General features: G+C 38.0%; 1 protein-coding gene across 2 annotated transcripts; it reads right to left on the minus strand.

Annotated features, from left to right (window-relative positions):
* Positions 1–1800: 1800 nt before the first annotated feature.
* On the minus strand, positions 1801–42486 carry Cpxcr1 (CPX chromosome region candidate 1). 2 transcript variants are annotated; one of them, XM_021153748.2, is made up of 3 exons: positions 42425–42486; positions 6084–6188; positions 1801–3155 (listed from the first exon to the last, which is right to left on the minus strand). In XM_021153748.2, the coding sequence occupies exon 3, from the start codon at positions 3145–3147 to the stop codon at positions 2179–2181; it is 969 nt and encodes a 322-aa protein (XP_021009407.1). In that variant the 5' UTR covers positions 3148–3155; positions 6084–6188; positions 42425–42486; the 3' UTR covers positions 1801–2178. The 2 variants fall into 2 exon arrangements, with proteins under 2 accessions (XP_021009407.1, XP_085693739.1); XM_085837613.1 differs by lacking the exon at positions 42425–42486 and adding an exon at positions 10833–10895.
* Positions 42487–72089: the final 29603 nt, after the last annotated feature.

Here is a 72089-nt window from a genome sequence, read left to right on the forward strand (position 1 = left end):
TACATCAAATAGAGAGCTAATATCCAATAGATACAAAGAACTCAAGAAGTTCAACTCCAGAGAATCAAAGAACTCTAATAAAAATTTGGTATAGAGATAAACAAAGAATTTTCTTTTTTTTTGTTTTTGTTTTAAAATTTTCTTTATATTTCAAATATTATCCCCTTTCTTGATTTCCCCTCCAAAAAAATCCCTATCCCCTCCCTCTCCCCCTGCTCACCAATCCACCCACTCCCACTTCCTGGCCCTGGCATTCCCCTACATTGGAGCATAGAGCCTTCACAAGGGCTTCTCCTCCCATTGATGACCAACTAGCCTATCCTGTGTTACATATGCAGCTGGAGCCATGAGTCCTACCACATGTACTATTTGGTTGGTGGTTTAGTCCCTCTGGGGTTGCTGGTTAGTTAATATTATTGTTCTTCCTATGGGGCTTCAAACCCCTTCAGCTCCTTGGGTCCTTTCTCTAGGTCTTCATTGGGGACCCTGTGGTCAATCCAATGGATGGCTTTGAGCATTCACTTCTGTATTTTTCAGGCACTGGCAGAGCCTTTTAGGAAACAGCTATATCCGGCTCCTGTCAGCAAGCACTTGTTGGCATCCACAATAGTGTCTGGGTATGGTGTTTGTATATTGGATGGATTCCCAGGTGGAACAGTCTATTTTCAAATGGAATATTGAATGTCAGAGTAGCACCTAAAGAAATGTTCAATATCCTTAGTTAATAGGGAAATGCAAATCAAAACAACCCTGAGATTCCACCTAACACCAGTCAGAAAGGCTACGATCAAAAAGTCAGGTGACAGCAGATGCTGTCAAGGATGTGGAGAAAGAGGAATACGAATACTCCTTCATTGTTGGTAGGATTTCAAGATGGTACAACTACTCTGGAAAACAGTTTGGCTGTTCTTCAGAAAATTGGACATAGTAGTACCTGAGGACCCAGCTATACCACTCCTAGGCATATACCCAAAAGATGCCCCAATATATAACAATGACATATGCTGCACCATGTTAATAGCAGCCTTATGCATAATAGTCAGAAGCAGGAAACAACCAGATGTTCTTCAGCAGAGGAATGGATACAGAAAATGTCCTACATTTACTCAATGGTGTAGTACTCATCTCTTAAAAACAATGAATTTATGAATTTCTTAGGCAAATGGATAGAACTAGAATATATCATTCTGAGTGAGGTAACTCATTCACAAAAGAACACATATGGTATGCCCTCACCAATAAGTGGACATTAATTATTCCAAAAGCTTAGAAGCTTAGACAATTCTCAGACCACATGAAGCTCAAGAACAAAGACCAAAGTGTGGGTATTTTGTTCCTTCACAAAATGGGACATTACCTCTTAACAACCACCAATCAGGAGAAAAGCATAAGTTAAGCTTATGGTTAGGATGCAAGAACCAGCCAATTCTGTTAAAGAGCAAATAAAATGTTGTAATGAATCACACCCCAATCAGATATGTGCCAGTCTACACAATTCTTTCTTGTCTCTACAAATACCTGCTTAAAATTAGACTCTGGGCTGCACCCTCCAGTTCTGCTGTGTCAGAGACAGCAGTGTGAGCCCAATCTTGAGCTTGTAAATAAAGACCCTAGTGTGATTACATTGGAGTTGGATTCTTAGTGTTTTCTTTTTTTTGGGGGGGGGGGTGCAACAGGTAAAACATCACTAAAGTATAGATATGGTATATTTGCAATATTGTGTTTCTCATGACATATTCATATCTAACTACAAATTTACAGTAACATTTAGTATGATTTTATTGAAATTTGGAGGAAACTTCAGATTTTTTTGTTGAGCAGAATCTCTAGAAACCCCTATTGTACCTTTCTCTAGCTCTCTGTTTTCTTTATCACGATCTGTTTTAATTTGCGTCCAGAAACAATACTCAGCAGAAATTGATGTTAAGGGAGTTGCAAACATCATCTTGGTTCAGTTGATGACACAATACAGATAAATACCTTGATATTTCAATGATCCAAATGATGGTTAAATCTCTTCCTGAAAATGTTTCTTATTGAAGTACATATTTTTGTATTAAATTTTGCAGTGTAATGTTGTCATACTAAATTTATTGATCATGAGATGTTGTTTCAGATGAGTTATTGATATTGTATAGTTTTAGAATTTCAAATTATAAACCTTTACACTGCTTTAACTTAATTTCCAGAAAAGTTGCAAGAATGATGTTTAAAATCATAAAAGTTGTTAAAACCACAACCACAAATGAGACACAGATATTTCCAGTTATTGTTGTCTGTTATGATTACTAGCCTCAGCTTATGACGATTTCTCCAAGAATCTTTAAAAACATTTCTATGGACAGTATTCTGGGTTTGGAACTGTGGCATGTAGAATCTTGGCCTCACAGAAAGATGGTTTCCATTCTTGTTTTGATATAACTTAGAAGTTTTTCTTTGAGTCAGTCTTTCAAAAAGTGGATGATAGTAGTATACTCTCAAAGGCCTTCCAAAGACGATGTTCCTTTGGAGATTGATGATATTTTGGTGATCAAGAATGGCTACATATTTTTGTTTTACAGATGCATTATGTTGGTGACATTCTGGCTGAGAGCAATTTCTGCTGCACAGCAGGTGAATAATCATCCTACTTATCTCATTAATAGTAAAGAATGGGACTCGCCACATAAGAAAACAGGGATGGATCATCTTGTCAAGTATGGGGGTGTGGAAGCAATCATTTTCTGTCATCTCCACTTCCCCTAGATGGAACATCATTTTATCAGATAAGGTCTTCTTTTCATGGAGTTGTGGTTGTGGTTGTGGTATACTCAGATAGATAATTCTACATAATATTAACCTAGGAACAGACAACTTTTTAGGAATGGGTATCCGAATTGGAAGAGAGTCTTCTATTAATTCTTCATCTGGGGGATCATTTTGAGTCTTCTCTGCTTCAGATTGGCTGTTTTGTACTGTCTGGAAATCCATATCCTCCTGGGAACTTATCGAGCTTGGCTCCATGCCGGATAGATTGGTTTCCACCTGAGAAATGTTGGTATCAGGAAGTGGATGTTCTTTCTCATCCTCACAGGCATTTGGTGGTTCATTTTCTTCATTTTTGAGAGTATTTTCAGATGGATCACTTCCTTGATTAGTAGAAGTCATTCTAGATGCTATGGGGAATGGGGGAGGGAGATAAAGATCTATTAAACTAAAGAATGTTTCACTTTCAAATAAGCCAGTAGTTTAGGTTTTCAGAAAGCATGTCGATGTGTTGTTATTTTCTGCTCTTCTCTATAACTCTAAACATTTTATCACTCATAAACTCAAAAACATAAAATAAGAAAAATATTAAATCGTAAGATCAACATAATCTCTTATGAAGTATGCCTTCTCATTGTTTATTTTCAAAATGTATATAAACCTTAAATAGTGTATCTTTGTCCTCAGATTTTTAATGAATGTACCCTACTTGTTAGTGTTTATGTAATTATGTACAGAAAATATAGTTTTTCCGTTTTAGATGTCAAATTTAATAGAACTTAACCAAATAAAATAGATCTTTTTGGGTAACAGGCGTAAGTGTTTATTGATATTGGTCTCTGAATTGAGACCAATCTAAAAGGACATTTCATGAAGATATATGTTTGTGAGAAAATTACGGATCTTTTATGATAGAATGCTTGTGATCAAATTTAATTACATTTTCCTGTGGAATTTTCTATCCTTTTTTTACTTCCTTTCTTCCTTTTGTCCTTCCTTTCTTCTCTACTTTGATTTTAGTGTGTTCTTTTAAATTATATGCATACAGAAAAGGACAACTGGGGATTGTGAAAAAAGAAAAAGAAAAAGAAAGGCAGTGAAAGAAAGAGAATTGAAAGAAGTTAAACCCAGATTTTTAGTTAATTGATTAGAATAACTTCCAAATGTATCACTCACTTGGCAATTATATTGCCTTGTTTTTCCTCAAGATAATGTTTACTTCAGGCCAGTTTTATGGCTGATAATATCAAATTAATCTGTCTACTTACTACTGTATACTGCCCTCTCTTTCCTTATTCTTTCTGATGTTGTTTACCTCCTGAAATATTTTCAGTACACCCTTAATTTCTGAATACTGTGTATCCAATTATCTTATCTGAATTGACTATGGATAATCTCAGTTTGGTGGTTTCTTCAAAGCAGAAAGAAAAATACAAATATTACCCATTTACTTATTTAAAATGCATTTATGTATTTTTGAGACCTTCAAATATATATACAATGATTTTAGATAATTTATGCCACCCTATTCTTCCTCTAACTTCTCCCAGGCACTCCCAAGTCTCTTGTCCATATTTGCATCCTATTCTTCATTTTCTTTATAGTGCAGTTAGTTGAATTTGTGCTACCAGGATGCATATGGGTGTATGACTTGCAAGACAACTTACTTAAATATGAGCAAACTATGAGACACCCTAGAACTGAAGAAAATAAACTTTCTCTCCCACCTACAGAACACAATATTCATAGTAGCAAAAGATGTTATAAACTGCTAGGAAGGAAAAATTATCAGTTGTTCTACTTGCTGTTAATGCAAAAATGTTTAGCCAAAAATAACAACCACTGTGACAAGATATGCCCATTGACACATTGGTGACATGATTGCTATGAGGTTAATCAACAAGTTTCTCATTGTAACTTATATCCATTACTATAAATCTGGTGAGCAACTCGTGGATGGTTAGATCACCCATTCTAGGAAGAATCTGCTACTATTTTTTTTCATTCTTTTTGCTAACCAGACATTGAAAAAACAAATTACTTTCTACAGTACCCATAAATTAGAGCAGTCCTCATCCTTCATCAGGAAAGTTTCTCATCGTAGTAGACAAGGGTTAAAACAGAGACTCACAACTAGAGTGTAGAAAATAATTGGACTACTGACCCCAATAAGAGGAATCTATATCATCTTCTTCTTATCAGGATCAGTAACCATTTTGTAAGAGGTGGTGCAAAGATAGCAATAGTCAGAATTTAGGGAGGAATTCTTTGAAAAAGTGTCTTCTGCCCTTTGCTATCATGAGCTCACCACAGCTGAGACCAGCTATATAAAACATGGACAATATCAACAAACCAGTTCCAATTCATCTAGAGTCCCTACCTCCAGCTAAGAGATTTTGATTTGTTTTTCGATTTAAAAAAAAAGTGATGGGTAAAGAAAAATATAACTATTCTGATATCAATTCTATGGAAATTTATGAAATAATCAGGCTTCCATTTCTTTTCATGATTACTTTTCATGAGCTACCCTAGATAAAATTTATGCATAGGTCAGTTGTATTTTATGGATTATTGCTAATAAAAGACAAAGAAGTTCAGATGGGACCTTTATAGCCAGACTTCATCTCTACTGATAAATGTACCTTCTCTAACCATTCAACAGATATTGTATGTACTGATAGACTTGAGTTTATATTTCATGGTTATCTTTTCCTTCAAATTAAGCTTTAATTAAAAAGTATTTTGAACGTTTGATATTAAAGCAAGAATTATTTTTTCTATCAGAAGCATTTGACATTATTTAGAAATTAATATGTGTAATGATATTCAATTTTATATTTGTAACTACATAGTGCTGTTTTAATACTATGAAGATATATCTATTAATTTTCTATAATATTTCTATTACTTTTCTAAAATATTTAAGCAATCTCCATATCTACTTCTTTTCAGTGTAACAGTTCATGATTCTACTTTTTTCATCCTAATTTTTGTCTTTATTATTTATTGATAAATATGAAAGTTAGAGCAGCAAGCACACTTACCTACTGAGGCATTTTTGCCTCTTAGTATCTTAATTTCATTGATGTCTTTTTTACTTCTTACTTAAGCATTCCAACTTGAGAGCCTACTCCTAATTCTCTAATCTACTTTTAAAAATCTCCTGTTCAGAGTTTCCAAACTGATAAACTTTTTTGAGTTTTAACAGTTCCATATTCATCATTTAAGGAAGAAAAAAAACTCTATCAAAATACCTTGGTATTAACAATTAAAATTATACCTAAGATAAAGCAATAAATAGAATCCATATTTTTTAGAAAAAGTTTGAAATAACTCACCAGTTTGAAAACAGAATGACTTTATATGTTTTACTGAGGATGAGCTCCAGCAACTGGGAAAGAACTTCACTTTCTTGGTTTTCTATAGATCTCGTTTAATAGATCCTTAAATCAAATTAAAAAAAAATCATAAAACAGAAGAAAAGTCAATTTCTACAACTTCCTCCCCTAGAGTGGTGCTTTAACTGATTGGATTGTTTGCTTGATTTGCTTTCTTATATTCGTCAAAATTTTTAGATTCATTGTTCCTTTTTATCTTTGAAGTGGCATTTCCATATGAATATAAATGATAAGTTTTCATATGTTCAGAAATATATCACAGATATTTATTCTACTATACTACAATAAAAATCAAGGGAGTATATGTCATATAAAAAGACTGACTTATGGAAAGAAGTCAAATCAAATACCATGTCCAAAAGATATTGTATCTTGAGGGCCCTCTAGCCCTTCTTCCATTTCTGTAATCTTCCATTCTTCACAGGTTAGTTCCATTCTTTTGTGACTATCTGCCAAGAACAGGCTAAAGGTCCACTCTTTTACAGAAATCTCACAGCTACCACACTCGGCAGGAATCCAGGTAAGTTACTACCTGTACTTCCTTCCCTTCTTCCTCTCTGTTGAGTCCTTCCTAGGATATTACTATATCCCACCACTGTTGCCTACCTAATCCGATCTTCACAGCCTATCACCATCCTCTTGGGGTTTGCTACCACACATAGTATTGATACACACTCCCCATAGTTCTACTTTCACCATATTTTTATGATTTCTTAATGACTTCAGACCCTCTTTTAGGAATCTCATAGTTATCACACTTCACAGGCAAACACATATGCTACATGTGCTAACAGAAGTCTTCCAGTCAAAAGCTAGACAATCTGGGAGTTAAATAACATAATGCATCAAGTGGACTTAACACACATATGCAGGACTTTCCACTCATACAGTGAGGAACACACTATGTTTCCATCACGTGATGGAACTTTCTTCAAAATTGATGGCTTATTAGGGCAATGAGGAATGAATAGAGACTGGACTTTTAAAAGCATTTGGTAATCTATCTTAACACTGTGAATTAAAGTAGAATATCAATAATAATAGAAACAGCAGTAAGTATACACATTCATGGAAGCTAAACAAGTCAATACTGAATGAAAACTAGGTAAAGAAAAAAGGTAAGTTGAAATTTTAACATTTTAAGAAATTGAATGAAAATGAAATCCCAACATACCAAAATGCATAGTGCAGGTATTTTTAGGAGGAGAGAAGTCATAACATACACTGTTCACAATGAAAACCAACAGAGATCTCTAAATAATAATGGTATAATTAAAAGATTTAGAAAAATAAGAGATAAATACCTCAAAAACAGCAGATGAGGATATATAACTAAATTAACTTAAAAATACTGACATGAACAGATATAGAATAAGTGAAAGAAAGAGTGGCTCTGAAAAAAAATCAAGACAGACAAATCTTCAGCCAAGTTAAGCAAAATCAAAATTTATAAAAATTAGAGATGCCAGTGCCTGGCAAATACAGAAGTAAATGCTCACAGTCATCTATTCGATAGAACACAGGGCCCTAATGAAGGAGCTAGAGAAAGTACCAAAGGAGCTAAAGGGGTCTGCAATCCTATAGGAGGAACAACACTATGAACTAATCAGTACCCCCAGAGCTGTATCTCTAGTTGCATATGTAGCAGAGGATGGCCTAGTTGCCCATCAATGGGAGGAGAGACCCTTGGTCTTGTGATGATTATATGCCTCAGTAAAAGGGAATGCCAGGGTCAGGCACCTGGAGTGGGTGGGTTGGGGAGTAGAGCAAAGGGAGGGTATAGGGGACTTTTGGAGAGGAAACAAGGAAAGGGGATAGCATCTTACTTGTAAATGAAGAGAATATCTAATAAAGAAAAGAGAAAAGTGAGAAGATGATATAGTTATATACTAATCTTAAAAATAAAATAAAAAATAATATTCCTTTTTTCTTTTTTCCCCACTTGTTTATTAGATATTTTCTTCATTTACATTTCAAATGCTATCCTGAAAGTCCCCTATACCCTCCCCACCATGCTGCTCCTCTACCCACTCACTCCCACTTCTTGGCCCTGGCATTCCCTTGTACTGGGACATATAAAGTTTGCTAGACCAAGGGGCCTCTGTTCCAAATGATGGTCAACTAGGCCATCTTCTGCTACATATGCAGCTAGAGACACAAGCTCTTGGGGGTACTGATTAGTTCATAGTGTTGTTACACCTATAGGGTTGCAGAGCCCTTCAGCTCTTGGTAACTTTCTCTAGCTCCTATATTGTGGACCCTGTGTTCCATCCAATAGAAGACTGTGAGCATCCACTTCTGTATTTGCCAGGCACTGGCAAAGCCTCAGAGGAGACAGCTATATCAGGGTCCCTTCAGCAAAATCTTGCTGGCATATGCAATAGAGTCTGCATATGGCGGCTGATTATGGGATGGACCCCCAGGTGGGGCAGTCTCTGAATGGTCCACCATTTCGTCTTAGCTCCAAACATTGTCTCTGAAACTTCTTTCATGGTTATTTTATTCCATATTCTACGGAGGCATGAAGTATCCATGCATTGGTCTTTCTCCTTGATTTTCTTGTGGTTTGGAAGTTGTATCTTGGGTATTCTAGGTTTCTGGGCTAATATCCACTTATCAGTAAGTGCATATCAAGTGACTTCTTTTGTGATTGGGTTATCTCACTCAGGATGATATCCTCCAGATACATCCATTTACCCAACAATTGGTCAAGGAAGAAATAAAGAAAGGAATTAAAGACTTTTTAGAGTTTAATGAAATAAAGCCACAACATTCCCAAACTTATGGGACACAACGAAAGCAGTCCTAAGAGGAAAACTCATAGCCCTGAGTGCCTCCAAAAAGAAACTACAGAGAGCATACACTAGCAGTCTGACAGCATACCTAGAAGCTATAGAACAAAAGGAAGCAAATTCACCCAACAGGCATAGACCTCAGGAAATAATCAAACTTAGGGCTGAAATCAACTAAGTGGAAACAAAAAGAACTATTCAAAGAATCAACCAAATCAGGAGCTAGTTCTTTGAGAAAAACAAGAAGATAGATAAACCCTTAGTCAGACACACTAGAGGGTACTGGGACAGTATCCTAATTAACAAAATCAGAAATGAAAAAGGGGACATAACAACATATCCTGAGGAAATCCAAAACATCATCAGATCCTACTACAACATGCTATACTCAACAAAACTAGAAAACCTGGATGAAATGGACAACTTTCTAGACAGATACCAGGTACCCAATTTAAATCAGGACCAGATTAACGATCTAAACAGTCCCATTTTGCCTAAAGAAATAGAAGCAACCTTCAATAATCTCCCAGTTAAAAAAGCCCAGGACCAGATGGGTTTAGTGCAGAGTTTTATCAGACCTTCAAAGAAGACCTAATTTTCACTCTACTCAAAGTATTCCACAAAATAGAAACAGAAGGTACTCTACCCAATTCATTCTATGAAGCCACAATTACTCTCATACCTAAACCACATAAAGACCCAACAAATATAGAGAACTTCAGAATAATTTCCCTTATGAATATCGATGCAAAAATACTCAATAAAATCCTCACAAACTGAATCCAAGAACACATCAAAACATTCATCCATCATTACCAAGTAGGTTTCATCCCAGGGATGCAGGGATGGTTTAAAATACAGAAATCCATCAATGTAATCCACTATATACACAAACTCAAAGACAAAAATTACAGGATCATCTCGTTAGATGCTGAGAAAGTATTTGACAAAATACAATACCCCTTCATAATAAAAATCATGGAAAGATCAGGAATTCAAGGCCCATATCTAAACATAATGAAAGCAATATACAGCAAACCAGTGGCCAACATCAATCCCACTAAAATCAGGGACTAGACAAGGCTGCCCACTTTCTTTCTACCTATTCAATATAGTACTTGAAGTCCTATCCAGGGCAACTCGTCAACAAAGGGAGATCACGGGGATACAATTTGGAAAGGAAGAAGTCAAAATATCACTGTTTGCTGATGATATGATAGTATATATAAGTGACCCTAAAAATTCCACCAGAGAACTCCTAAACCTGATAAACAGCTTCAGTGAAGTAGCTGGATATAAAATTAACTCAAACAAATCAGTTGCCTTTCTCTACACAAAGGATAAACGGGATGAGAAAGAAATTAGGGAAACAACGCCCTTCACAATAGTCACAAATAATATAAAATATTTTGGTGTGACTCTAACCAAGGAAGTGAAAGATCTGTATGATAAGAACTTCAAGTCTCTGAAGAAAGAAATTGAAGAAGATCTCAGATGATGGAAAAATAATATTTCAAAAAACAAAAAGAAAAAAAAAGAATTAGAGATGAAATGAGAAACATTACAATAGATACATAGGTAATTGAGAAAATCATTTTTTCAATGAAACACATTTTCTGTATGCATTCTTCCATTGTGGGACATCTGAGTGTTTCCAGCTTTTGGCTGTCACAAATAAGGCTACTGTGAACATAGTGGACCACATGCCCCTGTTCATGGTGGGCATTTTTTACATATATGGCCAAAAGAAGTATAGCTGGGTCTTCAGGCAGATATATTTCTAATTTTCTGAGGAACCTCTAGATTGATTTCCAGAGTGGTTGTTCCAGTTTGCAACCCAACCAACAATGGAGGAGTATTCTTCTTTCTCCATATCTTTGCCAGCATGTGTTGTCACCTGATTTTTTTGATCTTAGCCATTCTGATTGGTGTGAGGTGGAATCTCAGCATTAAAAATCTGTATTCTTCCAAACTGAAAAGACTAAGAGAAATGAATGAATTAATGATATATCAAAGTTTACTCAAGGTAAAACAATTTAAACAGACCCATACTCCCAGTGGATTAAAAGTATTTAAATTCTCTCAACAAAAACAATAACAACAAATCCAAACCAAACAAAAACAAGTCAAACAAACAATAATGACAACAGCCACAACTACCACTGCCACCACCACCACCACCACCACCACCACCACCACCACCACCACCACCACCGCTACAACAACAAAAACAGGCCCAGTGAGTATAATTCAGAATAAAACTTGAATGAGGAACAAATTGCAAATTTACTCTAATTATTGCATGAAATAAAAACTTAAGTTCATTTTCTTTTCTTTTCTTTCTTTCTTTCTTTCTTTTTTTTTTTTTTAATGAAGCCACTACCGATGTGATCTTAAGCCATATGGGCTCAACAAAAAATAAAGAAAAAAAGCATATAGACAAATATATCTTATGAACAGAGATGCAAAAATTCTCATTAAATACTTGCAAGTCAATTTCAAAAATATTATCAAAAAGATCATCAAAAAGATTATCTACCATGGTCAAGTTGTTTTCATTTTAGAACTGTATGAATTGTTCTTATAAATATCAATAAATGCAATCTACCACATAAAGAGATGAAAAGATGGAAACTAAATGACCATTTAATTACATGCAGAAAAGGCTTTTAACAAAAATCCAACATCAACATCACTTAGTGATGAAAAACCTAGAGAAACTATGAATATGACAGCCATTACTTAATAAGCAAAATTTACAATAAAATGCACAGTCAATATCATTGTAAATGGAGAGAAGCTTAAACAAGTTTCACTGGAACCAGGAATGAGATAAATAAGCCCAATTTCTTCATACTTATTCAAAATGGTACTTGAAGTCTTAGAGCAATAGCACAGCTGAAGGAGTTCAAAGTGATATAAACAAGAAAGTATAGAATCAGAGTCACTTTATTTGAAGACAATATGATTTTATACATAAATAATCCAAAAGACTCCACCAGAAAACTTATGCAGGTGATAAATACTTTCAGTAAAGTGGAAAAATACAAAATTAACACGTAAAAAGTATTACCCAGCTGCATATGTAGCAGAATATGGCCTAGTTGGTCATCAGTGGGAGGAGAAGCTCTTGGTCCTGTGAAGGATCTATGCCCCAGTGTAGGGGAATGCCAGGGCCAAGAAGCAGGTGTGGGTGGGTTGAGGAGCAGGGGGAGGGGTGAAGGGATAGGGGGTTTTTCGAGGGGAAGCCAGGAAAGTGACAACATTTGAAATGTAAATAGATAAATAAATGTCTAATAAAAAACAAGTAGTTCCCTTCCTACACACAAATGGCACTGAGAAAGATATCAGGTCAGCAATACCTTTCACAATAGCCTTGAAAGAAAAGAAAGGTCTTAGAATAAGTCTATCCAAACAAATAGAAGACTTGTAGATTATATTCCTTACGCAACAAAGAAAGAAATCGAAACAGGCATCAGAAGATAGAAAGTCCTCCAATGGCATTCATCAATAGGATTACATAAGACTACACAGAGACTGTGACAGCATATACAAGACCAGTACAAGTGCATTTCAGACAAACACCAGCAGGGAGAAAGGAAAATGTACACGAATGTACATCTAATCATGACATTGTTTGCAACTGATAGCTTCTGAGAGAGAAAAATCACTTATTTTCAACTAAGTAACTCTGGGTATCAAGCATACTCTAGATACAGTTAGCCAAAAAACAAGACTGTAGGATGTGTGAGTGTGTGTGTGTGTGTCTGTGCACACACATGCATGCTTTTATTTGGTTTAATATTACAGAGAAACAACATGAATTTGTGTATGTGGGGGCTGGATCTGGTATAAGTTGGAAGAGGGTAAAGAAGTATGAAAGGCAAACTATCTCAATGGGATTGCTAAATAATTTAATCTTCACACTTAATTGTGGGTTTATATTTTAAAACAAGAATCAATTATCTTATCATATTTCCCAATAACTTAGAAAATTAATGTTGGCTTAATTGAAAAATATATTCTGATGTTACTCTTCTGTATGATGATATTTTTATTTGGTGTTCTCTAATAATGTATATAAATTTATATTGTAATATATATATATATATATATATACATATATATATCACACACACACACACACATATATATGTGTGTGTGTAAACTAACATTATAGATTCTCATGTATTTCAGAAAAATATTTTATAGTATAAACTATATATATACATATAAAATTTCCATTAAAATATTTAAAATGTTATATGTGACATGATAAGTGTTAATATGTTGAAAAGCTTTCAAGAAACCACTATGTAATATGGAATATTGATACATATATGAAATCCCAGAAATTGGAAGGCTGAGACAAGAGGATGACTTCATGTTCAACGCCAGCATATTCTTTATAGTAAGTACCAGGTTGGCTGTTAATATGTAGTGAGATCCTCTTCTCTCTTCCCACCCCCCACCTCTCTCACACACACGCACACACACACACACACACACACACACACACACACACACATATTATCTGAAATGATTATATTAAAAATTAAAATGCTTAAAGTTTGATAATTAGCTTGCTAAAGAAATATAATATTGGTGCTTTAGTTACTAGAAGCTCCCAGGGGTCCGGGTTAGTTGACACTGTTGCCATTCCCTTCAGTTCCTTCAGTAGTTTCAGTAATGCCCAGGGTGGTCTCAGACCCACCCAACCCCTGGCAAATAAGTAGCAGAGGATAGCCTTATCTGTCTTCAGTAGGAAACTATGTGCCTAATCCCATAGAGATTTGATGCTCCAGGGAAGAGGGTTGGGTACAGATTCCCTCTCAGAAGGAAAGAAGGTAAAAGGGGGACCTTTCTGGGAAAGAGGACTGAGAGGGGGCAATATTTTGGATGTAAATAAAATAATTAATAAAAATTTAAAAAAACATCTTGTTATATTATAAAAGAAATATATTACACATTGTATTTTAGATGATTATTTTCTTTTTTTTTCAGGTTTTTTTTTTAATTAGGTATTTTCCTCAATTACATTTCCAATGCTATCAAAAAAGTCCCCAATACACTCCCCCCGAGTCCCTCACCCACCCACCCCCACCCCTTGGCCCTGGCATTCCCCTGTACTGGGGCATATAAAGTTGGCAAGTCCAATGTGCCTCTCTTTCCAGTGATGTCCGATTAGGCCATCTTTTGATACAAATGCAGCTAGAGTCAAGAGCTCTGGAGTACTGGTTAGTTCATAATAATGATCCATCTATGGGGTTGCAGTCCCCTTTAGCTCCTTGGGTACTTTCTCTAGCTCCTCCATTGGGGGCCCTGTGATCCATCCAATAGCTGACTGTGAGCATCCACTTCTGTGTTTGCTAGGCCCCGGCATTGTCTCACAAGAGACAGCTATATCTGGGTCCTTTCAGCAAAATCTTGCTAGTGTATGCAATGGTGTCAGCGTTTGGAAGGTGATTATGGGATGGATCCCTGGATATGGCAGTCTTTAGATGGTCCATCCTTTCTTCACAGCTCCAAACTTTATCTCTGTAAATCTTTCCATGGGTATTTTGTTCCCAATTCCAAGAAGGGGAACAGTGTCCACACTTTGATCTTCGTTCTTCTTGAGTTTCATACGTTTAACAAATTGTATCTTATATCTTAGATATCCTAACTTTTTGCACTAATATCCACTTATCAGTGAGTACATATTGTGTGAGTTCCTTTGTGAATATGTTACCTCACTCAGGATGATGCCCTCCAGATCCATCCATTTGCCTAGGAATTTCATAAATTCATTCCTTTTAATAGCTGAGTAGTACTCCATTGTGTAAATGTACCACATTTTCTGTATCCATTCCTCTGTTGAGGGGCATCTGGGTTCTTTCCAGCTTCTGGCTATTATAAATAAGGCTGCTATGAACATAGTGGAGCATGTGTCCTTATTACCGGTTGGAACATCTTCTGGATATATGCCCAGGAGAGGTATTGCTGGATCCTCTGGTAGTATTATGTCCAATTTTCTGAGGAACTGCCAAACAGATTTCCAGAGTGGTTGTACCAGCTTGCAATCCCACCAACAATGAAGGAGTGTTCCTCTTTCTCCACATCCTCGCCAGCATCTGCTGTCACCTGAATTTTTGATCTTAGCCATTCTGACTGGTGTGAGGTGGAATCTCAGGGTTGTTTTGAGTTGCATTTCCCTGATGACTAAGGATGTTGAACATTTTTTCAGGTGCTTCTCTGCCATTCGGTATTCCTCAGGTGAGAATTCTTTGTTCAGTTCTGAGCCCCAATTTTTTAACGGGGTTATTTGATTTTCTGGAGTCCACCTTCTTGATTTCCTTATATATATTGGATATTAGTCCCCTATCTGATTTAGGATAGGTAAAGATCCTTTCCCAATCTGTTGGTGGTCTTTTTGTCTTATTGAAGGTGTCTTTTGCCTTGCAGAAGCTTTGCAACTTTATGAGGTCCCATTTATTGATTCTCGATCTTACAGCACAAGCCTTTGCTGTTCTATTCAGGAATTTTTCCCCTGTACCCATATTTTCGAGGCTTTTCCCTACTTTCTCCTCTATAAGTTTCAGTGTCTCTGGTTTTATGTGGAGTTCCTTAATCCACTTAGATTTGACCTTGGTACAAGGAGATAGGAATGGATCAATTCGCATTCTTCTACATGATAACCGCCAGTTGTGCTAGCACCATTTGTTGAAAATGCTGTCTTTTTTCCACTGGATGGTTTTTGCTCCCTTGTCAAAGATCAAGTGACCATAGGTATGTGGGTTGATCTCAGGGTCTTCAATTCAGTTCCATTGGTCTACTTGTCTGTCGTTATACCAGTACCATGCAGTTTTTTATCACAATTGCTCTGTAGTACAGCTTTGGGTCAGGCATGGTGATTCCACAAGAGGTTCTTTTATCCTTGAGAAGAGTTTTTGCTATCCTAGGTTTTTTGTTGTTCCAGATGAATTTGTAGATTGCCCTTTCTAATTCGTTGAAGAATTGAGTTGGAATTTTGATGGGGATTGCATTGAATCTGTAGATTGCTTTTGGTAAGATAGCCATTTTTACAATGTTGATCCTGCCAGTCCATGAGCATGGGAGATCTTTCCATCTTCTGAGATCTTCTTTATTTTCTTTCTTCAGGGACTTGAAGTTCTTGTCATACAGATCTTTCACTTCTTTAGTTAGAGTCACACCAAGGTATTTTATATTGTTTGTGACTATTGAGAAGGGTGTTGTTTCCCTAATTTCTTTCTCTGCCTGTTTATCCTTTGTGTAGAGAAAGGCCATTGACTTGCTTGATTTAATTTTATATCCAGCTACTTCACCGAAGCTATTTATCAGGATTAGGAGTTCTCTGGTGGAATTTTTAGGGTCACTTATGTATACTATCATATCATCTGCAAAAAGCGATATTTTGACTTCTTCTTTTCCAATTTGTATCCCCTTGATCGCCTTTTGTTGTCTAATTGCTCTGGCTAGGACTTCAAGTACAATGTTGAACAGGTAGGGAGAGAGTGGGCAGCCTTGTCTAGTCCCTGATTTTAGTGGGATTGCTTCCAGCTTCTCACCATTTACTTTGATGTTGGCTACTGGTTTGCTGTATATTGCTTTTTATCATGGTTAGGTATGGGCCTTGAATTCCTGATCTTTCCAAGACTTTTATCATGAATGGGTGTTGGATTTTGTTAAATGCTTTTTCAGCATCTAACGAGATGATCATGTGGATTTTGTCTTTGAGTTTGTTTATATAATGGATTACATTAATGGATTTTCGTATATTGAACCATCCTTGCATCCCTGGGATGAAACCTACTTGGTCAGGATGGATGATTGTTTTGATGTGTTCTTGAATTCGGTTAGTGAGAACTTTATTGAGGATTTTTGCATCAAAATTCATAAGGGAAATTGGTCTGAAGTTCTCTATTTTTGTTGGATCTTTATGTGGTTTAGGTATCAGAGTAATTGTGGCTTCATAGAATGAGTTGGGTAGAGTACCTTCTGATTCTATTTTGTGGAATAGTTTGTGAAGAACTTGGATTAGTTCTTCTTTGAAGGTTTGATTGAACTCTGCACTAAACCCATCTGGTCCTTGGCTTTTCTTGGTTGGGAGACTATTAATGACTGCTTCTATTTCTTTAGGGGATATGGAACTGTTTAGATCATTAACCTGATCTTGATTTAACTTTGGTACCTGGTATCTGTCTAGAAACTTGTCCATTTCATCCAGGTTCTCCAGTTTTGTTGAGTATAGCCTTTTGTAGAAGTATCTGATGGTGTTTTGGATTTCTTCAGGGTCTGTTGTTATGTCTCCCTTTTCATTTCTGATTTTGTTAATTAGAATACTTTCCCTATGCCCTCTAGTGAGTCTGGCTAAGGGTTTATCTATCTTGTTGATTTTCTCAAAGAATCAGCTCCTCGATTGGTTGATTCTTTGAATTGTTCTTCTTGTTTCCACTTGGTTGATTTCACCCCTGAGTTTGATTATTTCTTGCCATCTACTCCTCTTGGGTGAATTTGCTTCCTTTCGTTCTAGAGATTTTAGGTGTGTTGTCAATCTGCTAATGTGTGCTCTCTCTAGTTTCTTTTTGTAAGCACTCAGAGCTATGAGTTTTCCTCTTAGAAATGCTTTCAATGTGTCCCATAAGTTTGGGTATGTTGTGTCTTCATTTTCATTAAACTCCAGAAAGCCCTTAATTTCTTTCTTTATTCCTTCCTTGACCAAGGTATCACTGAGAAGAGTGTTGTTTAGTTTCCACGTGTGTGTTGGCTTTCTATTATTTATTTTGTTATTGAAGATCAGTCTTAGTCCATGGTGATCTGATAGGGTGCATGGGACAATTTCAATATTTTTGTATATGTTGAGGCGTGTTTTGTGACCTATTATGTGGTCAATTTTGGAGAAGGTACCGTGAAGTGCTGAGAAGAAGATATATCCTTTTGTTTTAGGATAAAATGTTCTGTAGATATCTGTCAGATCCATTTGTTTCATAACCTCTGTTAGTTTCACTGTGTCCCTGTTTAGTTTCTGTTTCCATGATCTGTCCATTGGTGAAAGTGGTGTGTTGAAGTCTCCCACTATTATTGTGTGAGGTGCAATGTGTGCTTTGAGCTTTACTAAAGTATCTTTAATGAATGTGGCTGCCCTTGTATTTGGAGCATAGATATTCAGAATTGATAGTTCCTCTTGGAGGATTTTAACTTTGATGAGAATGAAGTGCCCTTCCTTGTCTTTTTTGATGACTTTGGGTTGGAAGTCAATCTTATCAGATATTAGAATGGCTACTCCAGCTTGTTTCTTCCTACCATTTGCTTGGAAAATTGTTTTCCAGCCTTTCATTCTGAGGTAGTGTCTATCTTTTTCTCTGAGATGAGTTTTCTGTAAGCAGCAAAATGTTGGGTCCTGTTTCTGTAGCCAGCCTGTTAGTCTGTCTTTTTATTGGGGAGTTGAGTCCATTGATATTAAGAGATATTAGGGAGAAGTAATTGTTGCTTCCTTTTATTTTTGTTGTTAGAGTTGGTGTTCTGTTTTTGTGGCTGTCTTCTTTTAGGTTTGTTGAGGGATTACCTTCTTGCTTTTTCTAGGACGTGGTTTCCGTCCTTGTATTGGTTTTTTTCTGTTATTATCCTTTGAAGTGCTGGATTCCTGGAAAGGTAATGTGTGAATTTGGTTTTATCGTGGAATACTTTGGTTTCTCTATCTATGGTAATTGAGAGTTTGGCTGGGTATAGTAGCCTGGGCTGGAAATTGTGTTCTCTTAGTTTCTGTATAACATCTGTCCAGCTCTTCTGGCTTTCATAGTCTCTGGTGAAAAATCCGGTGTAATTCTGATACGCTTGCCTTTATATGTTACTTGACCTTTTTCCCTTACTGCTTTTAGTATTCTATCTTTATTTAGTGCATTTGTTGTTCTGATTATTATGTGTCGGAAGGAATTTCTTTTCTGGTCCAGTCTATTTGGAGTTCTGTAAGCTTCTTGTATGTTCACGGGCATCTCTTTCTTTAGGTTTGGGAAGTTTTCTATAATTTTGTTGAAGATATTTGCTGGTCCTTTGAGTTGAAAATATTCATTCTCATCTACTCCTATTATCCGTAGGTTTGGTCTTCTCATTTTGTCCTGGATTTCCTGGATGTTTTGAGTTAGGATCTTTTTGGATTTTGTATTTTCTTTGATTGTCGTGCCGATGTTCTCTATGGAGTCTTCTGCACCTGAGATTCTCTCTTCCATCTCTTGTATTCTGTTGCTGATGCTCGCATCTATGGTTCCAGATTTCTTTCCTAGTGTTTCTATCTCCAGTGTTGCCTCAATTTGGTTTTTCTTCATTGTCTCTACTTCCCTTTTTAGGTCTTGGATGTTTTTATTCAATTCCATCACCTGTTTGGTCTGGTTTTCCTGCAATTCTTTAATGGATTTTTGTGCTTCCTCTTTAATGTCTTCTACCTGTTTAGCAGTGTTCTACTGCAATTCTTTAAGATATTTTTGTGCTTCCTCGTTAATGTCTTCTACCTGTTTAGCAGTGTTCTCCTGCAATTCTTTAAGGGATTTTTGTGCTTCCTCTTTAATGTCTTCTACCTGTTTAGCAGTGTTCTCCTGTATTTCTTTAAGTTTGTTATTAAAGTCCTTCTTGATGTCCTCTACCATCATCATGAGATATGCTTTTAGATCCGGGTCTAGCTTTTCCGGTGTGTTGGGGTGCCCTGGACTGGGCGAAGTGTGAGTGCTGGGTTCTGATGATGGTGAGTGGTCTTGGTTTCTGTTAGTAAGATTCTTACGTTTACCTTTTGCCATCTGGTAATCTCTGGGGTTAGTTGTTATCGTTGTCACTGTTTAAAGATTGGAGCAGAGTCTGTGTTCCACTCACCAGAAGTCTCAAAATCCTGTGGCAGGTGTCGTGGATATCTGGCGGGTGTCAGCCGACCCTGCGCTCTAGCTACCCTGGTGCTGGTCTGACCGGAAGAGGCTTGTGGCCCTACTCAGGCTGGCTTTCTTCCTCCCCAACCAGAGCAGTCTCAGTTCCCGTGCGATTGGACTGGAGCAGAAGCTGTGTTCCACTCACCAGAAGTCTCAAGATCCTGTGGCGGGTGTCGTGGGTAGCTGGCAGGTGTCAGCAGACCCTGCGCCCTAGCTACCCAGGTGCTGGTCTGACTGGAAGAGGCTTGTGGCTCTACTCAGGCCGGTTTTCTGCTTCCCTAACTAATGCAGTCTCAGGCCCCGCGCACAATTGGATTGGAGCAGAAGCTGTGTTCCACTCACCAGAAGTCTTAAGATCCTGTGGTGGGTGTTGTGGGTAGCTGGCGAGTGTTAGCCGACCCTGCATTCTAGCTACCCAGGTGCTGGTCTGACCGAAAGAGCAGATGATTATTTTCTAAAACAGTATATCAAAATATGAAAATTAAATTTATGATAAGCTTTGATTTGTATTTTTACCCAGAAGTCCTATTTTGTTTCAGAAGACACAAGTACCTGTGATGAAATTGAAATGTAGTCAATCTTTTATTGTTTATAGATTACATTATTAGTATTTTGAAAGTTCTAAAAGAACAGATAAGAAAATGTTAACAATAATTGAACTAAAAAATTATGAAACATAAAATCAATGTATAGAAATCTGTAGTGTTGCTACCTAATAATAAAATGCCCAGAAGCAAGGAAAACTATTCCATCTACAATAGTCTCAAAAAATATAAAATAAAAAATATTTTAGAGTAATCCTGTAATCCCAGTACTTAGGAGGTAGAGACAGGGGAATCAGGAGTTTAAATTCAGCTTTGGCTAGATAGTGAACTTGAGGAAATAGCCTCTCAAGCATGAAGAGAGCCATTTTGCACATCTCAGCTATATGGTGTACAACGTTAAAGAAAATCTTAAGAAATGAATTATAGAACAGGTGTTGTTCTAGTGAATTTTAATTTCTTTACTGGGATTGGTGGTTTCTGTAGCTGTGTTTTCAATTATACGAAAAGCAGTGTAAACTCTTAAAAATATTTCCTGGTGGGCAGCAGAGATGGCTCAGAAAATGACTATTGACTGCCCTTCCAGAGGTTCTAAGTTGAATTCGCTGAAACCACACAGTAGCTCACAACCATCTGTAATGGTATCTGTTGCCTTCTTCCAATCTTTCTGAAGACTCCTACAGTGTATTCTGATACATAAAATAAATTATATATAATTATTTTAAAATATGTTTCCTGTTAATATGATGAACACTAATAAACCATAATGTGGACCCTTTAAAGAACTATGTAATTAATTTCATTTGATATTCCTGATTTACCTCCTGTGACGAACAAGGCACTCACTAGATCTAGATATAAAAATCTTAGATGTATCTGGAAAATGAACACATATAAAGAAACTGCCTTGTTTGTACTAGTACCATTGAATTAAGTAGCAAAGGAAAGGAGTGATCTTAGAAATGAAAATTTTCAGCTTCAGTTGTGGATAAAAATCTAAATATTGTTTCCGAAAGCCAAAATTACCAACCTCTACTCTCACCTTATAATTAACGACTTACATGTAGCATTTTTAAGCATTGTTTTAGTTTAATTACTGAGACTTGGATAAAATGCCCTGCAAAAAGAAACGTGGGGAGATAGGGTTTTACTTCAGCACTCAGATTCATTTTATAGCTGTCTATACAGAAACTGCAATAGTCAATCACATTATATGCCCAGTAAAGAACATCTAGAAATGAGTGCATGTATGCTAGCTTACATGATTAAGTGTAGATGCTCAGCTCAATTGATATAATTTTACACAATTAGAACCCTCTTCTTAGGGAATGGTGCCATTCACAAAAGGCTCATTCTTCCCACATCAATTGATTCATCTACTATAGACATTTACAAGAAAATCTAACGAAAACAAACCCTCATTCAAACATTTTATAGGTGATTCTATCATGTTTACAGTTGAAAAGCTAATCATTATAAACACTATCCTCTAAATTTATCCACAGATAAACCTGTATATAGCTGGAGTTACTAATTTTTTTTCTTTCTTTTATTAGATATTTTCTTTATTTACATTTCAAATGCTATACCAGAAGTTCCCTACACCCTCCCCCCACCCTGCTCCCCTACCCACTCACAACAACTTCTTGCCCCTGGCTTTCCCCTGTACTGGGACATCTAAAGTTTGCAAGACCAAGGGACCTCTCTACCAAATGATAGCCTACTAGGCCATCTTCTGCTACATGTGCAGATAGAGACATGAGCTCTGGGGGTACTGGTTAGTTCATATTGTTGTTTCACCTATAGGGTTGCAGACCCCTTCAGATCCTTGGGTACTCTCTCTAGCTCCTCCATTGGGGGCCCTGTTTTCCATCCTATAGATGACTGTGAGCATCCACTTCTGTATTTGCCATGAAAGAGGGAAAATTACTGAACACCTGAACTTTTCCTGAACTCTCTTACCCCTCCCATCCAGAGACTGTTCCCGGAGCACTCCTGAACTTTTTACCCCAAGGTACCCCCTCCCAATTGGAAACTGCTTCAGGAACATTTTTTAGATAAGGGGTCTCCTGGAACAAACCTAGTCCTACCCCTCCTAACTGAAGACTATGCCAAGAACATTTTTGAGATAGGGGCCTCCTGGTACTATCCCAGAATGTTCCAATAGATCGAGTACATTGCCAAAATATAGGACACGACCCCTTGGTTATGTAAAGCCCCTTGGCAAAGCCCCTTGGTGACGTAAAACTTGTACTTTTCCCTTGGCTATTTCCTATAAAAGCCTGTGAAAAGTTTGGGCTAATTGCCGAATCTCCTCTGCACCTGCTGCATGAGCTTCGACCCCAGATATCTGGTATATGTGCTTTTATGTGCTTTCTTGTCATTGCTGTATTAAATCTTACTCTCTATACATCTTAAGTTCGGTCTCAGTGTCTTCTTGGGTGCGCGGCTGACCCGAGGCTTGAGTAAGTGCCTCCCTTTGGGAGTTTTTGAGTCTTTCATTTGGTGCGTTGGCCGGGAATCAGCGCGTCCACCCAGAAGTCCTGGACCCACTCAGAAGTAAGATTTACTGTTCTGCTTTGGTCTGGTGTCTGTGTTCTGTTAATTTCTGAAAGGCCAGGAAGGCCATTCTGTATGAGCGATCGCTGTTCTGGTTTTGCGTGACGCTCTGTGCTCAGTAAGAGCACCAGAGATTGCACTCCGGGAGGGAATGCGAAGTGGATAAGGAGCAGACGTGCCCAGGTGTCCACCGTCCGATCTGCCCCTGGGAGACGTCCCAGGTGAGATAGGGGAGGACCAAGGACGCTTGGTGGACCCCACTGGAGACCAGGAAGGTCTCAATCTGTCGGCCTTGGAGAGGCCATCTGATTCTGTAAGTTGCCTGTGATGTCTCAGTCTTGTGTCTGCTCTTGTTGTTTGCTATTATTCTAGAAATGGGACAATCTGCTGGGTGTGTAGGTGTGGAACTGCTGCATTTGTGTATTCTGAGATTGTGGGTTTATTCTGGCAGTGGCTGTGAGACGACGACAGTCTGCACCCCAAAAAGATGTTCCAAGGGAGACCCTGGAAGGAGTGCCCAGGGTACAGAACAGTCAAAAAGACCTGGCTGTTGCCTGGCAGAGTGAAGGAGAGAGAGAGAGTGTTCTCTCTGCCAGAGCGGGAGTGAATGTAGAATCCCACCCCTATCAGGAAAAAGAGTCAATGTAGAATCCGACCCCGTCAGAAAGTGGCGTTTGGCTGGTTGTGTTTGTGTCACGTGACAAGACTGTGTGTGTGTGTGTGTGTGTGTGTGTGTGTGTGTGTGTGTTAACCCTTTGTCGACTGTAGACTTGGACTGACGTCAGGACAGAATTTGTCAGCAATGGTTTTAAAAAAAGGAAAAAAGAGAAAAAAGAACCATCAGGCCGGTCTTGCCCACCGCGCTCTCGGCGAGGCAGTGCCGGCGGCTCGCGGCGGGCGGGCAGCGCCGGCCAGCCTTGCTGCGGGGCCAGCTGCCACCGGCGGACAAACGCGGCGCACGGTCCGCACTCGGCTGGGGAGCCCCAGGCTGTTCAAAAGAGAACCTAGATGCAGAGCTGGCTTTGGCGGCGCAGTTATGCTGGTGGTGAGTGCGGCCGCCTGCCGGTCCCGGAGTGGCCGTGAAGCCTGCCACAGCTGGGGAGGGGCCGACTACAGCCGCCGTCCCTCCTTTGGTCCCCCCCCCCAGAGTCTACCCGCACTCCCTTGTGCCTGCCTGGCTGCGTGCTCCCCCCCCAAAGACAGTGCAGAGAGCGCAGGGTGTCTATCAGGTAGTTAAATAGTTAAATTGCTGCCTCTGCCTGCCAGTGTTTGTTTGCCACTCCCACATTTCGCCGCGGAGACTCGGCGCTTGGCTCCTCCCTGTCCATTCGCCGTTACTGAGAAAATCCTGGTTAGTTTCTTTCCCTCCGCTGACTAGTATGCTTGAGTTCAGCGGGTTGCTGCGTCTGATCTGAGGACGCCACAAGGTTCCCTGGTTGCTTCTCATTTCCCTGTCCCCTGTATCCTGTCTCTTGCTAACTGTTAACAGAAAAAATTGTGTTCATTTTGAAATATCAGTGGTCTGGTGTAGCTAGATGTGAAAACTGCACTCCCTTCTCTGCCCCATGTGTTTTCTCTTCTCAGGCACTGCCCTGAGTTGCTGGCAGTAAGTCTGTTCTGGGCTCCGGTGAGGGAGACATACAAGGTAAGGAGCACCTAACTGCCAGGCTCTGATGAGGTCTCGTCTCTGACAATCTGACCTAACAGTAAAAAGAGGTGAACTATGAAAAAAGTTAAGTGACAAAATATAGATGTAATAATTAGATAACATTCAAAGTAAGCAAAGACAAGAAAGAGATATATATAGATAGAAAGAGAGACATTATATGAGATCTCCATTGCAGTTAAGAAACAGGAGCAAAGAGAGAAAAATGACAAAGACTAGAACCTAGCAAAGTGACACTTGCTAATAATACTAGCACTTAGAGATGATCTGTAAGAAATAAGGAGCCAGAAAATTTTCAAAAAAAGATAAGAAAAATGAAATGCTGGTCACAAACGTCAGGGAAACTAGAAAACTTAGTACCTGGCAACAGAAAAAAAAGAAAGCTTTTGGCTAAAGATTAAAGTCTTCCCTAACAAGAAGAAGAAGAGCCCCCCTCATGACCAAACCCTTCACCTGTTCGTGGCTAAAAGTAAGGAAATAGCAGAAGGGGTGCTAACACAGAAGCTGAGTCCTTAAAAGAGACCGGTAGCCTACCTGTTGAAGCAGCTAAAAAGAGACTGTGTTTTCATATTCCTCCACTGACCAATGCAAAGCAAGTTTAAAAGGTTCCTGGACGCTACAGGTCTTTGCAAACTGTGGATTCCAGGTTTTGCTGCATTAAAAAGATAAACAGCCTTTCGTATAAGAAATAAAGAACAACCTTGGATGGCCTTGGATGCTATTGAGACTGCCCTAATGTTGTCCCCAACTTTGGGACTCCTAGATGTGACTGAGGACAAAAGTATTGCCAAAGAGGTTCTTACTCAGAAGTTGGGACCCTGAAAAAGACCAGTGGCACTTGAAAAATTAGACCTGGTGACTGAGAGATGGCCTGCTTGTCTGCACATAATGGCTTTTGGTCAGGGACACATGATTCAATTGTTTCCCTGACTGATGGACACATTATTAGAGCTTTTTGTTGACAGAACAAGTGACTTTTGCTTCCCCTGCTAACCTGCTGAGTCTTCACCTACTCATCGAAGGAACTTTGGCTCAGAAGGCTGAACTCCTGGCGCTAACCCAAGCCCTGCGGTTGGCTGAAGGCAGAGACATCAAAGACAAAGAAAAAATTCTGGCCCTCCTAGAAGCTCCTGAATGAACTGGGTGAGTTGGGGTACCGGGTATCGGCTAAGAAAGCTCAGCTATGTCGTACCGAGGTGCCGACGACGGAAAGCGGTGGCTCACCGAAGCCAAGGAAAAGGCTGTGATGCTGATCCCAACCCCCACCACCCTGCGCCACGTGAGTTTCTGGGAACGGTGGGCTTTTGCAGATTCTGGACTAAAGAAAAAGTCCCATTCACCTGGACTGAGGAACACCAAAAAGCCTTTGACAGCATAAAGGCAGTCCTGCTTGCAGCCCCCGCTCTGGCTTTGCCAGATCTGACTAAGCCTTTTACCCTATATGCTGAACTGGTACACGGATGGCAGTAGCCTCATGGTTAAAGGTAAGCAGAAGGCGGGGACAGCAGTGCAGCAGTGGACAAAAAGCAGGTGATCTAGGCCAGCAGCCTCCCTAAAGAGACTTCAGCCCAAAAAGCTGAACTTGTGGTTTTGATACAAGCTTTATAAATGACACTGACAGCAGGTATGCTTTTGCCACTGTATGGAACAATATGCAGACAAAGAAAGCTGTTGACATCTGCAGAAAAAGACGTTCTCAAAATGGATAAATGAGACTGCTCACATAGTCATCAAGAAGATTATTAAAGAAAATTTTTCCAAGAGTGCCAAAAGCAATAGTGTCAGATAATGTTGCCCAGGTAAGTCAGGGTGTGGCCAAGTATTCAGAGGTCAAAAATTACATTGTGTGTATAGACCTCAGAGCTCAGGATAGATAAAAATTAGTTTAAAACTCTAAGACAGACCTTGACAAAATTAATCGTGGAGACTGGCATGGACTTGGTGTTCCTTCCCTATGCCCTATTTCTTGATTCAGTTTTACTCTTTTTAAGATCCTTTATGAGACTCCTATGCCCATCATAGTCTCAAATAATGTGTTTAAACCTATGTTGTTAATAATGCTCTGTATGCTAAGTTAAAAGGGCTTGCAGGTGGTACAGAAAAAAGCCTGGTCACAACTGGTTACAGTGAACGAGCTGGATACCCCAAGGACATCTCACCAGTTCCAGCCAGAGATCTGATCTACGTGCACCTGCGTCATGCCCAGACCCTAATTAAATTAGTTATTGAGACTGGCGGTAAAGACTGGGTGACCCTCCTTCCCTTTGTGCTTCTCAGAGTCCGAAACACACCTGGACGTTTTACTTCTTTGACTGAGTCTAGCAGGATATTGGATCCCTGTGTTGACTCTTCCTCACCCTCTGCTCTGTTTACCCATTTAAAGGCCTTGGAGGTTGTCAGAACACAGATCTGGGACCAGATCAAAGAAGCTCATGCACCTGGGACTACAGCAGTTCGGTCCTTGTCAGATGACATCGCACCGGCACTCTTGAGCCTCGGTGGAAAGGACCATATCTGGTACTGTTAACAACTCCACGCCTCCCACGTCAAGAAGGCTCCTAGCCAGGGTAGAGGCAACCATGAAGACAACTGGACGGTGGCAACTACTGACAATCCTCTTAAACTTCGCTTGTGTCGTGGGGGCCACCCTAAGCCTAGGGAACGACAACCCTCTTGCCCCGATTCAACAGTCATGGGAAGTGCTTAATGGGGAGGGAAACATTGTATGGGCAATCACTGCAGCACATCCCCCTTGGACTTGGTGGCCTGATCTCACACCTGACATTTGTAAGTTAGTAGCAGGATCTCCCAATTGGGACCTCCCTGACCATACTGATCTTAGTAACCCACCCCCTGAACAGCGGTGTGTTCCAGGTGGAATAGGGAACACGTATGGGTGTTCAGGGCAGTTCTACCGAGCTAATCTTAGAGCTGCACAGTTTTATGTTTGCCCTGGTCAGGGTCAAAACAAAGAGCTTCAACAAAAATGTGGGGGGGCATCAGATTATTTCTGTGGCAAATGGACATGTGAAACGACAGGGGATGCCTACTGGAAGCCTTCCTCTGACTGGGATCTAATCACGGTAAAACGAGGTAGTGGTTATGATAAGCTATATCAAGGAGAAAGAGATCCCCATAAATATCCAAACTATGGCGACCTCCATCCAGATGAGGCCGCCATAGGAGCTTATGGGTGTGCTACTGAAAACAGCCCCCCAGGACCATGCAAAGGTAAATACTGCAACCCCCTACTTATAAAATTCACTGAAAAAGGAAAACAAAATCGTTTAAGTTGGCTTAAAGGAAATAAGTGGGGTTGGCGTGTATCCAGAGACCCTGGGTTCATTTTTACAATCAGGCTGACTGTGACAGAACAGGGTCCCCCAATAGTACCAGCTCCCCCACAAGTCCCGGCTGTACCAGCTCCACCAACTCCACAGCCCAGAACAGTGAGACCTTCCCTACCGACCTTAGTTTCCCCACCGCCCCTAGATACAGAAAGCCGTCTGGTCAGTCTAGTTCAAGGAGCTTTTTTGGTGTTGAATAGGACTAATCCTAATATGACTCAATCATGTTGGTTATGCTATGCCTCTAGGCCCCCTTATTATGAAGGAATTGCTCAGATCAGGACTTATAATACTACTTCAGATCATTCTCAATGCCTTTGGGGAGAAAACAGAAAGCTGACTCTGGAAGCAGTTTCAGGAAGTGGACTCTGTTTAGGCCAGGCGCCCCAGGATAAACGGCACCTTTGTAATCAGACCCAGAACATCCAGCCTAGCAAAAGTGGTCAGTATCTGGTGCCCCCCATAGACACAGTATGGGCTTGCAATACCGGTCTCACTCCTTGTGTATCTATATCTGTTTTTAATAGTTCCAAAGACTTCTGCATTTTAGTTCAGCTTATTCCTAGACTCCTATATCATGATGATAGCTCCTTTTTAGATAAGTTTGATCATCGGGTCCGCTGGAGAAGAGAGCCCATTACCTTAACTCTGGCAGTACTTTTGGGATTGGGAGTAGCAGCGGGAGTAGGTACAGGGACCGCTGCCTTAATTCAGACCCCCCAATACTATGAAGAATTACGTACAGCTATGGACATTGATATTAGAACTATAGAACAGTCTATAACTAAATTAGAAGAATCTTTAACTTCCCTGTCTGAAGTAGTGCTGCAAAAATAGGAGGGGATTAGACTTATTATTCCTCAAAGAAGGAGGACTTTGTGCTGCCCTAAAAGAAGAATGTTGTTTTTATGTTGATCATTCAGGAGTAATCAAAGACTCTATGGCCAGACTTAGAGAACGCCTAGATATGCGTAAGAGAGAGAGAGAAAGCCAACAAGGATGGTTCGAAAGCTGGTTTAATAAGTCCCCTTGGCTTACCACTCTCCTCTCCTCCATAGCAGGACCCTTAATTACACTTATGCTTTTGCTCACTCTCGGCCCCTGCATTCTTAATAAGTTAGTGGCTTTTATCAGAGAAAGAATAAATGCAGTGCAAGTTATGGTATTAAGGCAACAATATCGGGTCCTTCAGGAAGCCGGTACCCAGCTCTAAGATTAGAGCTTGTCCCTAAAAGAAGGGGGGAATGAAAGAGGGAAAATTACTGAACACCTGAACTTTTCCTGAACTCTCTTACCCCTCCCATCCAGAGACTGTTCCCGGAGCACTCCTGAACTTTTTACCCCAAGGTACCCCCTCCCAATTGGAAACTGCTTCAGGAACATTTTTTAGATAAGGGGTCTCCTGGAACAAACCTAGTCCTACCCCTCCTAACTGAAGACTATGCCAAGAACATTTTTGAGATAGGGGCCTCCTGGTACTATCCCAGAATGTTCCAATAGATCGAGTACATTGCCAAAATATAGGACACGACCCCTTGGTTATGTAAAGCCCCTTGGCAAAGCCCCTTGGTGACGTAAAACTTGTACTTTTCCCTTGGCTATTTCCTATAAAAGCCTGTGAAAAGTTTGGGCTAATTGCCGAATCTCCTCTGCACCTGCTGCATGAGCTTCGACCCCAGATATCTGGTATATGTGCTTTTATGTGCTTTCTTGTCATTGCTGTATTAAATCTTACTCTCTATACATCTTAAGTTCGGTCTCAGTGTCTTCTTGGGTGCGCGGCTGACCCGAGGCTTGAGTAAGTGCCTCCCTTTGGGAGTTTTTGAGTCTTTCAGCCAGGCACTAGCATAGCCTCACTCGAGATAGCTATATCAGGGACCTTTCTGCAAAATCTTGCTGGCATATCCAATATATACAAAGGGCTCAAGAAGCTGGATGTCAGAAATTCAAATAACCCCATTAAAATTGGGGTACAGAGCTAAGCAAATATTCTCAACTGAGCAATACCGAAGGGCTGAGAAACACCTGGAAAAATGTTCAACATCCTTAATCATCAGGGAAAAGCAAATCAAAACAACCTTGAGATTCCACTTCACTCCAGTCAGAATTGCTAAGATCAAAAATCCAGGTGATAACAGATGCTGGGGAGGATGTGGAGAAAAAGGAACACTCCTCCATTGCTGGTGGGATTTCAAGCTGGTACAAACACTCTGGAAATCAGTCTGGAGTTTCCTCAGAAAATAGGGCATCGTACTACCAGAAGATCCAGCAATACCTCTTCTGGGCATATACCCAGAAGATGTTCCAACTGGTAATAAGGACACATGTGCCACTATGTTCATAAGAGCCTTATTTATAATAGCCAGAAGCTGGAAAAGACCCAAATATCCCTCAACAGAGGAATGAATACAGAAAATGTGGTACATTTATACAATGGAGTACTACTCAGCTATTAAAAATTAATTTATTAAATTCTTGGGCAAATGGATGTATCTGGAGGATATCATCCTTAGTGAGGTAACCCAATCACAAAAGAAGTCACTTGATATGCACTCACTGATAAGTGGATATTATCCCAGAAACTTAGAATATCCAAGATACAATTTGCAAAACACAAAAAAATCAAGAAGAGGGAAGACCAAAGTGTGGATACTTCATTCCTCCTTAGAATAGGGAACAAAACAGCCATGGAAGGATTTACAGAGACAAAGTTTGGACCTAAGATGAAAGATTGATAAGTACCCAAGGAGCTAAAGGGGTCTGCAACCCTATACGTGGAACAACAATATGAACTAACCAGTACCCTCCGGAGCTCGTGTCTCTAGCTGCATGTATAGCAGAAGTTGGCCTAGTCGGCCATCAGTGGAAAGAGAGGCCCATTGGTCGTGCAAACTTTATATGCTTCAGTATAGGGGAACGCCAGGGCCAAGAAGTGGGAGTGGGGGGGGGAGTGTGCAGGGAGGGTATGGGGTACTTTTGGAATAGCACTGGAAATGTAAATGAAAAAAAAAACCTAATTAAAAAAATAAGAGTAAAAAAGAAAAAAGAAAAAAAAAAAAAGAAAGTAAGTAAGATTGACCATCCAGAGACTACCCCACAGGGGGAATCCATCCCATAATCAGCCACCAAACCCAGACACTAACTTTTCATATGCCAATATATTAGTTTTAACTGAAGTAGTCTCCTTCCTTCCATGATAAAGGTACCACTGTACCTAATCTATTCATTATTGTCCTCTTAGACCTAGCCAAATGGAAAACATCTTGCTCTATTTGTGGAAATGACAGGTACCTATTCCTGAAAAAGATGCTAAGTATGGCATATCTATGTCATTATATCTCAAGGAATACTTTCAGTATCCAAGTTTTCCTATTGACTACATACTATAACCAGATCCATGTCATGTCTTAGCAGGGCTCTAGAGATGAGGTTCAAAAATGTGGACCATAAGGAGATATGCTATGCTACCCAGGAAGTTCTTGAATTTCTAATTCTTACATGTAAAAACCCTAGGAAAATATTAGGGAATAGATTTTAAGAGTATGCAGTAATTAGAAAAAAAGAGAAAGCTGAATAAGCTGACTGCTTTTAAATAGGTCCATTTGAGGCAGTATAAAAAGACAGAATTAAAGGTACATAGGAAGAAAACAGAAGCCCTTTGGAATTTTCCTGACTTCCCTGCTGATAAGAGCCACAGAGCCAGGAGACTTCAAAGAAAACTAATAGGGAAAATTGCCTACAGAAATAACATGCATCCTCTTAAAGCTATTTGGGCTTACTTAGGGCCAAAAAGTAACATGTAACCTCAAATTTTAACATTTCCTCAGGATCTTAAAGTTATCTTTGAATGTCTAGGCCCCAAATAACACTAACTCTAATTTTGACACTATTCTCCCACCCAGCAATTTACTCTGTACCTTCAAACATTGTCTACAAAAGAAAACAGATTTTTTAACTTTGTTGTAGATTATACTTTTGAGCAGGTTTTTTTTTTTTTTTTTTTTTTTTTTTACTCAGGGCTTCTTAGCAACTTTTACACCTGCAACTTAAAAGCTATCCAAATTCTGTATGTATTATTAATACACCAAAGAGAAGCCCATACTCAACCTTGACTATATCTCATTTTTTCTAGCATTTCATTTTCTTATCCCTTATACTTAAAAGCTATACTACAATCTCACACTAAATTTGCACTCTGTCATATAGGTCATTGCTAAAAGAATTCAGTTTATTTGTGTGTTGAGAAAAGTACCATCTCAGGCTGCAGGACAACAATGAGTAACAATGCTTCAAGCACTGTAACCCTGCACATGTTGAGACAAGATTCTAGGTTTATTGTTTCACTTCTTGGAATTAAAAAGAAAAAAAAAAAAAAACAACAGTGACATAGTTTATTAGAGTAGTTGGATGAGCCATGGGTCAAAACTTTTTGTATTATAAATGATATAGATGGCTTAGTGTTAATTAAAGGATTTGTAGCTCAGAGGAAACGAAACACTGGAGAGGACTCACCATGTTTAACAAATTCACTCAAAATGGGGACCTACAAAAGAATAAACCTTCTCCGCACCTCACAGAACTTCCTTCAAAATTGACCACATACTTGGTCAGAAAGCAAGGTTCATTAGATACAGGTAAATTAACCCCTTGAATCAAAGCAGATCACCATAGATTAATGCTTCATTTCAACAACAAAGGAAACAACAGAATGCCTCCAAACGCATGGAAACTGAACAACCCTTTACTGGGTGACAATTGGGTAGAGGAATAAAGAAATAAATTAAAGACTTCCAAGAAATCAGTGAAAATGGATGCACAACATACCAAATCTTGTGAGATATAATGAAATCAGTGCTCAGAGGAAAGTTCATAGCACTAAGTGCATAAGGTAAGAAATTGGAGAGATATCATATGAGGAACATAAAGGGACACCCAAAAGCTCTAGAAGAAAATGTAGCAGAGACACACAACAGGCAGCAAAATCAAATTGAAGGCTGAAAGCAATAAAATAGGAAAAAGAAGACTAACACAATCAATGAAACAAAGATATATATTTTTTTATTCTGAGAAAAATCAGAAAAATAGATACAATTTTATCCAAGATAACTGAAAGATAGAGAAAATATCCCAGTTAATAAAATCAGAAGTGAAAAGTCTATATCAACTGATATGGAAGAAGTCCAAAGGCTCATTAATTTATACATTAAAAGTTTGTACTTCATAAAAACCTAAAGAAATGGATTTGATATATACCACTTACATATGTTAAATCAAGTTCAGATAAACAATTAAATAGACATATAATCCCTAAGGAAATAAAAACAATCATTTAAAGTCTTCCAACCAAAAAATGTTCATGGAGAGGAAGTATCTGAACAAAATATCCCTTAATTCTCAAAGATAAATAACCCCAATACTCCTCAAATTATTTCTCAAAATAAGAACACAAAGAAAATCATCTAATTCATTTCTGAGGTTAGAGTCACTCTGATTCATAAACCAACAAAACATTCAACAAAGAAAGAGAACTACAGACTGATTTCCCTCATGAAATGAACATAGATGCAAAAATATCCAATAAGAGACTCATATAACAAATCCAGGAATATATCACAAGTTCATCCACCATGATCAAGTAAGCTTCAAGAGATGCAGAGATGGTTCAACATATGAAAATCTATCAATGTAATACACCATATAATCAAACTTTAAGAAAAAGAATCCACTCATGATCATTTCCTTAGATGCAGGAAAAGTCATTTAAAATAACAAAACTTCTTCATGAGAAAAGTTTTGGAAAGAATAGAGGTACAAGGAATATACATAAACATAATAAAGGAAATTTGACAGTAAGATTACAGGCAATATCAAATTATGTGGATAGAAACTCAAAGCAATTCTAATAATATCAGGAACCAGTCAAGAATGTCCACTTTCTCCATATCTAGTCAGCATAGCTGTTGAAGTTCTAGCTAGAAAAATAAGACAAATGAAGGGAATCAAGGGGATGCAGATTAGAAAGGAGTAAATCAAAGTATCATTATTTGCAGGTATGATTGTATACTTATGTGACTCCAAAAATTCTACAGGTAACTCGGTAACTCATATAGCTGATAAAAATCTTCAATGAAATATATAGATACGAGATTACCTCAAAAGGAAAAAATATCAGTAGTCCTCCTATATAAAAATGACAAATAGGCCAGGAAAGAAATCAGAAAAAAAGTGTTTGCCACAATAGTCACACATAATATAAAGTATATTGGAATAACTTCAACCAAGAAAGTAGAAGACTTGTATGACGAAAACTTAAAGACTTGAAGAAAGAAATTCAGTAATATATTTAAAAAAATGGAAGTACCTCCCAAGCTCAAATCAAAGATCAGTAGGATTGACATAGTATATATGTCCATTTAGCCAAAAACAATTCATAAATTCAAGATAATCCTCATCAAAATTCCAACACAATACTTTATATATCTTGAAAGGCAAATATGTATTGTCATATGGAAAACAACAACAATAACAGTATACATAAAACTGTCATGTACAATGAAAGAACATCTGAAAGTATCGTCATCATTAATTTCAAGCTGTACTAGAAAGTTATATAGTAGGAAAAGCCATATGGTACTGACACAAAAGCAAGATGTTGATCAATGGAATCTATTTGAAGAATTATATATAAATCCACAAACTTATGAACACCTTATTTTTGATAAATAAGGCAGAAATACACAGTGAAAAAGGAAGCATCTTAAACAATTAGTGCTTGTCTAACTGGATGTCTGCATGTAGAAGAATTCAAATTATATATATATATATATATATATATATATATATATATATATATGTACAAAGCACAGTCCAAGTGTATCAACCTCCTGAACATAAAACCAGATTCACTAATTCTAAACGAAGAGAAAGTAAAGAATAGAAAGCCTTGAATGAATTGGCACAGGAGACAAATTCCTGAACAGAACACCAATTACACAGGTACTAACATCACTAATCACTAATGAACTAATAAGACTGCATGAAACTGAAAAGCTTCTGTAAGGTAAAGGCCATCAACAATAGGACAAAACTGTAGCCTGCAAAATGAGAAAAGGTTTTCACCAACTCAGCATCTGACAGAGGTCTAGTATCTAAAACATCAACAAACAAAACAAAACAAAACAATCAAAACCTAATTAAAGAGTGGCATACAAATCTCAACAGTATATTCTCAACAGGGGAATCTCAAATGTCAGAGAAACACTTAAAAAAAATGCTCAACCCATCAGAAAAATGCAAATCAAAATGCCTTTGAGATTCCACCTTAAACTTGTCAGAATGACTAAGATCAAAACCACAAATAACAGCTCATGCTGGTGAAGATGTGAAGCAAGGAGAACTTTCTTCTATTACTGGTTGGAGTGCAAATTTTTACAACCACTTTAGAAATCAACATGGCAGTTTCTCAGAAAATTTGGTATCTTTTCACCTCAATACCAAGCTATACTACTCTTAGGTATATAACCAAAGGCTGTTTCATCCTTACCTAGGAACACTTGATGAACTATGTTCACTGAGGCTTTCTTTATAATAGCTAGAAACTGGAAATTACCTAGATGACTCCCTCAGCAGAAGAATGGATGAAAAAGTGGTATATTTACACAACAGGGTATCACTTTCTTCTTTTTAAAAAAAGACATTATGAATTTATAGGCAATTGGATGAAAATAGAAAAAAAAATCCTAAGTAAAGTAACCCAGGCCAAGAAAGAAAAACATGGTATGTATTCACTTATAAGTTGATATTAGCTCTTAAGTAAAGGATAATCATGTCAAAATCCGCAGACCAGAGAGGCTAAATAACAAGTAATATTCAAGGGGGAGTGGTGGGGGACCTCCCTAAGATTCAGAAATTGAATATATTTTGTAGATGGATGGGGAGGGGGCTGGTGGAGATGGGAACATGGTGGGTCAGGTGGGAGTTGCAAAAGAGTACTGGGAGAGACTGTTAATGTTTGTGAGTATTTCAGGGCAATTTGGAAACAAAATGCAGGGGAAATTCCATGGTGTCTAGTGAGGGTGACAACAGCAGAGACTCATAGTAATGGGGGATAAGGACCCTGAACTGGTCATCTTCTGTAACAGTTCAAGAAGTCCAGAGTTAAGAATGACTAGGACATCAGCCCAGCTCTAAAACCTCCGACCTATCATTTGCTCTGCTTCAAGATGTGCTAGGGTAATGTGACACAGAAATTCTTGGAGTGGTCAATCAATTATGGGTCCTACTTGAGGCCCATTCCTTGAGAGGGTGCATATGCTTGACATGTCCTGGAGAGCCATGAACCAGAGACTGATTAGCCCAGAGACCTAGGATAGAAACAAACAACTGGTAGAGAGAGAAAAAGAGAAAGAGAGAAAGAGAGAGAGGGAGAGAGAGAGAGGGAGAGGGAGAGAGAGAGAGAGAGAGAGAGAGAGAGAGAGAGAGAGAGAGAGAGAGAGAGAGAGAGAGAATGAGATGATAGCTAATGATATTCTGCTCTACTCATATATATGTGCCTAGTTAATAATCTTTAGAGAGGGAACAGACACAGAGGTCCACAGCTAAATATTAGGTGGTACTTGGAAAACTTCATGGAAGAGTGAAGGACTGTTGTAGTCAAAAGGGATGAGGACATCATGAGAACATATACCCTTAGAATCAAGAAAACAAGGCTCACAGACACTCAAAGAGATTGAAGCAACAATCACAGAGCCTGTATGGGTCTGAGCTAAGTCTTGTGCATATGTGTAGCATGGTGTTCTTGTCGAACTTCTAACAGTAGGAGTTGAGTGTGTCTCTAACCCTTTTGCCTCTTCTGTGGACTCCTTTACTTCTACTAGGTCTCCTTGTCCAGTCGTGATATGAAGGATTGTGCCTAGTTTTGTTGTAGTTTGCTATGTATTGTTCAGTTGATATCCCCTCTAGCATGCTCTTTTCTGTAGGTAAATGGGAAAGTAAGGGATATAGCGGAGAGAGGATATATAGAGGAAAAATTGTGTTAAAGATATAATATATGAAAGGAATAAGGAAAATCAAAACAAAATCATTTTATAGTAGATATTTTCTTTTTTTTCATTTTATTTTTTTTATTTTTTCATTTTATTTATTTATTTTTTAGGTATTGATTTCATTTACATTTCCAATGCTATCCCAAAAGTCCCCCAACCCTCCCCCACCCACTCCCCCAACCACCCACCTCCCACTTCTTGGCCCTGGCGTTCCCCTGTACTGAGGCATATAAAGTTTGCACGACCAATGGGCCTCTCTTTCTAGTGATGGATGACTAGGCAATCTTCTGATACATATGCAGCTAGAGACACGAGCTCCGGGGGGGTACTGGTTATTTCATATTGTTGTTCCACCTATAGGGTTGCAGATCCCTTTAGCTCCTTGGTTACTTTCTATAGCTCCTCCGTTGGGGGCCCTGTGATCCATCCAATAGCTGACTGTGAGCATCCACTTCCTGTGTTTGTTAGGCCCCAGCAGAGTCTCACAAGAGACAGCTATATCTGGATCCTTTCAGCAAAATCTTGCTAGTGTATGCAATTTATATGCATTTCAAATTTCAAATGCTATCACAAAAGTCCCTTATACCCTTCCCTCACCCTGCTCCCTTACCCACCCACTCTTGCTTCTTGGCCCTGGCATTCCCTGTACTGGGGCATATAAAGTTTGCAAGACCAAGGGGCCTCTCTTCCCAGTGATCACCGACTAAGCCATCTTCTGCTGCATATGCAGCTAAAGACATGAGCTCCTGGGGGTACTGATTAGTTCATATTGTTGTTCCAACTATAGGGTTGCAGATCCTTTCAGCTCTTGGTAAGTTTCTCTAGCTCATATATTGGGGGCCCTGTGTTCCATCAAGTACATGACTGTGAGCATCCACTTCTGTATTTGCCAGGTACTGCCATATCCTCATACGAGACAGCTATACCAGGGTCCCTTCATCAAAATCTTGCTGGCATATGCAATAGTGTCTGGGTTTGGAGACTGATTATGTGATGGATGGCCGGGTAGGGTAGTCTCTGGATAGTCCATTCTTTCGTCTTAGCTCCAAACTTTGTCTCTGTAACTCCTTTCATGGGTATTTTGTTCTCAATATAAGGAGAAATGAAGTATCCACCCATTGGTCTTCCATCTTCTTGGTTTTCTTGTGTTTTGCAAATTGTATCTTTGGTGTTCTATGTTTCTGGGCTAATATCCACTTATCAGTGAGTGCATATCTAATAACTTCTTTTGTGATTGGGGTACCTTACTAAGGATGATATCCTCCAGTTACATCCTTTTATCCAATAATTTCATAAATTCATTGTTTTTTAATAGCTGAGTAGTACTCCATTGTGTAAATGTACCACATTTTCTATATCCATTCTTCTCTTGAGGGACATCTGGATACTTTCCAGCTTCTAGCTATTATAAACAAGGCTGCTATGAACATAGTGGAGTATGCCCATAGTGGTATATGCCCAGAAGAGGTATTGCTGGATCTTCTGGTAGTATTATGTCCAATTTTCTAAGGAAACTCCAGACTGACTTTCAGAGTGGTTGCACAAGCTTGCAATCCCACCAGCAATGGAGGAGTGTTCCTCTTTCTCTACATCCTTGCCAGCATCTGCTGTCACCTGAATTTTTGATCTTAGCCATTCTGACTGGAGTGAGGAGGAATCTCTAGGTTGTTTTGATTTGTATTTCCCTGATGATTAAGGATATTGAACATTTTTTTCAGGTGTTTCTCAGCCATTCAGTATTCTTCAGTTGAGAATTCTTTGTTTAGCTCTATACCCCAATTTAAATGGAGTCCAGCTTCTTGAGAGAGTAATTGAAGTTAATCATGTTAACTAAAGTAAGATAGACACATAAAGACAAGCATATCATAATCTCACTTGTATATGGAATCTAAAATTATTGACCCCATAAAATTTTTGAATAGAGTCGTGGTTTCCAGAGGCTAGGAAAAATGAGGAAAGGGAAAAATGCTAAAAGTTGGTTAATGAACACTAAACTATAGTCAAATAGGTAAAAGTTTGGTTTTGCTCTATCAAATTGAGGTAAAAATAGCCTTCACATTTCTGTTAGCTCAAAGAAATGACGTTGAGAGATTTCATCATGAATAAATAAATGATGAATTTTTGAGAATATATACTTCAACATTTCACAATTATACAATGTATACATATATTGAAATACTACCTTATTTATTTATGTAAATTTTATAGTTTTTGAAAAGTTACCCAAATTAGATTTAGATACAAAAGATACTTTGTTTTTTGTTTTGTTTTGTTTTGTTTTGTTTTGTTTTGTTTTGTTTTGTTTTGTTTTGTTTTGTTTTGCTTTGTTTTGTTTTGTTTTGTTTTTTGTTTGTTTGGGGTTTTTTTTTTTGGAACTTTTATAAATCATTTGGATTATTCAGATTGAGAGAAGTTTGCTTTTCTAAAAAGTTCTAGTTAATTAAATGGTATCTTGTAGTGCACAATGCCAATATGCTCCAGGACAATATATATTCCATATACAAACACTAAAATACATGAACAAAATGAAACACCTCAACTCAGTTCTACGGGTTATATGAGAGTCACTGCTCCTTCTTGTCCTCCAATATTGAGATTTGCCAAGAGGAGAGAGTTCAGTAGACACCACAAGAAAACACCTGGAACCCAGAGAGCCAGATCACTACTAAAGTTCTGGAACACTGAGAACTCCAAATTTAGACTTTTTTTTATGTATATAACATTTTTAAATTTATTTTTAATTAGGTATTTTCTTCATTTACATTTCAAATGCTATCCCAAAAGTCTCCCAGACTCTCCCTACACTCCTCTACCCACCCACTCCCGTTTCTTGGCCCTAGCGTTCCATCATACCGAGGCATATAAAGTTTGCAAGACCAAGGGGCCTCTCTTCTCAATGATGACTGACTAGGCCACCTTCTGATACATATTCAGCTAGAGACACGAGCTCTGGGGCAGAAGTGTCCACCCCGCCTGGAAGGGCTTTGCCGAATTTAGACTTCAAGGAAGTTATGCAGGTTTGTCAAGGAAGGCAAACAGAACATGTTCTACATAAAAATGGCTTGGGAAGAACAACAATATGAACTAACCAGTACTCCCAGAGCTGTGTCTCTAGTTGCATATGTAGCAGAGGATGGCCTAGTTGGTCATCAATGGGAGGAGAGGCCCTTAGTATTGCGAAGATTATATGCCCCAGTACAGGGGGGAATGCCAGGGCCAGGAAGTGGGAGTGGGTGGGTTGGGAACCAGGGTTGGGAGAAGTATAGGGGGCTTTGGGGATAGCATTTGATATGTAAATGAAGAAATAAATAAATAAATCTAATAAAAATGCCTTAAAAAAAGGAAAGAAAGAAAACACAGAGGACATTGTGCTCCCATTGTTACAAGTGTGCAGCAATAAGCCAGGGCTTTCTGCTTTCTCCTATCTACCTGTGACTTGGTAAACATGGATCTAGTTTTCACCCTTTTATCGTTCCTTGAATGTAAGATATTTACAAGTATGCCCAGGCTGCTTTAAATGTGTTTGGAAGCTGGGCAAATATTTGCAGTCTCTGGTCATCTGAACCGTGTGTCACCCTATGGGAATGCCAGCCCAGCTGGCATTCTGACAGCCCAACTGGAAGTCATCTCAGGAAGAAATGCTCCTTGGGCCTGTGGAAGCCTTCTCCTGGTGGCAGCCCTGCCCAGAACAAAGCATCACCTGGACAAGTGGAGATATGTCAAGAGGAGGGAGGAGATTAGAGTATTCTGAAATGGAGGAAGGGGACAATGGCCCTTGTGGGTCCTTCCGACTGACACTGTGGGCTTTGACTGGCCATGAGCTCTGGAGAGGGACTTAGAATGACTGAAGAAGACTCTTGGTAGCACCCCAGGGGTCCTGGAACCAGGTAAGGACAATCCTGGGCCTGTCATGTTGGCTTGTCCCAGGAAGCTTGTGGTCCCACAAGGCTCAGTTTAGAGTTTCTCAGATAAACAGCTTGCTTACCCATGGGGCCATCTTCTTCCCATAACCCTGCTCCATGGAAGCAAAATCCTCATGTTAGCAGACCCAGAAGCCTGAAGTCTCTTTCTCGCAGGGATGTTTTCTCAGAGCCTCTGACAATTCTTTTCTCCCTTCCTACAAAGTCAACTGCCAACCTGGCCTTTCCTCAGAGGTCTGATGTCTTTCTCCATTCTGGGCAGGTGCTTTTCCTTTTTTTTTTTTTTTTTTTTTTTTTTTTTTGGCTTTTCGAGACAGGGTTTCTCTGTGTAGTCGTGGCTGTCCTGGAACTCACTCTGTAGCCCAGGCTGGCCTCGAACTCAGAAATCCGCCTGCCTCTGCCTCCCGAGTGCTGGGATTAAAGGCGTGCGCCACCACGCCCGGCCCTATGTCATTGGAACTTTCAAGTACTGCCTTTTCTTTCTTTTTTTTTTTTTTTAACTTTTTTTTTTTTTTTTTTTTTTTAAGATTTATTTATTATATGTAAGTACACTGTAGCTGTCTTCAGACACTCCAGAAGAGGGAGCCAGATCTCGTTGCGGATGGTTGTGAGCCACCATGTGGTTGCTGGGATTTGAACTCCTGACCTTCGGAAGAGCAGTCGGGTGCTCTTACCCACTGAGCCATCTCACCAGCCCATGGTGCTTTTCCAAGCAATGAAATTATTAGTCATTTAGGAATGTCTAACTTCAATGCAGCTGATATTTTAAAACAGTTGTCAAGAGTTCCTAGTGTCATATACATGGTTCAGGACTGATAACACCCCTACACAATCCAGGTGCAGGTTAGAAACTGTGGGTTGGGGAGGGTTGTTGGCTCCAGACTGCAGTCATCCATGTCTCTGGGATTTGACCACTACTTTCTTAGACTGACAATCCCAGCAACCTTTTCTCCCATTTCAAATGTTGTTTCCTGGAAGAGTTTTCATGACATCTGAACACTGCATTGTCTCCTGCTTTCTGATACCATTATTTGGATCCAGTTCCATTTAAATCATATTAAAACACGGTGACTGTTGTGGAAAAAATCTATAATATACATCTTTTAGATCCTTTGGCTGAAACAACATCAATTAGCCACTTCTTATAAATAAGAATTATATAAGGAAGGAAGTTTCCTTCCTTATACTTTAGTACCTTAAATATGTAGGAACTTAAATATGATAGTTCAAAATCTAATTTTATTTTACCTTGAGATTATTTTGAAAGATTAATGACAAATCCAAGTATTACCTCTACTTGATTTCTGGTCATAGAATCAAATATGAACACATTTATCTCCTGATTCAGATCAGTGAATCTTAGACTAACACTTCTGTGGGAAAAAAGGGCAGACAAATCTTCTGCAACTGATTACAAAATCATTTCTCATATACTGAAAAATAATGCTATCTATATTAAGAAGCACTCATTGAGTTTCTCAAGTTTTCTCTTTCAACTCACCCTTTCTCTTCATTCTGATTTGTAAGAGTCCTTTTCCACAAGATGGGCTTCAGGAGTCCTGGTCTGCTCTCCTGATATTCCTCCCTTTACATTGACACTTGATCCTTTTGAAAATTCCATTGTATGCATCACAATGATACTACATGTGTGAAACCTAGCAACAAAAGTATAGTCTTTGCAGAGGGTCCCAATTTAAAATGGTAACCTGAAATCTCCTCTAGATGTGCATTAATAATTTAAGCTTAGAGATCCTTTGACCTTATCATTTTTAACTGCCCCCTCCAATCTTTATTTTCCCTAAGATTGGAAAAATGTGAAACAAACTTACTACACAATATAAGATAGCCAGAAATACTTGAATTCCTTATAATAATACATTCAGAGTATAAAACAAACATGATAACATATGTTTTCAACATGGTAACATGAATCATATCTATATGAACTTATACATTTCAAGTATTTAATGGATCTAGAAAATCTACATTGGGAACCATGATGAAGCCACATAGCAAAGCCGGTACTGCCTTGAATCTCCATCATATCCTTAAAAGTGAAACAGAGAGTGATTGCGGTATCTATTTAATATTGACCTCTGGCCTCCATATGCACAACACACACACACACACACACACACACACACACACACACACACACACAAAAGCATAGAAACATATGAACACATATACATTGTATTTTTCATCTGTTTTCTTACAGTGAGTTTGTTGTATCCCAGCTTTCTCTCCATTTTCTTCCACAACTAACACATTACCTAAATATAGCATAATGATAGCAGGGATATGGTATTTTCTCCTGTCAACTTCTTTGCTTGTCACTCTAGGACTTAGTCATATCTGGAGATCTCCAAAGTTTAGTTAACAGGAATAAATATGTCCAACTTTCTAGTGGTTCACATTTTTTTGGCTAGTGTATGAAAAATGTGTAATTTTCTTCCCAAAATTCCAAATTAAAAATACAGATAGATTGTTATTACAGTAAAAACACCGAAAATCACTATAGCATTTTTTTGTTGTTGAATATAGAAGTTTTGGATTCCCCTTCCTCTACTCTTCCTAGAACTTTCCTCCCATCTAGATCTACTCCTTTTCTGACTCTCATTAGAAAACAAATATGTGCTGGGCGTGGTGGCACACGCCTTTAATCCCAGCACTTGGGAGGCAGAGGCAGGCCAGCCTGGTCTACACAGAGAAACCCTGTCTCAAAAAACCAACCAACCAAACAAACAAACAAAAAAACCCAACAACAACAAAACCAAAAACAAAAAACCCAAGCAAACAAACAAACAAACAAACAACTCCAAACCACATATGTTTCTAAGGAATAACAACAAATCATAACAAAATAAATTATAATATGATAAAAATAAAAACTAACAAGTATTGGACAGAACAAACATGAGAAAAATAGCTCAAGAGAAGGAACAAGCATCAGAGACCCACTCATTCAGACACTCAGGAATCCCATAAAAACACTAAACTAAAAGCCACAAAGGAACTTGCAGGGACACATGCAGCCCCTATGCCTGTTGCCTCAGTCTCTATGAGTTCATATGTGAAAAGTGACATAGGTTACTTATTGTTTAGCACTAAAATATCCTGACAGAGGTTTATTCTGGCCTGATAAGCAGCAAGCATTCAGGTTACATGTCAAGTGTGTGAATGACGAGTATAGGTTCTGAGCCTGCTACGGGACTTTACAATAAAGGGAAACTACCCATATTTTAATTGTGTTTATGTTTATTTCTTCAAATATTTAATGTTGCATATTATTTTAGCTTCATTTCCTTTCTATGATAAAACATTTGGGCCAAAAGCAACTTAGGGGAGTAAGGATTTATTTGGTTTATACATCTAGGCCACAGGTCATGACTAAGGGAAGTTAGGCCATTGACCTCAAAGCAATAAAATGGTGGCAGGAACTATGGATGAATACCTCCCAGTGGCTCACACTCTTGCTGGCTCACTAGCTCACTCATAACTATATTTCTATACAGCCCAAGACCATCTGACTAGGGATCGTATTTCTCAGTTTGCTGGGCCCTCCTAGATGAATTAATAATCAATATATTCTCCCTTAAACCAATCTTACCTAGACAGTTCCTCTCAGTGTTTTCTCTCAGATGACTCTAGATTGTGTCAAGTTCACAATTAAAGGTAATTAGGGTAAACACAAAAGATATTGTACAACTTTTAAAATTTGGCTTACTTAAGCTTTACCTCCCTCAATTTCAAGGAAGATTACAATGGATATTAATGTCTATGTTCATTGAGCATCAAACAGATATGATATATGTTAAACACAACTAAATTTTAAAGAAAGAGACAATAAGACAATAGATCAAATTAAGATTAAGACATTTATATCAAAATTAAGATTATTCTATGATCCACAAAATAATTTTACAAATGTAGATGTATAGGTCTAAGCAAAAGCACAAAAATTTGATTTCTATGCATTGAAAGTTAATAGAGAGAAAAGTATCAGCCCAGTATTATGTGGATTGATGGCTTGGCAGTCAATTTTAGTTGTGAAAAATATTACTTCTTTGGATTCTGAATGGAGCCTGAAAAAGCTCGAGAATAGCATGTCTAGACTTAGATATGCTTGCAGATGAAAAGCACATAAAACCTAGCACCATTTTTGAGGTCATTCTTTTCACTGAAAATACTTGCTTTTCATGTTGCAATGAAGAATCAGAGTGCAAGCCATAAAGAAAAAATCACAAACTAAAATTGCCAGGAGAAAGCTAGACAGAAGTAAAATTTGAAAGCAGGGTTAAAGGGAGATTGTGCTCCAGTTGTGAGGCTTTCTTTAAGAAACATCAACAGTCATGTTATGGTTTTTCCTACATTCCAAATAATGACTTCTAAGTTAAATATTACACCCCACTTTGCTATTTTCAATCTATAGTTCTTAAATCCTTTTTATCTCTATTTTGTAGCAGAAAGTTTATTTCTGATGGGTACAACCATAGCAAGTATTCCTCAGGGAGTCAAAGTAGTATCTTGGAAAATACATTCAATAGAGTTATCATCTATGTACAATTAAAGATAGCATACTCTCTAAATTCTGTTCAGAGTCTTAAAATTTATGAACTCTATGAATCATAAATAATGTGAGTTAACCAGATATGTAGAAAAATTCACTGACTTCCTTATTGATCAGAGTATTATAATATTTTTTTATTAAGTCCTCCTAAGAAATTTTATAAGTCTTGTGCTAATTTTGAATAATTTATCTTTTGTTAGTGAGTTAATGGAATTTATTATCCATTCTACCTATCAACTTCAGTCAGATGAATGTATTGTAAATATTTCATAATATTTAATATATTGCCTTTGCAGTTGATCAGCTGCTTCCTTTGTTTTACAGTCCTCATTTAAATGTCTTAAATATTTTTCTATATTTTATTTTATTAATAGCTGTTTGATAATTTCATTTATTAAAATGAAGTCTTAAATCTATCGTAAATCAATCATTATAGTTTATGAGATATATGAATCAGTCTTAATTCTGCATTTGGTCATTAAATTCCCAGCATTTTATTTTTTTTACAAAACATCCTTCCCTTTCTTCAATATATGGTCTTACCATTCTTCTTGAAATTTAGTTGGCCATATGCATATGCTACTTTTTAACTTTCTATGCTATTGCCTTGGTCTGTTCTTCTACTTTTATGCCAACATGATACTGTTTTAATTACTATAGCTATGCTATTTTCCATTATGGCAATGAAATAAACCTCTCAAATTGTAAGCAAGATCCAATTAAATGCTTTCCTTGGGATGAAGAGAGGAGGGGGAGTGGAAAAAAGAGGACAGGATCAGGTAGGGGAGGAGACAGGGATGATAGACAGAGGGTCAGGAAATTGAACACAGGTGTGTAGCAATGGGGGATAGGGAACTGGAGTTAGCCACCAGAAAGTCCCAGGACCCAACAAGGATGATATTAGCTGAAATATTCAACAAATGGGCGGAATAACCTGTAGAGACCATATCCAGACATTAGGCAAGGTTGAGGGATGGGGTTACCCACTCATTTCCAAATTTTTTTAAACCCAGAATGTCTCCAGCCTAAAGGAAATATGGGGACAAAACGTGGAGCAGAGATTGAAGGAAAGGCCATCCATAGATTGTCCCCCCTCAGTATCCATCCCATATACAGACACCAAACCCAGACCCTATTGTAGATGCCAAGAAGAGCTTACTGACAGGAGCCTGATATAGTTGTCTCCTGAGAAGCTTTGCCAGAGCCTGACATATACAGATGCAGATGCTTGCAGCCAACCATTGGACTGAGCACTGGGACCCCAATGAAGAAGCTAGAGAAAGGACTGAAGGAGCTGAAGGGGTTTGCAACTTCATAGGAAGAAAAACAATATCAACCAACCAGACCCCACCCCTCCCGCAAGCTCCCAGTGACTAAACCACCAACAAAAGAATACACATGGAGGGACCCATGGCTCCAGCTGCATATGTAGCAGAGGATGACCTTATCTGGCATCAATTGGAGGAGAGGCCCTTGGTCCTTTGAAGGACTGATGCTCCAATATAGGGGGATGCCAGGGTGGTGTGGTTGGAATGGGTGGGTGGAAGATACTTCTAGAAGCAGGTGAAGGGAGGATGGGATAGGGGGTTTGCAGAGGGAAAACCAGGAAAGGGTGTACCAGTTGAAATGTAAATCAATAAAATATCCAATAAAAATTTAAATGAGTGCAAAAAGACTTGATATGGTCATGGTGTCTCTTCATAGCAAGCAAACCCTAAGACAGAGGAAGTCTGTATAGGCTTAGTGTTTGAGGTTAATACTGTTGTTTCCATCTCTACATTTAATATTGGTGGGATGTTGGTCTCAGAAAAGAACATTGCGTTATTAATTATGTTATTAATTTCTTCCTCCCCTAATTTTTTCTAAAACTTACAATAATATTTATGTTGTATAGGTCTAGTGATTTTAACTAGTTGAGCCATTTGGCCCCAGACATTTCCTTAGCGGCAATCTTTTACTTTTAGTTGTCACTGACTTATTTTTTTCTGTCTATTTACAGAAGTTTTTTTTTTTTTCACTTTTTTCACATTGCTAAATTTGTTGTCACAGTATTTTTTAAGTAATATTGCTAATGAACTTTCATAGTATTTTTGTGTTGTAAATTTAATTGAGCTCTCATTCTCTACTTGTTAGTATAGATAAAGATTTCAGTATTTTTTTGATGGACTTCCTTATTGTTACATCATTCTTTTGTGTTGTCCTCTTTGGCTGCATTTTATTTGTTTTTGCTGTGAACTTTAAAATTTCTCCACAACAAGTTATACATTTAGTTTATTAATTTCTTATTAATTTTTTTCTTAGAAAAATTACCATCCCTACTCAATGCATACTGAGCACTCACCCACTCCACATCAACCTGCTCCCCTAGCATCATTGTATAGCCCCAATCTACACAAAAACCTTTCACATTCGTATATATTCATTCTATTTTGTGATCCACTGACATTAACTGGGGCAATCTGTGTGACCAGAAGATTTGTTGAAGCCTGGCAGACTCAGAAGCTACAACTAAAGACAGTGATTTTTCAGAATATATCAATAGCCAATAGTTCAAAGGTAAAGGATAGCACCCAAAAGCTCTTTTCTTTTCATCAGTGATCATTGGCAGAGCTGGTCTTCTGTGGGCCCAGTCCAGGTAAACACAATTTTGATTTAATGTTTGCAATCATTTCTCATCTAGAGGATGGCATTTCACAGCCCTTCACCATGTTTCCCAGTTCTTATATACTTCCTTACTCTCTCTCTCCAGCAATGTTCCCCGAGACATACAGCAAGTGGCATGTATTTTTGCTTAAGGTTGAGCACTTAACTGTCACTTATTCTCAATATTTTTGACAGCCATCAGTTTAAATTTATCACAAGTCATTGTAAGGAGCAGTTTCACCCATTGAGGTGGAGAATAGCTTTTGTTTTCAGATAGGCCTGTGGACAAGCCTTTGGGGCATTTTCTTGATTAATGATTGGTATGGGAAAGCTAATCTCACTGTAGATGGTACTACCCCTGGTCCTTGATAGAAAATCAGGCTTATCAAGCCATGAGTAAGCAATCCAATAGGCAATATCACCTAGTTTCTGCCTCCAGTTTCATGCTCTTGCTTTCCTCGGTGATGAAATATGATCTCAGACTTCAACTTTACAATAAATCCTTAATTCTCCAAACTTCTTTTGGTCATGGCATTTTATCACACCAGTTGAAATGCTAACTCAAATAAAATTTAGTGCCAAGATCTAGGAATACTGTTGAACATATTTGGAGGAGTATGGAAAGAGTTGAAACTTTGTGTTGGAAAAGTTGTTGAGAGTTTTGAGCTTAATGAGTTACTGTGGAAACTTGCTGAAAGTAATGCAAACTATGGAGGGCTGGTTTGTGAATATTTGGAGAAAGTTAAAGGATATATGTTGGCTGTTTCAGTGAATTAAGAATATGTGGTTCTAGTTTGCTAGATTTGAAGAACCAGATATCACTGATAAGAGCACTGAAGAGAAAACTTGGCTTACTGAGACAGTTGATACTGGTTAGATGGAGAAAGTGAGAATAAGAAGAAACCATACCAAGTAAGGAGCATAAGTCTGAGGGTATTTCCTCAGGATGTGGACACAGAAACCAGGGTCCAATGTGGTCAAAGGCTACATTTCATGATGACAGCTGAACTTTGCAGCATGTAAGAATCATTGAGATGGCACTGTTTTTGAAAGCATGAAGGGGTCATGGAGAGCAGCTGAGGCTTGTCACTGTGGAGGTTGGCTAGAATCCCTGAAAAGAGTCTTAGAAAAGTAATTTGTAAAGGTGTAGAGTTAGTTGTAGTATAAGCCGTGGGACTGATTTAGCAATGGCAAGAAATTGAGGCTTGGCATCAAGTGACAGTATCAGTAGTCTGGGAAGAGAGCACAGGACAAGCTATTAGTGAAAGAGTAGCCCATTTTCAGTGCAGACTCCAGTGTTTTCGAGATGCCAGTACCAAAATATGATTGTCATGAACAGTATCAGATGAGAGGTAGAGTCAGATTGAACCCAGGAGACAATGTGCATAAACTCTGGATGGCAAAGCAAGACAGATGAAGCTGACAAGGCTTTGGGAGCTCTGAGGAACAATAGTGGGTCCCATGTCTCAAACATCGAAATGTTTTACAGTGTTGCTTTGACTTCTATGTGATTGTCTCCTGATCATCCTTCTTGGAATAAGAAAGCATATAAGTATTTTCTATAATAAAGTACACAATAGTTAATAAACTTTGAGCATTTTACAGAGATATTCGATATTTTAAAGAGTCTGAACTTTAAAGGCTGAAAGACTTGTTAAATTTTGAGTATTTTATATTATCATACTAATTTTAATATGAGATCTTTAGAATAAACCAAAAAGGAATTGTTATGGTTTAAAAGGAATGTATTGGTGTTTCACAATGACAGTGAATCAATAGTCGTGATTGGTATTTTTCTCAATTATACATAAGCTAATTATCCAAGAGGAGGGATATTTATTGAGAAAAAAATGTATTAATAAGATTGGTTTGTAGACATATCTGTGACACCACATTTTCTTTGCCTGATATGGGAAGAACCAGCCCAGTGTTACAGTGCCATCCCTGTGAAGATGGTTCTGAGTTATATAAGAAAGCAGACTAAGAAAGCCCTGGTGGCCATGTTAGTAAGCAGTACTTCTCCCTGGCTTATGCTTCAGTTCTTGCTATTAGGTTCCTGCCCTGACTTTCTTGTGTGAATGACTATCACAGTAAGTTGGCATAATGCCTTTCCTCCCCAAGTTGCTTATAGTAATGAAGGTAATAGTATTTCTCTCAGAAAATACAAAGAAAATAGGGCACATACAAATGATAAATAATTTTTAGAAACTTTAATGATTAACACTTGTAATACTTCCATTTCTTTTCTGTCATCAGGACAATGAGGTCAGGCCCAAAGTTGATTATGCAGAAGTGTCAATCCTTAGTGTTTTACAAAACTGATAACCTCTGTCATGCTATTCAGAAGGGGAAGTATTTGTTTTACTAAATTTATCACTTCATGGAAGCCATAAAGTATAAAGAAAAAGCTAGGAAGGGTTATTAAGGTTCTCGATACTCCTTTTCTTTTTTTTTTTTTAAGATTTATTTATTTATAAGTAAGTACACTTACTTACAGCTACAGTAAGTACACTGTAGCTGTCTTCAGACACTCCAGAAGAGGGCGCCAGATCTCGTTACGGATGGTTGTGAGCCACCATGTGGTTGCTGGGATTTGAACTCTGGACCTTCAGAAGAGCAGTCGGGTGCTCTTACCCACTGAGCCATCTCACCAGCCCGATACTCCTTTTCAAGACCTATCCCCTTTCTTGGTTTTCCCAGGAAAGGGGGTAACATTTGAAATCTAAATAAAGAAAATATCTAAGAAAAAAAAAAGAGATGTCCCCAATGACTTAGCATGCCCTGACTCAGAATTCTCTCCCACCCATACTTAATGCAACAGGAATCCAAAAATTGAAAATGTAGGCCATTGGAAGACATTTTAGATCCATATAATTTTATTGTTTTTAAGTTTTAAAAAGTACCTGTTCATCTAATAATGCAAAATAGATTTAGCACATACTAAAGATTCTCCAAAGTCTTAAGAATATCTGCTTTGTTCAAACCATAGGTCCAAAATTTTCTCTGAAAGTCGAAAAAGGTCCTTTTATATAAAACCTAAAGAAGACGTAAGAAATTGTAAGACACAATGGAGTAGTGTTAACATTCCTACCTATAAAAGATGGCATAAAAGAACCAAAAAGTAGAATCAATACAATGCAAAACTGAAAACAAGTAGGGAAAATAGCAAATTCCATAGTTTCATGTCAAGTTCAACAGTTTCTAGTGGCATGATATTAACTTCAAAGGCAATGCTAAGTCTTACCTTTTGACCTTACTGGCTACAGCCCTGACAGCTACCCTGATGAGCTGTCTGCATTTTTGCCTCCTGTTTACTCAGGCAAGAAATCCAAATGCTTGGCATGTTTTAACCTTGCAGGGTCTCTATTGCAACAATGTCTCTCATCTTTCACTGCTCTCACATCAGAGGTTATTGTCAGGGCTAGACACTGGCACACATTGCTTGCTTTCTGAGCAATTCTTTGGATTCTCAGGGGAAACTGAAGAACCCATGACTCTTTCATTCTATATGACATCAAAGATAGCATCAAGCACATGATCCCATGATCTACAGCCGCTGCACAGTGTGCTTAGAACCATATCAGGATTGCCTGAAAAAATGCTGACTGTCTTGAGGGAAGAAGTGATTTTCAGGGAGCTAATTCTCTTGACAGTCTGTGGGAGCAATGTGCCCCAGGGTTCTCTTTTCAAACAAGTATCTTTTAAAAGAAACTGACATTTCACACCCTTGAGCCTGCAATGTATTGGATATTGAACATTTATGAGTTGTCTTGAAGGCACTTTGTCTATTGATAAAGTGAGGAAAATAATTGGATTTTTTAAAGAGTGCTAATATTTTAGGAAGGATATTTTCCTTGGTAGTACTTTAAGCCTTAAGTAACATTATTTTTTTTATTGAATGACTGATATGATACTTTTGAATTTCCTTTGCTACGCAAATTAGTCAGTTACCTTTGATGTTAACACGCCACAAAATCTCAGAATATGAACATAGTACAGTGTATTTTCATGCTCTGTGCTCCCATTCTCAACAGAAACCTCTATTCATCATGAAGTTTCATGATCATAATCCTACTCTTGTATATTTCTATCATTATTCTGGCCTTTGAGGCTCTCAACAGAATAGCATGTCAATTAGCAAATATGCTTTCTTCGCCACTCTTTTTCTCTAATTTTTCCAAACTCCTCTTCTAAGCCAATGGCCAAACCTTCCAATTTATACTATGAAGTATATTCACTAGAGTGAACCCACTTATTTGTATCCATTCTCAGTATTAGATATCTGCTGCCACACCAAAATGCCAGAAAAATTAAATTTATACTAAATAAAGTTTTCATTTAGTTTACAGTTTCAAATATTTTGGTTCATGATCACTTGCTTTTAGTCTGTAGTGGCCTGGTATGGCATGGTAGAAACATAGTGGGAGCAAGCAGAGAAGCAGAGAGAAAGTCATAAGTCTTGAAACACTCTTGAAGAGCCTGTGAACAATGACTTAAATCCTTTCATCTAGGGTCAAAATTCTGAAAGTTATACCAATAATATCAAAAGTTTCAACACAGGGCTAATTGAGAAATTTTAAGATCCAATTATAGCATTCACTGTCTTCTGAGCAGAAAGTTCATTTTTCTTCACTTCTGAAAAGAACTTTAGATTAACCAAAACATACACACTCATTTTTACAATGCCAGAAGCTAATAGACTCATGGCATGAGAAAGAACATGTGTTTAGAATTTTTCTCTTCCTTTGTGTTTTCTAAGTCTCCATTTTCTATTCATTCCAACATTAGTTACTTTAAGAGAAAAAAGTCTAAATATACTGGGAATTTCTGAGAAAAGAAGAATTAAGATTTTTATGATTTATTTCAGGTATAAGTATCCTATATTTGACACTATCTTAGTTTAATATTTTGTTGCTATGATTAAGTACTCTGACAGAAGTAACTTAAGAGCAAAAGGGATTATTTTATTTAGCTCACTGTTTTAGATGAGGAAACCAGGCAGTATGATATTGAAGCAGGAAAAAATCCATAGCAAGAAAGCAGAGAGTAATGACTGTTTTGATGTTTAGCTTGCTTCTGCATTTTATGCAGTACAAGTTGCCCTACTGAGAGGGATACTATTGTCCATAGATTATTCTTCTCTTATAAATGATCATGATTAACAAAATGCTGCACAGGTATGACTATGTTTACTTCTCAGGTGACTTTGCCAATATAAACCATCACAAAGACAGTGTGGGTTCTTCAGAGAGACAGCCAAAAATGATGAGCAATTGGACAGCCACAAATGAAAGAGTGAAGTGAATCCTTTTTGCACAACGAATATAAAAATAGAGAGATATAGAAATGGCTCAGTACTTAAGAGCACATACTACTGGTTCAAAAGACTCAAGTTCAGTCCCTAGTCCCCATGTTGGGTGGTTCACATCATTTGAAACTTTATCCAGCAGATGTAATTCTTTTTTTGGTGAACTCTGTTGGCAATTGCAAACACATTCACAGACACATGCAGAACCATGATTTAAAGTAAAATAAATATTGCTTAAGGTAGATGAAATTTATAATTTAATTGAGAAAAAATAAAACTATAAACTTCTGGGTAAAAGATATGCAAAAATAATGTCAATACATTACATTTGATTATTATCATGTAATTCAAGATTTATAGATAATTACTACTCCTTTGGCTGTCTTCATTGCCTTTTGTGTTTCCCCTTTTCTATAAATTAAGGTACAATCTCATTTTTTGATCATACCATTCTGTTTATTCTCTGTCTCTCCCTCTCTCTGTGTCTCTGTGTGTGTGCTCACACACACACACATTTGATAACTTAGAATATGGTTCTCCAACCCAATTTATTATAGACTAAATGTAATCCTACATTTCTTGGAATTAAAAATATTCACACATGTTTGCACACACAGAAACTAAATTGAATATACTATATAAATTACTATATTCATATATATTATATAACATGATATATTTATAGTTGCCATTGTACTTCTTATTGTTAGACATTTGAAGTCATGTTTTCTGTGTAAAATTAATAGCCATTCATAATATTCAAGTGTAGGGAATTCATTCAGGGCCACAAAATTGCCAAATCAAAATTATATTATCAATAAATACAAACTTGTTTACACAGTTTTTATTGCAGAAATTGATGTGCAGAACTTATCTGGCAACATATCTTTGCTTTGTTAAATTGACTTTACCATCATGATGATTAGTTTTGTATTTGGATAATTTGTTCTTTATAGTATTGGTAAGAGCATATTAATTAAAAATTGTTCACCTGTAACTATCCTGTTTTCTCCAGTGAAGGTAATAACTTAGTGTTCTGTGCTGGGGATATTAAATCTTAGGGTTTTATATGGATGTATGTCTTAGATGAAAGATTTGAAATTGTTAAACTAGTCATTAAGGAGTTAATCTTCTGGGAAATATGCAACATTTACTGCTTAAATGAGATTTCAATATTATGAAAAATATTTTTGTTTCATAATCTTTTTTTTAAAGAACAAAAACATGAATCCTATACATGAATAAGGAAACCGGTTCTCTAGACTTGGAGTATGCTACTCTGATTCTTGATTGATCAAGCTTTATTCTTCTTCAAGGGCTTTATGACAATTTTCTTGTTGCTCTAACTTTTTGAAACACCTTTCTTCTACTGTATTTGCTGTCTACCATTCCTCACAATTCCTCTTTCCTCTTGACCTTGATTTTATCAGGAACTCATTTAAAGATAAATATAAACTTAAGGGTATATACATATGCATTCTTCCTTAAGCTGTTTTTGTAATGGTATTTTGTCATAGCAATAAGAAAAATAATTAAACACTTCCTTTTGCAGATAAGTAATGTTTAGAGAGCTATTTCTATGCATAGCTATGAGCTAAAACTAAACATTGCAAACAAAACTTTTTTCTTCCATTATTTTTGGACTCTTGAACACTTAACTTCACATTTATAGCTTTCCCTTTCCTTCCTGTGAATGTTAAGAAAAAGATGAAAGCTAAATAACATATTTCATGTATTTCCTGAATGTTTGTCCTTTACTAAGAATCTGTGTCATGGCTCCAAAACTCTAACATAGTTGAAAACACAAAAGTGCCTTATTTCTTAGAAAAATTCCTTTTCTTATCAATTCTTCCTATATTCCTAGCATGTCTGCTCTGTGTCTCAACAATGATATTTCTTCCTTTGTACCAGTTGTCTGCTCAATTATTTTTCAATGTTTTTGAACAGTACCCCCATATAGCTACTTTTTAAAAATTTTTTAATATATATTTAATTATTTAATGTGCACAGCAGAAGAAATAAAACCATAAAATATAAAGAAAAAAGAAAAGTAGTTCATAAAATATGGCCTTCTAGGTATTGCTTGTAGGCATATAGCTTTCTACTCCGGATAGTAGAGACTAGTTGATATGTGTCACCTTTTCTACATGTTGTGATTATTATTCCCTCTGCACAAATTTTAAGTTACACTTATATTTTGATAACCCAGGATATGCTTCACTAACCCAATTCATTAGGGAACAAATGTAATCTTACATTCCTTGGAAGTAAAATATTCATAGAAGGAAAATTTGGTAGGATAACTATAGATAGATGTATTCAGAGAGTTGCAATCAAAATCCTGCATTGAATCAATGCTCCATTCAAACTGTGATGCAATAGACAAAAGACTGCAGATTACACTGTTTCTTTCATCATATTTATTTATTTAAATCTAGCATATAAAATACTAAATAATACTCCGCATCAGAGTTTGGGCAAACCTTATTTGCATGTGGGAAGGCTTGGTGCAGCCAAGCATGATTGATTAGGATTGATTCTGAATATCTTTCTTGGGGAAGGGGGGGGGGTGTGGGAGGTTGTAGCTATGTGACAGGAGCCAGGTGCCCAGGAGGCATGGCCAAACTCCTTCTGTCCCATGCAGGTGGAAATCACCACCCACCGGGGCTCTGGGGTTCCAGACCTTTGCTCAACAGGGGACCAGGCTGTCTGTGCACAGCCCACCACTCCACACTATGGTATAGGTAGACAATTCCCTCCAATGAATCAGTAGATCTCAGCAAAACTTAAACACAAGCATCCCTACACATATAGTTTCCTATAGCTTCTTTCTAGATATCTACTGACAGAATACTGAACAAGTTCTGACTCAAAATACCCAGAGGTAGTTTAACAATTTAGTGTCTAAGAAACATTATTTCTATCAATTATATCATATTCAAAATTTGGATAATCTAGGTTTACATTTATGACCAATTATCACGTCAGATCATCCAGAAATCTAAAGATATTACCAAATAATTGGCATGGTAAACACTTATATCTTAACGAAAATATCTATGTAGGTTCTTATTGTTTGTACCAGGAAGTGGGAGTGTATAGGTTGGAGAGCAGGGCGGGGGTAGTGTATAGGGGACTTTCAGGATAGCATTTGAAATGTAAATGAAGAAAATATCTAATAAAAATGTTTTTTTTAAAAAGAAAAGAAAACTGTCTTCCAGACATGGGGATTCTAAAAATTTATTGTTCTGAATATGTACATAGTTCTATGCCTTAAAGTGGTTGCCAGTTTTTCCTCTATAGACTTTCCTTGGACCACCCATTCCTCTAAGGATTCTATTTAGCTTTAGGTCAGTTCCAGTTCTTCTTATTTTTACACACCACCACAAAAATGTATGCCTTCCTTCCCTTAAAACATAGTCACTTTTAAAAACAATATGTGGCATTCCAAAAAATTCAACCTAAACTTCTCTGCAGCTTTCTCTGGGACAGAAAATTTAGAGGTTGTTTATGTTGTGGCCTAAGACTAGTCCTTAATTAATGACCTTAACCAGTACCTGGTTCCTCCATACTCTTTATCTTGTACACCGGGGTTATGTGAAACTTCCAGTTTCCTGTAAAATATTATAAAAAATCAACTTCATTTTTGTCCTGGGATTAGTCTAGAGACTCCTCAGTGGGATTTGCTCTCAGAAGTGATGTAAAGGCTGTTCACTGAAGAGCCTTCACTGGCTCCCCTTTCTCATCCTTCTTATGGACGCCTTTTTTTCCTGTCTGCCATATCATTCTTCTTTTTAATAAAACTTTTCATATGAAAAGTTAGTATTTAACTATGAAACGAATTGCCTCATAGCTTCCCTACAATGTAACTACTTAAGGTGGTGACCATGTATATATAGGTAGTTGTACCATTAACAAATTTGTCTATATTTAGATTTATATAATTCCTTTCTTTTTATAATATCTTTATGATTTTCAAGTAAACTTCAAAGGCAAAGATGTATAAGGAGGAAGAAGTCAGATTTAAGTGTTTTGCTGAAAAAAGCTCAGCACAGTGAGTCAACAAATACATAAAAATCTAAGCTACACAATTCTTTTTCTATGTCTCAAAATGGGAACAAATCAATAATGTTTCACTATATTTTGAAAGAATTTACATAGTAGTATTGCAGGGTCTGTCCCATTCTCAATAAATTCTTGGAAAATTAGTTTGGGATCTTTAAATGCTTCATATATTATTGTACATTAGATAAATATAGGAGAAAATGAGAAATATTTCTTTCTTTAATGATTCTTATTCTGTTTCTGAGATTGAATGAAGTCAATAAGAAGGAACATACCTCAAAGTGATTGTCAAATATTTGAAATATGTTACCCGGTAGTAAAGCTTGAGGTCAGGGACAGTGATTCCCCCAGCTATTCTTTTATTGTTAAAAAATATTTTCTCTATTCTGGGTTTTTTGCCTTTCCAGATGAATTTGAGAATTGCTCTTTCATGTGTTTGTAGAATTGTGTTGAGATTTTGATGGGGAATGCATTGAATCTATAGATTGCCTTTGATAGGATGGCCATTTTTACTATGTTAATTCTGCCAATCTGTAAGCATGGGGAGTCTCTCCATTTTCTGAAAACTTCTTTATTTTCTTTCATGAGAGACTTGAAGTTATTGTCATACAGGTCTTTAACTTTTTAGTAAGAGTTACCCCAAGATATTTTATATTATTTGTGGCTATTGTGGAGGGAATTGTTTTCTTAATTTCTTTCTCAGCCTGTTTATCTTTTGTATAAAGAAAAGTTACCAATTTATTTGAGTTAATTTTATATCTGGCCCCTATGTTGAAGTTGTTTATCAGCTGGAGAAGTTCTCTGGCAGAATTTTTGGGGTCACTTATGTGTACTATCATATCATCTGCAAATAGTGATACCTTTATTTCTTTTTTATCAATTTGTATGCCCTTGATCTCTTTTTGTTTTCTTATTGTTCTAGCTAACACTTCGAGTACAAAATCTTAGGAGACAACACATGTTGGAGAGAATGTAGAGAAAGAGGAATACTTTCCATTGCTGGTGGGATTGAAAACTGGTACAACCACTCTGGAAATCAATCTGGAGATTGGAAATAGATCTACCTGAAGACCCAGATATACCACTCTTGGGAATATATCCAAAAGATGCCCCATCATGCCACAGGAACACGTGTTCTACGATGGTCATAGCTGCCCTATTTGTGATAATCAGAAGCTGGAAACAACCTAGAAGTCTCACAACCGAAGAATGGATACAGAAAATGTGGTTCATTTACACGATGGAATAATAGTTGGCTATTAAGAATGAGGACATCCTGAGTTTTGCAGGCAAATGGATGGAACTAGAAAATATCATCTTGAGTGAGATAACTCAGAGAAAAAAGGACATACATGGTATGTACTCACTAATATGTGGATATTAACCAAAAAAAAAAAAAAAAAAAAAAGGTACAGACTACACAAGATACAGTCCACAGAACTCAAAAATGTCAACAAACTGAAGTACCCAAGTGAAGATGCCTCAGTCCCACTTGGGAGAGAGAAGAAACAATCACAAGTTGGGACAGAGGGAGCGACCCACGAGGGAAAGTGGATGTGGAGGGGGAGTTGGGGAGAGAGGGGAACCTGAACTGTTATTGGGTGAAGGAAAAGGGCTGATGCACTGAGGGCCAGCAGAAAGAATGGAAACAGGCAACCTCCAGAGAGAGGTTTTGGGGACTCACCAGAATGCACCAGAGACCTGGGAGGTAAGAGACTCTCAGGACTCAAAGGGAGGGACTTTATATGAAATGCAGGACAGTAGGGAGAGGGAAATTTTAGAGCCCACCTCCAGCAGGAAGAGAATGTATCAAGTGAGGGATGGGGTTGCCATCCCACAGTCACATCTCTGACTCACAATTTTTTCCTGTCTGAAAGAATTACAGGGATGGAGATAGAGAGCAGCCTGAGGAAAAGAAGGTGCAGAGACAGGCCCAAATTGGGATCCAGCTCAAGGGGATGTCCCAAGGCCTGACACTATTACTGAGAGTATGGAGTGCTCACAAAAAGGGACCTATCATGACTGACCCTGAAATGCCCAACAAGCAGCTGAAAGAGTCAGGTGCAGATATTTTCACCCAACCAATGTACAGAATCAGCTGACCCATGTTATTGAATTAGGGAAGGCTGAAAGAAACTGAGGAGGTGGGTGATCCTGTAGGAGGACCAGCAGTCTCAATTAATCTGGGCCCTCGAGATCTCTCAAACACTGGTCGACCAAACAGACTGCATACAACACCTGGTATGAGGCCCCCAACACACATACAGTATAGGTCTTCTGGATCTGTGTTGATTCAGAGATAATACATCTAATCCTCAGGAGACTGGTTGCCTCAGGGTGTTTAGTGGTCACCTGGTGTGGGGGCTGGGGGCATCCACATGGAGACAGGGGGTGGGGTGAATGTGTGGGATGTAGAGCACTCAGAGAGTGTATGGGGGGTACAGAAATGGAATATGGAGTGTAAAAAATGAATTAATTTAAAAAATTTAAAGATAAAAATGTAAAAGAAAGAAAGAAAGAAAGAAAGAAAGAAAGAAAGAAAGAAAGAAAGAAAGAAAGAAAGAAAGAAAGAAAGAAAGAAAGGAAGATGTTAAGATGTTGGCTTGGGTCAGAGAAAGAACTACATGCCTGTGAAACTAAGATTCATGTCTTTTTTTGTGGCTAAATAAGTTTTCCACAATTTGAACCTGAGTAATAATTTAAATGTAGTGATCTTAGTAGGAGACAACATGAATAGAGGAAAATTTCAGGAGTTCAGTGGTGATCCTTCATTAGCTACATAAAATTTTTGCAATCTTAGTGGAAAATAGATATTTCCCTATTATATTGTCAAGAGTTAGGCTTTCTAGGAAAAGTTTATGTTGGATGTAATGATTATCTGGAGGCTTAAAAAGCAGGAAAGGTTAGAAATATATATGGTGCTGGCGAGAATGTGGAGAAACAGGAACACTCCTCCATTGTTGGTGGGATTGCAAGCTTGTACAGCTACTCTGGAAATCAGTCTTGTGGTTCCTCAGAAAATTGGACATAGTACTACCTGAGGATCCCACAATACCTCTCCTGGGCATATATCCAGAAGCTGTTCCAACTTGTAAGAAGGACACATGCTCCACTATATTCATAAGAGCCTTATTCATAATAGACAGAAGCTGGAAAGAACCCAGATGCCCCTCAACAGAGGAATGGATACAGAAAATGTGATACATTTACACAATGGAGTACTGCTCAGCTATTAAAAAGAATGAATTTATGAAATTCCTAGGCAAATGGATGGACCTGGAGGGCATCATCCTGAGTAAGGTAAACCAATCACAAAAGAACTCACATGATATGTACTCACTGATAAGTGGATATTAGCCCAGAAATTTAGAATAACCAAGATACAAGATACAATTTGCAAAACACATGAAACTCAAGAAGAACAAAGACCAAAGTGTGGACACTTTGCCCCTTCTTAGAATTCGAAACAAAACACCCATGGAAGGAGGTACATAGACAAAGTGTGGAGCTGAGATGAAAGAATGGACCATTTAGAGACTGCCATACCTGGGGATCCATCCCATAATCAGCCTCCAAACGCTGACACCATTGCATACACTAGCAAGATTTTGCTGAAAGGACCCTGATATAGCTGTCTCTTGTGAGGCTATGCCGGGGCCTAGCAAAAACAGAAGTGGATACTCACAGTCAGATATTGGATGGATCAAAGGGCCCCCAATGGAGGAGCTAGAGAAAGTACCCAAGGAGCTAAAGGGGTCTGCTACCCTATAGGTGGAACAACAATATGAATTAACCAGTACCCCCGGAGCTCGTGTCTCTAGCTGCATATGTATCAGAAGATGGCCTAGTTGGCAATCGGTGGAAAGAGAGGCCCATTGGACATGCAAACTTTATATGCCTCAGTACAGGGGAACGCCAGGGCCAAGTAATGGGAGTGGGTGTGGAGGAGAGTAGGGAGGGGAGGATATGGGAGACTTTTGGGATAGCATTGGAAATGTAAATGTAGTAAATACCTAATTAAAAAAAAAAAGAAATGTATATGGTGAGACTGGAGAAAGATCTCAGTCATTAAAGCACTTTCTGCTCTTGTAAAGGATACTAGTTTGGTTAACATCACACATATCAGGTACCTCACAATTGGCAGTAACTAGAGCCCCAGAGGATCTGATGCTGTTTTCTGGCTTCTGTGGGCACATTCACAGGTGCAGATATAGAACATACAGACATAAGCAGAAATAAAAAAAAAAAAACAAGAAAATTAAAAAAGGAAGAAATTTATATAAGAAGCTAGAAAACCCCACCAGAGTTAACTTTCAGGTATATGAGCTTATTGTTGGGAAAATGATAATGTTAAATGAATTAAATAATTGGTTGCGTGAGAAATGTAATGGACATTAGAGTACATGGAAGAGCATGTAACTTTGAGGACTGCCACTGAGTTTTGGAGGGTTCCTTTTTCTCCTTCTATCACAAAGTATTTTTCCCCTCTATTCATTTTACATGCAATATCTTTGGATTACTCTATTTTTCAGCTCTTTCTTTGGGGGATTTTGGAATTTAAAGGAATTTTACAAAATGTTTCTCTAAAACTAGCCTTATTTCTACAGAAAATGATGCCTTATGTTCCATTTTAGGATAAATACTTAGTTATATAATGCAAGTCAAATTACCACCAAAATTTAAAATTAGCCTATTAAGGGAGGCATATTTGTAGTGGAATTTTAATCCAGCAAAAAGGCTGCTCTGGCAGTGGATCATATCTAAAGACCTTGGTCTGTGTGATCTGACTAGAATATAGACATGCCCTTTTTTTTTTTTTTTAAATATTTTTTTAATTAGGTATTTTCCTCATTTACATTTCCAATACTATCCCAAAAGTCCCCCATACCCTCCCCCCCAACACTCCCCTACCCACTCACTCCCACTTTTTGGCCCTGGCATTCCCCTGTACTGGGGCATATAAAGTTTGCAAGTCCAATGGCCCTCTCTTTCCAGTGATGGCCGACTAGGCCATATTTTGATACATATGCAACTAGAGTCAAGAGCTCTGGGGTACTAGATAGTTCATAATGTTGTTCCACCTATAGGGTTACAGATCCCTTTAGCTCCTTGGGTACTTTCTCTAGCTCCTCCATTGGGAGCCCTGTGATACATCCAATAGCTGACTGTGAACATCCACTCCTGTGTTTGCTAGGCCCCGGCATCGTCTCACAAGAGACAGCTATATCAGGGTCCTTTCAGCAAAATCTTGCTAGTGTATGCAATGGTGTCAGCATTTGGAAGCTGATTATGGGATGGATTCCGGGATATGGCAGTCTCTAGAGGGTCCATGCATTCATCACAGCTCCAAACTTTGTCTCTGTAACTCCTTCCATGGGTGTTTTGTTCCCAATTCTAAGAAGGGGCAAAGTGTCTGCACTTTGGTCTTCGTTCTTTTTGAGTTTCATGCATTTAGCAAATTGTATCTTTTTTTTTTATCATATTTCTTTTTTTTTAATATTTTTATTACATATTTTCCTCAATTACGTTTCCAATGCTATCCCAAAAGTCCCCCATAGCGCCCCCCCCACTTCCCTATCCACCCATTCCCATTCTTTTGGCCCTGGCATTCCCCTATATTGGGGCATATAAAGTTTGCAAGTCCAATGGGCCTCTCTTTCCATTGATGGCTGACTAGGCCATCTTTCGATACATATGCAGCTAGAGACAAGAGCTCCGGGGTTCTAGTTAGTACATCATGTTGTTCCAACAATAGGGTTGCAGATCCCTTTAGCTCCTTGGGTACTTACTCTAGCTTCTCCATTGGGAGCCCTGTGATACATCCAATAGCTGACTGTGAACATCCACTCCTGTGTTTGCTAGGCCCCAGCATCGTCTCACAAGAGACAGCTATATTTGGGTCCTTTCAGCAAAATCTTGCTAGTGTATGCAATGGTGTCAGCGTTTAGAAGTTGATTATGGGATGGATCCCTGGGTACGGCAGTCTCTAAATGGTCCATCCTTTCATCACCGCTACGAACTTTGTCTCTGTAACTCCTTCCCTGGGTGTTTTGTTCCCAATTCTGAGAAGGTGCACAGTGTCCACACTTTGGTCTTCATTCTTCTTGAGTTTCATGCGTTTAGCAAATTGTATCTTAAATCTTGGGTATCCTAAGTTTTGGGCTAATATCCACTTATCAGTGAATACATATTGTGTGAGTTCTTTTGTGATTGTGTTACTTCACTCAAGATGATGCCCTCCAGGTCCATCCATTTGGCTAGGAATTTCATAAATTCATTCTTTTTAATAGCTGAGTAGTACTCCATTGTGTAAATGTACCATAATTTCTGTATCCATTCCTCTGTTGAGGGACATCTGGGTTCTTTCCAGCTTCTGGCTATTATAAATAGGGCTGCTATGAACATAGTGGAACATGTGTCCTTTTTACCGGTTGGGACATCTTTTTAGTCCCCCCAAATGAAGGTAAAGTTAGATAGTAGAAGGAAGAAGTGATGTTTGTATGTGACAACTAATTGAGGTGAACAAAGTAATGAGTCAGAGAAAGATTTGACATAATGAGTCAGAGAAAGGATACACCTAACTCTTATGAGAATAGACAGGAAAGAGAGGTGACTTCAATGAGCACTGTAGCTCAAAAAGAGAGAGAGGAGGCAATTTTCCTAGACAGTTACAGAGACAGGTTGAAAATGAAGCTTGAACAAACCAGAGAAGGAATAGGAGTCAGAAGATTAGAATAGATTGCCAAAGTCAATTTGAGAACAAGCAGAACAATTCAATCAGAGGTTGAGAGAAACCATTTTGAATCAGTCAGCTTGGAGAGAAGTTTTGAGCCAGAACAGCTGAGTCGAATCAGCTAGAGGGAGTTCAGAAAGAACTAGAAAGTGAGAGTTTATTCAGCAGTGAGCCTCTGAGATGAGAATTAGATATGGCAAATACAATTTTACATATTGGAATTCTTTAGATTTTCATTTTCATAATCTTGACAAAAAGAGAAGTAATTGAAAAGCCACCATGGTTGTGTTGGTGAAAGACAAAAACAAAGTTCAAGTTATATTATAGAAAACTGGTGGGAAAAGAAAGGATGTATTTTGAGGAGTCAGAAGGAAATATTAAGAACAAAGATGGCTCAATGTGTAACAAAACTTTGAGAGAGAAGTGGATAGTAATTAAGAGACTGAATGGCTTTTTAGAAAAGTGTTATATAATTTCTAGTGAGCTTTACTGAATTTTGATATTTTTCTTTTCCTTCAGACTTTTAAAATTAGTTCTTTAAAGAGTTTCATACAGTGTACATGGATCATTTTCACCACAACCCTGATCAACTCCTCCTGGAATTAACTGTGCTACACTACCCACTCAAGTGTGTGCTATATTTCAATCCAAGAAGACTAATTTATACTGGCTGAATATGTGTGGTCTACTACGGGAGGAAGGTTGACTTACCAGTGTTTACAATCTTAGAGAAAAAAATATTTCTCCCTCTCCCAGGTGCTAATAATTGCTACCATCTTCATGTCTTGGAATGAGATATTGTGTCCTCTTCATGCTGGCATTTTATCTGCCTTGGGCATGTACATATTTTAAAAATGACTTAACAACTACTATCTGTTCATATGTGTAGCTGCCATGCCTTTGTCCAGAAGATAAAGTTTTGTCCTACTCTTCTATCACCTCAAGCTCTTGCACTCTTTGTACCCCCAATTCATCAGGGATCACTGAATGCTTCCTTTAGAGAAGAATATTTTGTAGTATTTTATTCTCTGCAACTTTGTCGGTTGAGTGTCAGTTTGTTAATCACTATTTCCTGTAAATAGAAGATTCTCTGAGGAGTAGTGAGAAAAATATTAATATATTAATATAATAATAAATAATTAGGAATCATTTTAATGCTATATACATACAGAAGCATAACCATAGGATATTATTCCCTAGAGACCATGACTTATCTAGCAGATGTTATTGGACTGTTATTGGTGCTAGGTAAGGGTTTCAATTTGAGGAGTGAAACATAAATCCACTCAGAAAACATTTGGTTAATCTCATGATATTTATGCAACACTTGTTCAAGAAAGTATGTCCTCTCGGGCCAATCATTCTTTTTTTCTCACAGTGTTCCAAGCTGTGTATGACTAATAATTTCTTTTTACCTTCACTAGACTGCATAAAGCCTTGCAGAACAGTGAAAGATAATTTGTTTAGTTAAAGCTTTCAGATTTATACCAGTTTGATTTTATGATGTTACTGTTTCTCAAGTAGATATTTCAGAAATTGGACCTTACCATCAATTTCTACAGAGAAACCCAGATCAATGACAAAGGCCAGTAATTTTGTATGTATATGGGGTGATCTATAGGATATAAGTGTCCAAGAAAATTTTGAAAGACTTTAAAGTAGGAGGTTTCTATATGCATTTTAAAAATCTTTTTTAATATTTAGTTTGTTATCATTTATTTCCCATATATGTTCTTCTCTATCCTAGCCTTAACTTTTCCATCCAACTCTTTCAGTTTTCTATTTCATTTAAATAATTTATACCAGTATATTCTATCGACTCTCCTTTAAAGGATTGTTTCCATGACCTCTTAGTAATTTACTTACCTTTATGAGTATTCCAGATAAAACACATATATCTGGAGATTTAATGATAAAAGCCATAGAGAGAAAAACAAGCAAATGCATTATTCCTTTTTGAGGCTAAGTTTACCTCACTCACAATGATTATTTTCAGATCCATCAATTTACCTGTAAGTTTTATAATTTCATTTTCCTTAGTCGTAAAATAATATTCAGTTTTGTAAATATATCATGTTTTCCTCATATACTTATTAACTGATGGACATCTAAGCTGTTCCCATCTTCTGACTCTTTTTTTAAATTGGGTATTTATTTCATTTACATTTCAAATGCTATCCCAAAAGTCCCCCACCTGGTCCCCCAATCACCCACTCCCACTTCTTGGCCCTGGCATTCCCCTGTGCTGAGGCATATAAAATTTTCATGACCAATGGGACTCTCTTTCCACTGATGGCTGACTAGGCCGTCTTCTGATTCATATGCAGCTAGAGACACAAGCTCCGAGTGGGTATTGGTTAGTCCATATTGTTGTTCCACCTATAGGATTGCAGATCCATTTAGCTCCTTGGGTATTTTCTCTAGATCTTCCATTGGAGGCACTGTGATCCATCCAATAGCTGACTGTGAGCATCCACTTCTGTGTTTTCTAGGACCGGGCATAGTATCACAAGAGACAGCTATATCAGGATCCTTTCAGCAAAATCTTGCTAGTGTATGCAATGGTGTCAGCATTTGGAGGCTGATTATGGGATGGATCCCTGGATATGGCAGTCTCTAGATGGTCCATCCTTCCTGCTCAGCTCCAAACTTTCTCTCTGTAACTCAATCCATGGGTGTTTTGTTCTCAATTCTAAGAAGGGGCAAAGTGTTTACACTTTGGTCTTTGTTCTTCTTGAGTTTCATGTGTTTAGCAAATTGTATCTTGTATCTTGGGTATTCTATGTTTCTGGGCTAATATCCACTTATTAGTGAGCACATATTATGTGAGTTCTTTTGTGATTGGGAAATCTCATTCAGGATGATGCCCTCCAGGTCCATCCATTTGCCTAGGAATTTCATAAATTCATTCTTTTAAATAGCTGAGTAGTACTCCATTGTGTAAATTTAACACATTTTCTGTATCCATTCCTCTGTTGAGGGGCATCTGGGTTCTTTCCAGCTTCTGGCTATTATGAATCAGGCTGCTGTGAGCATAGTGGAGCATGTGTCCTTCTTACAAGTTGGAATATCTTTTGGATATATGCCCAGGAGAGGTATTGCTGGATCCTTTCGGTAGTACTATGTCCAATTTTCTGTTGAACCACCAGACTGATTTCCAGAGTGGTTGTACAAGCTTGCAATCCCACCAACAATGAAGGAGTGTTCCTCTTTCTACACATCCTCGCCAACATCTGCTGTCACCTGAATTTTTGATCTTAGCCATTCTGACTGGTGTGAGTTGGAATCTCATGGTTGTTTTGATTTGCATTTCCCTGATGATTAAGGATGTTGAACATTTTTTCAGGTGCTTCTCAGTCATTCGGTATTCCTCAGGTGAGAATTCTTTGTTTAGCACTGAGCCCCATTTTTAATGGGGTTATTTGATTTTTTTGGAGTCTACCTTCTTGAGTTCTTTATATATATTGGATATTAGTCCCCTATCTGATTTAGGATAGGTAAAGATCCTTTCCCAAACTGTTGGTAGCCTTTTTGTCTTATTGATGGTGTCTTTTGCCTTGCAGAAGCTTTGCAATTTTATGAGGTCCCATTTGTAGATTCTCAATCTTACAGCACAAGCCATTGATGTTCTATTCAGGAATTTTTCTCCTGTAGCCATTTCTTCAAGGTTTTTCCTTACTTTCTCCTCTATAAGTTTCAGTGTCTCTGGTTTTATGTGCAGTTCCTTGATCCACTTAGATTTGACCTTAGTACAAGGAGATAGGAATGGATCAATTTGCATTCTTCTACATAATAAATGCCAGTTGTGCCAGCATCATTTGTTGAAAATGCTGTCTTTTTTCCACTGCATGGTTTTTGCTCCCTTGTCAAAAATCAAGTGACCACAGGTGTATGGGTTCATTTCTGGGTCTTCAATTCTATTCCATTGGTCTACTTGTCTATTGCTATATCCGTACCATGCAGTTTTTATCACAATTGCTCTGTGAAACAGCTTTAGGTAAGGCATGGTGATTCCACCAGACTTTCTTTTATCCTTGAGAATTGTTTTTGTGATTCTAGGTATTTTGTTATTCCAGATGAATCTTCCGATTGCCCTTTCTAATTCGTTGAAGAATTGAGTTGGAATTTTGATGGGGATTGCATCGAATCTGTAGATTGCTTTTGGCAAGATAGCCATTTTTTCTGTATTGATCCTTCCAATCCATGATCATGGGAGATCTTTCCATCTTCTGAGATCTTCTATAATTTCTTTCTTCAGAGACTTGAACTTTTTTTTTTGTTGTTGTTGTTTTGTTTTGTTTTGTTTTGAGGTTATTTTTTTGATTAGGTATTTTCCTCATTTACATCTCCAATACTATCCAAAAAGTCCCCAATACACTCCCCCACCCTCCCCTACCCACCCACTCCCAGTTTTTGGCCCTGGCCTTCCCCTGTACAGGGCCATATAAAGTTTGCAAGTCCAATGGGCCTCTCTTTCCAGTGATGGCAGAATAGGCCATCTTTTGATACATATGCAGCTAGAGTTAAGAGCTCTGGGGTACTGGTTAGTTCATAATGTTTTTCCACCTATAGGGTTGCAGATCCCTTTAGCTCCTTGGGTACTATCTCTAGCTCCTCCATTCGGGGCCCTTTGATCCATCCAATAGCTGACTGTGAGCATCCACTTCTCTGTTTGGTATGCCCCAGCATTGTCTCACAAGAGACAGCTATATATGGTTCCTTTCAGCAAAATCTTGCTAGTGTATGCAATGGTGTCAGCGTTTGGAAGCTGATTATGGGATGGATCCCTGGATATGGCAGTCTTTAGCTGGTCCATCCTTTCTTCACAACTCCAAACTTCATCTCTGTAAATCTTTCCATGGGTGTTTTGTTCTCAATTCTAAGAAGGGGCACAGTGTCCACACTTTGGACTTCGTTCTTCTTGAGTTTCATGCGTTTAACAATTTGTATCTTATATCTTGGGTATCCTAAGTTTTTGGGCTAATATCCACTTATCAGTGAGTACATATTGTATGAGTTCCTTTGTGATTGGGTTACCTCACTCAGGATGATGCCCTCCAGGTCCATCCATTTGCCTAGTAATTTCATGAATTCATTCCTTTTAATAGCTAATTAGTACTCCATTGTATAAATGTACCACATTTTCTGTATCCATTCCTCTGTTGAGGGGCATCTGGGTTCTTTCCAGCTTCTGACTATTATAAATAAGGCTGCTATGAACATAGTGGAGCATGTGTCCTTCTTACCAGTTGGAACATCCAAAGTTCTCATCATACAGATCTTTCCCTTCCTTAGTTAGAGTCACACCAAGGTATTTTATATAATTTGTGACTATTGAGAAGGGTCTTGTTTCCCTAATTTCTTTCTCAGCCTGTTTATCCTTTGTGTAGAGAAAGGCCATTGTCTTGTTTGAGTTAATTTTATATCCAGCTACTTCACTGAAGCTGTTTATCAGGCTTAGGTGTTCTCTGGTAGTATTTTTAGGGTCACTTATATATACTATATATACTATCATATCATCTGCAAAAAGTGATATTTTGACTACTTCCTTTCCACTTTGTATCCCCTTGATCTCCTTTTGTTGTCAAATTGCTCTTGGTAGGACTTCAAGTACAATGTTGAATAGGTAGGGAGAAAGTGGGCAGCCTTTTCTAGTGCCTGATTTTAGTGGTATTGCTTCCAGCTTCTCACCATGTACTTTGATGTTGGCTATTGCTTTGCTTTAGATTGCTTTTATCATGTTTAGGTATGGGCCTTGAATTTCTGATCTTTCCAAGACTTTTATCATGAATGGGTGTTGGGTTTTGTCAAATGCTTTCTCCACATCTAATGAGATGATCTTGTGGATTTTGTCTTTGAGTTTTTTTATATAGTGGATTACCTTGATGGATTTCCTTATATTGAACCATCCCTACATCCCTGGGATGAAACCTACTTGGTCAGGATGGATGATTGTTTTGATGTGTACTTGTATTCCATTAGCCAGAACTATATTGAGGATTTTTGCATTGATATTCATAAGGGAAATTGGTCTGAAGTTCTCTATCTTTGTTGGGTCATTTTGTGTTTTAGGTATCAGAGTAATTTTGGCTTCATAGAATTAGTTGGGTAGAGTACCTTCTGTTTCTATATTGTGGATTAGTTTGTGAAGAACTGGGACTAGATCTTCTTTGAAGGTCTGATAGAACTCTGCACTAAACCCATCTGATCCTGGGCTTGTTTTGGTTGGGAGACTATTAATGACTGCTTCTATTTCTTTAGGGGATGTAGGACTGCTTCGATCATTAACCCGATATTGATTCAACTTTGGTACCTGGTATCTGTCTAGAAAATTGTCCATTTCATCCAGGTTCTCCAGTTTTATTGAGTATAGCCTTTTGTAGAAGGATCTGATGGTGTTTTGGATTTCTTCAGGATCTGTTGTTTTGTCTCCCTTTTCGTTTCTGATTTTGTTAATTAGGATGTTTTCCCTGTGCCCTATAGTGAGTGTAGCTAAGAGTTTATGTATCCTGTTGATTTTCTCAAAGAACCAGCTCCTCGACTGGTTGTTTCTTTGAATAGTTCTTCTTTTTTCCACTTGGTTCATTTCACCCATGAGTTTGAATATTTCCTGCTGTCTACTCCTCTTGGGTGAATTTGCTTCTTTTTGTTCTAGAGCTTTTATTTGTGTTGTCAAGCTGCTAATGTGTGCTCCCTCTAGTTTCTTTTTGGAGGCACTCAGAGCTATGAGTTTTCCTCCTAGAAATGCTTTCATTGTTTCCCATAAGTTTGGGTATATTGTGGCTTCATTTTCATTAAACTCCAAAAAGTCCTTAATTTCTTTCTTTATTCCTTCCTTGACCAAGGTATCATTGAGAAGAGTGTTGTTAAGTTTGCACGTTAATGTTGGCTTTCTATTATTTATGTTGTTATTGAAGATCAGCCTTAGTCCATGGTGATCTGATAGGATGCATGGGACAATTTCAATATTTTTGTAAATGTTGAGGCTTGTTTTGTGACCAATTATGTGGTCAATTTTGGAGAAGGTACCACATGAGTTTCTGAGAAGAAGGTATATTTTTTTTGTTTTAGGATAAAATGTTCTGTAGATATCTGTTAGATCCATTTGTTTCATAACTTCTGTTAGTTTCACTGTGTCCCTGTTTAGTTTCTGCTTCCATGATCTGTCCATTGGTGAAAGTGGTGTGTTGAAGTCTCCCACTATTATTGTGTGAGGTTCAATGTGTGCTTTGAGCTTTACTAAAGTTTCTTTAATGAATGTGGTTGCCCTTGTATTTGGAGCATAGTTATTCAGAATTGAGAGTTCCTCTTGGAAGATTTTATCTTTGATGCGTATGAAGTGACCCTCCTTTTTTGATGACTTTGGGTTGGAAGTAGATTTTATTAGATATTAGAATAGCTACTCCAGGTTGTTTCTTCGGTCCATTTGCTTGGAAAATTGTTTTCCAGCCTTTCATTCTGAGGTATTTTCTATCTTTGTCCCTGAGATGAGTTTCCTGTAAGGAGCAAAATGTTGGGTCCTGTTTGTGTAGCCAGTCTGTTACTCTGTGTCTTTTTATTGGGGAGTTGAGTTCATTGATATGAAGAGATATTAAGGAAAAGTAATTGTTGCTTCCTATTATTTTTGTTTTTAAAGTTGGCATTCTGTTCTTGTGGCTGTCTTCTTTTAGGTTTGTTGAAGGATTACCTTCTTGCTTTTTCTAGGACGTGGTTTCTGTCCTTGTATTTTTTTTTTCTGTTATAATCCTTTGAAGGGCTGGATTCATGGAAAGATAATGTGTGAATTTGGTTCTGTTGTGGAATACTTTCGTTTCTCCATCTAAGGTAATTGCAAGTTTGGCTGGGTA

This window comes from Mus caroli, unplaced genomic scaffold (genome assembly GCF_978045245.1).
Source record: "Mus caroli unplaced genomic scaffold, Mus_caroli_1 scaffold_5, whole genome shotgun sequence".
Classification (NCBI taxonomy): domain Eukaryota; kingdom Metazoa; phylum Chordata; class Mammalia; order Rodentia; family Muridae; genus Mus; species Mus caroli.

Bases quoted from the DNA above. Each gene is read 5' to 3' on its own strand.
- Cpxcr1 (XM_021153748.2), bottom strand. From the start codon at position 3,147: ATGACTTCTACTAATCAAGGAAGTGATCCATCTGAAAATACTCTCAAA.